The 72,089-nt window shown below is 34.0% G+C and overlaps 1 protein-coding gene across 1 annotated transcript; it reads right to left on the reverse strand.

Moving 5' to 3' along the window:
• Positions 1 to 13,237: 13,237 nt before the first annotated feature.
• On the reverse strand, positions 13,238 to 19,417 carry LOC127703918 (uncharacterized). Its single transcript, XM_052207966.1, has 4 exons — positions 19,358 to 19,417; positions 18,921 to 19,140; positions 16,762 to 16,955; positions 13,238 to 16,517 (listed from the first exon to the last, which is right to left on the reverse strand). Exons 1-4 carry the CDS (start codon positions 19,367 to 19,369, stop codon positions 16,398 to 16,400), a joined length of 546 nt encoding a protein of 181 aa, XP_052063926.1. The 5' UTR covers positions 19,370 to 19,417; the 3' UTR covers positions 13,238 to 16,397.
• Positions 19,418 to 72,089: the final 52,672 nt, after the last annotated feature.

Here is a 72,089-nt window from a genome sequence, read left to right on the forward strand (position 1 = left end):
GAGTTGTTGCAAGGGTTCTTAACGTGCAAAGAGCTTGGCACTCTCTTTACACAAGGCATAGGGTTTAACATCCCCATTCTGACCGGATGTGGCTGCAAACTTGATACATCCCGCACAGCCCCACTTTGGCAAGCGGTTTACTGCTTGTCGGAAGAAGACCAAGTGATCATATTTGTATTCCCCAGTCACCCTTGGGGGTCTCATAGATTGAAAATAAATTGACAACGACATGGCCAAAAATACAAAGTTTATGCTCTTATTATATACTAGATTATGGAGTGTGTGTGTCCGAGCGAGAACTTCTCTAGTTCATTACTACAGGAATATTTATCAAAAAGTAGTATTTCAATATTCAGCCCCATTCTACGTTTTAGTCAAACGTCAGTCGCTACCCTGATATACCCTATCTTTTGTTTTATTTTTCGGGTAATTAATACGGATAGCGTTTGACATCTTTAGCCGAACAGATTTATCATTTTACATAATTTAATTTATTGTATGCTGGTTCATATTCTGAACGCCAGTCTTTGCTCCTTTCTTTAATGTGCGTATTGTTATGCGTTTACATTTTTTCACATTGGCTAGAGGTAAAGTGGGAGGGTTGAGATCTCATGTTTAACCCGCCGCATTTTTGCGCCTGTCCAAAGTCAGGAGCCTCTGTTAGTCTTGTATCATTTTTAGTTTTAGTTTCTTGTGTATAATATGGAGTTTAGTATGGCGTTCATTATCACTGAACTAGTATATATATTTATTTACGGGCCAGCTGAAGGACGCCTCCGGGTGCGAGAATTTCTCGCTGCATTGAAGACCTATTGGTGACCGTCTGCTGTTGTCTGTTCTATGGTCGGGTTGTTGTCTCTTTGACATATTCCCCGTTTCTATTCTCAATTTTAAAGACAAATTATAGTACAGAAGACACAACATAGAAAACTAAAAAACTAAAGACTAAGCAACACGAACCCCACCATAACTGGGGTGGTCTCAGGTGCTCTGGAATAGTAAGCAGATCCTGCTCCATATGTGGTACCTGTCGTGTTGCTTGTTATCACAAATTACATCACTTACTAATTAAATTATTACAAAACACAGGATCCCTGCAAATTCTTACAATAGCAAGCAAAATAACAGCATTGCGACTTGTCATATTAAACAAAAAAATCACAATAATCGGTGTAATAGACAAACATTTGATTGATTGATTGATTGTTGGTTGCTTAACGTCCAGTGGCAAATATTTCATGCATATTCAGGACGAGAACAAGTTAACAATAAATACAATAGGTAGGTTCTGTAATAGGGGCTTCCGGGATTAAGGTCGGAGAAATTTTGACTGCCACGGGAAATGAGGGTATATTGGATAGAGACAGAAATTTTGCCTTGCAACAGGTCACCTACGGACCCCTCAAAGAGTTGTTGCAAGGGTTCTTAACGTGCATAGAGCGTGGCACTCTCTATACACGAGGCATCGGATTAAACGTCCCCATTCTGACCGGACGTGGCTGCTAATTTGTACATCCCGCACAGCCAAACGGACGCCCCACTTTGGCAAGGGTTCTACTGCCGGTCGGAGGAAGACCAATGGTGACCATACTTCTTTTCCCCAGTCACCCTTGGGGGTGACAAACATTTGAAACTGAATCTGTGTGTTAATATTTGTGATTATTTTTCAAGTGTCAGTTTGTGTCCAAACAAAAGGTAGGGTCTTGCTTGGCAACTTCCATTGAAGTTTTGTCTTTATGCTTGTGGGGAAATTTTATCTCGAGGGTTCCTTGTCCACAACAATTGCATGAAATCACACAATCAGCTGAAGCACCAAGATTTTTTTTCTTCAGATATCTTCCATCCAGATAATTTACATTCAAACTTTGAATGTTTTCTTTCCATATATTGGATGTAGGTATCACTGGTTATTTCTTCTTTTTCCAGTCCCCATTTGATGTCCTCTTTTTTACTTAAATCATGAGTTTTATCCTTAAATTCTCATTGTCAATTTATTCGGATTTGTTGTTGGTCTTAATGGTAAAACCTCATGAGCTCTTGAAGCTGTAATTTGACCGTTTTCTATGTTCAAACCAAAGGAGGCGTATGTTTTGTTCTTTAGTAATTTTGAATTGATTTGCAGATTGAGAAATTGAGCAATGATAGTTCATAAAAAGTTTATCCGATTTGTCGATTAATTCTGAAGTTAGTTCTTTGTTAATGACATCATTATAACTTGTAAGTGGTTTAGTTAATTTTTCTTCTTTTGTCTTTCACCTTGACTGATATTTCTACGGTTACTTCATCATTCATCGGAGGAATGAGAGAAAAGATTGCAGTATTAGGCCATACCTTAGATAGAGCTTTGTCTGTTATTGGATCTTTGCTCGATGGTATAACACATTCCAATAGGAATCACCCTTCATATTTTACGCGTCAGGTGGCGTTGTTGTTCCATAGGTGGTTAATCGGGCGTTTTAAACGCGTCAGACGCTTGAAACCAACGTAAACAAACAATGACACCAAGACATGAACATATATTTTAAGAACTTTCAAGCGTTGTAAAACCATAAAATGCCCCAAAGATGTTGTGTGCCTGGGTGTAAGGCTTCTGGGGGACATCGGTTTCCGAATGATCCGACAATGAGGATGAAATGGAGGGTTGCAATCAGGAGAACTGACGGTAAAACAAAGAAGTTGTGGAATCCTGGTCAACATGACGTGGTTTGCTATGACCATTTTCTTGCCACTGATTACCGAAGAACATTGTCAGGTTAGTTATACTAGATAAAGGATTGATATGACAGTAGTTTTTTTTGTATGAAATTTATAAACTTTTATTTTGTTACAAATTTTCAAAGTGTGTGATCTTTGACTTATAGTTATAGTATTGTCTATTGACATTGGTTTTTAATTTATATTTAATATTTTGTGCAATTTTTTTTATACAATGTGTACCCATCTTAGTGTTTTAGGTACTTTCCTTTAATTTATTATGCCCCCCGGTGGATCGCTATCCTTGCCGTGGTCGGGGGGCTTGCGTGTCTCAGTGACCCCAAGATCTATGCCAGTTGGAGCTTCGTCTCCTGGTAGGGTTACCCATGCTGGACAGGTCGAAGGGTAGAGACCAGACTAAAGTGATCCGAACATCGTATGAGTTGCCCGATGTTTTAAATAAAATAGGCTCTCCAACCCGTTGGCCGTGGGTTGCTACCCGTGTCGGTGGTTGACGAGATCCTTGCGGATGAGGGCTGTAGCCAGACTTCTTACGGTCAGAAAAATACCCGGACGGACGAGACTATAGTTCAATAAGCTGCTTTGGCTCCAATATCATCTAAACGGGAGGTCGGATGGACCCGGTTCGATCAATCGGCTGGTCATGTCGAGCCCTTCAGTTAATCCTCAACAATAAGCTTTCTTGTAACAATTTTCATTATATACACATGTGTTTTAAATTAAGCTATTCATATTTCGGATAACTGAAGAAGGCGATGGCTCATGGGTCAATCAAGTGGTACGCTTTCTATTTCGCTTAATGGATACGCTCTGCTTGAGTATACTATTCTTGGAACATCTGGTGCTTTCCGCAGTGGATCTTGGGTGCTAATTTTGGGGACCAGCTACGTTATACATGTTATACTTGGAGCTCGTTTTCAGCATTAGCACTTGACCCCGGCTCGCCACGGAAACACAGCATCGCCCTTGTAGGCACTCCGAGGTGGGTGGATGACAAGAATGGTGAATCTTTCTCATTTCCTATGGCACAACAAAACCAACCCTCTAAATCAGCTTTAATACATAAAAAAAGAAAATGTGATGATTCAGTGCCCTGTCAGGAAGATGACAGTTGGCCCAGATTTATTGTAATAAAAGGAACAGATGAAAAACCAATTTCCAAAATATCTCCCTTTGTGATTCACAAACAAATTCAAAGCGTTGCTGGTACTGTAAAAAAAGTTTCAAAAATGAGATCAGGCAATTTGTTGGTTGAATGTTCCAACAAAAGTCAGTCAACAAATTTGCTTACACTGACAACAATTACAAACTTTCCTGTTTCTGCCTCTCCTCACAACAGTTTGAACAGCTGTAAGGGGATCATTCGAGACAGAAGTCAATACCTTGGTGACCTTAACGTGGAAGAAATCTGTGAGGAACTTTCAAGCCAAGGTGTAACTGATGTTGTTAGATTTCAAATAAAAAAGAATGGAAATATAATCAAATTAAATACATATCTTTTGACATTTAGAACTCCAACTCCTCCTCCATCTATTACTTTAGGTTGCTTCGGAATCAGAGTTGACAGGTTTATCCCTAACCCAATTCGATGCTTCACTTGTCAAAAGTTTGGTCATGGAAGCAAACAATGTCGTGGTACGCAGAGATGCTTCAAGTGTTCTGACGAAGGACACGAGGGAACAACCTGTAGCTCTGAATCTTCTAAATGCGTAAATTGTGGTGAATCCCATTTTTCATCATCTAGGGACTGCCCTGTTTACCTTAAAGAAAAAAATATTATCAAAATTAAAACAGAAAGAAACATCAGTTACCCAGAAGCTAAACAGATAGCTTCTGTTTCGAATGATCTCCTTGTTTCGAACAGACCATCGTACGCCAGCAAAGTTGTCCGCTCATTCAGTCACGAGCATACACAAACTCGCATGACCTGGCCAATTGATGCTGAGACATTTACAATGCTGCCTGTTGAAACAGAACCTAACGATAAAATATTAGTTCCAAGAAAACCAACACCTTCTAAAACCAGTACTCAGTCAACTCAATCTTCCTTACAGAGCTCAATGTCATCATCTAAAAATAATGAAAAAAAGAAATCAAATAAAAAAGATACAGTTAAATCAGACAGTTGGGGCGGTGAATCTGTCTGGGATCTTCCCAGTGACATAGATGATTCTTCCATCTCCAATAGTCCTCCTTCATCTGCATCTAATAAAACTAGATTATCTTCTGCATCTAGTACAAAGTCTTCTAAAGCCCCGTCTCCTCTTCGTTCTCCAGAACAGAATGATGTCCCAAAGAAGCCAGCAAATACATCCTCTCAGAAGTCTTCTGATTCGAGGTCGCGGGGTAGGGGTCGAGGCGGAGTAAAACCAGCTGCGCATGGTCCTGGAGATCGACGACTCTCCTCACACAACAGATTTTCAACACTTAACGACGAATCAGAAATGGAAATCGAAAGTGTTCCGCCACCCGAAAGATTACAATCTCAGGGTGAGCGAAATAAGAATGCTGGCAAACTCGATAGCATTCGCCCGTCTATTAACAAATCATGACTAATATCATCCAATGGAATTGCCGAGGTCTTAAAATAAATCTTCTCGAGTTAACGCTTCTAGTTCAGTCATTTTTACCTACTGCATTTTGTCTTCAAGAAACTCATTTAAAAGAAAGTGACAATGTATCTTTAAAAGGATACAACATGTATAGCACATTTTCTAAGGTAGATGAACGTGCTGCAGGCGGATCATCCATTTTTGTGAAGGACAACGTCATTCATAGCACAGTCCAACTCACCACGGATCTGCAGGCAGTTGCAATTCGTTTATCATTAGATAAAACAATTACATTATGTTCTATATATATTCCACCCAATTCAATTATAGATAAAGCTAAACTCAAAAACCTCACTGATCAATTACCCTCACCATTTATATTTATGGGCGACTTCAATGCACACAACCCCTTGTGGGGAAGCAAGTCTCATAATATCAAAGGTAAGATCATTGAGGACTTTGTCTCTCAAGAAGGATTATGCATTTTTAATAATGGATCTAATACTTATCTTCATCCTGGAAACGGGTCTTATTCTGCTATTGATATCACTATTTGCGATCCCTCTCTTCTTCTGGATTATTCATGGCGTGTTCATGATGATCTATGTGGAAGTGATCACTTTCCAATAGTACTTGAACATCTTTTTACTTCTGCCCAACAGAGAGTACCACGTTTGAAACTTGACAAGGCGGATTGGTCCTTGTTTGAGAATCTCTGTCAAGTTGAACTTCAGTCAAAGATGTTTGAGACTGTACAAGATCCAATTTTAACTTTTAATACAGTTTTAACGTCAATTGCTGACAGAACTATTCCTAAGACCTCGGCAAATCCGAAACATCCCAGCAAACCATGGTTTGATGATGCTTGTGATCAAGCAATAGGTGACCGTAAAAAATCTGAAAGACGGTTCAACCAACAACCAACGACAGAAAACTTGAGTAATTTCCGTGTTTTTCGCGCTAAGGCACGGCGGACTTGCAGGCAAGCACGACGAACGTCTTGGAAGAAATTTGTCTCGGAGATAACATCTCGCACTCCGATGACAAAAGTATGGAACATGATACAAAAGATAAAAGGTAAAAATTCTAAAGCCACAGTTAAACATTTAAAAAATGGCAATGATTTATTAACATCTGAAAAGGATATTGCCAACAAGCTTGGTGAAACTTTTGCGAAATCTTCTTCTTCTAACAACTACAGGGAAGATTTTAAAAAAGTTAAAAAACAAAAAGAAAAAATTAAATTAAACTTTAAATCAAAAAATGGTGAAAATTATAATAAACTCTTTTCTCTTGAAGAACTTAAAACATCTCTATCAAAAGCCCATGATACAGCTTGTGGGCCTGATAATATTCACTACCAACTGTTAAAACACTTGCCAGATTCCTCGCTGGAAGCTCTTTTGCAGCTTATGAATAACATCTGGGAATCTGGTGATTTACCATCAATCTGGAAGCTTGCAACCGTCGTGCCTATTCCAAAACCAAGTAAAGATCACACGGATCCTATTAATTATCGGCCAATTGCTCTTACCAGTTGTGTCTGTAAAACACTAGAACGGATGGTTAATGATCGCCTTGTTTGGTTCCTGGAATCCAATGGGCTTTTAGCCAATATCCAGTGTGGATTCCGCCAAGGTCGCAGTACTCTTGACCATCTTGTTCGATTCGAATCATTTGTCCGTAATGGTTTTGCGAAAAATGAACATGTAGTGTCGGTCTTTTTCGATCTAGAAAAAGCCTATGATACTACATGGAAGTATGGTATTTTAAAAGATCTCTTTGATATGGGGTTGAAAGGCAATATGCCAAATTTTATTTCGAATTTTTTATCTAACAGACAATTTAATGTTAGAGTAAATTCAACCATGTCTGATCTGTATGATCAAGAGATGGGTGTCCCTCAGGGCAGTATTTTATCTGTTACATTATTTAGTCTTAAAATCAACAGCCTTGTTGAAGTTTTAAAAAGTAATATTGAAGGTTCATTGTATGTTGATGACTTTTTAATATGTTATAGAGGCAAAAATATGAATAACATAGAAAGACAATTACAGTTATGTCTTGGAAGAATTGAAAAATGGGCCTCGGAAAATGGGTTTAAATTTTCCATTTCAAAAACGGTCGGGATGCATTTTTGTAACAAAAGGAAATTGCATCTTGATCCAGAACTCACTTTGTACGGCAACCCAATTAAAATGGTTGATGAAACCAAATTTCTTGGGTTAATTTTCGATAAAAAGTTAACCTTTCTACCCCATATCAAAATGTTAAAATCGAAATGTTTAAAAGCATTAGATATTTTAAAAGTTGTCGGCAGCACCGACTGGGGTGCTGATCGCAACATTTTACTTAATTTATATAGATCTCTAGTTAAGATCTAAACTAGATTATGGCTCTATAGTGTATGGCTCTGCAAGGAAGTCCTACATACAGATTCTCGATGCTGTGCATCATCAGGGTTTGCGTCTCTGTCTTGGCGCATTTAAAACCTCACCAGTTGAGAGTCTGTATGTAGAGGCTGATGAGCACTCACTCTCTAACAGACGTTTGAAGCTTGGACTTCAATATGCTGTCAAACTAAAAGCCTACTCAGATAATCCTGCCTACAGCTGTGTTTTTAATCCAATTTATGAAGATATTTTTGCAAAACATGAAAATAAAATTCCTCCGTTAGGTATACGTTTAAAACCACATTTAGCTTCTTTTGATTTAAAATCTGTTGCTCAAGTTGAAACTTGCAAATGTCCTCCATGGGAACTTCCCAAACCAAAAATGATATTTGATCTCCGTGAACACAATAAAAATAAAACAAATCCTCTTTTAATTCAGCAACACTATGCTGAAATCAAAGCCAATTATTCAGATTTTTCAACTGTCTATACTGATGGATCAAAAGATGGTGACAGAGTTGCATCTGCTGCTGTCTTCAGGGACAGAGCTGCAACTCTCCGTTTGCCATCTGATGCATCGATCTTTACTGCTGAAGCAGAAGCAATAATTTTGGCTTTGAAATTTATTGCTTCTTCAGATAAATCCAAATTTATTATATGTTCTGATTCACTTTCATGCTTACAAGCTATACAAAATACTAAAATTAAAAACCCAACAATTCTCAAAATTTTATATGTAATGAGGAATTTAAAAATTCTTCTTAAAGAAATATTATTTCTATGGGTGCCGAGTCATGTTGGAATCCTTGGAAACACAGCCGTAGACCTTGAGGCAAAGAATGCCCTGGGTGACCCTTTATCTAACTGTGATATACCATATACCGATTTTAAATCTAATATTAGAGAATATGTTTTTAATATATTGAAAAATGAATGGAGTAAAAAAGATGGTAATAAATTACATGAAATTAAACCTAATTTATGTAAACCTTTCAATAATTTTATGTGCAGAAAAGATCAGTGTGTTATTTCTAGATGTCGTATTGGTCATACTAGAATAACACACGAATATCTTTTAAAAAATGAAGTAGAACCACAATGTATACCTTGTAACTGCAAGTATACTATTAAACATGTTTTAATCAATTGTATTGACTTTGCTGATATTCGGAAGAAGCATTTCAATGTCAATAATATGTATGATTTATTTAATAATATTCCATTTACAAATATTGTTTCATTCTTAAAAGAAATTGGAATATATTATAAAATATAAAAATGTTGTTATATTTAAAACGATTTTAATTTTTATCACGTTATCTTAGTGTTGATTTTTATTTGTAAATAATCAATTTGCTTTAGTCTAGAATTTTAGTTTATTGAAAGACCTTTTGTCTGATTTTAAAAATATACCTTAAATTGTTATAATATTCGAATTAGCTCTCGCCGCGATATAGCCTTTCTGTGCTAATGCGGCGTAAAGCAAACAACAATCAATCAATCAATTAATTTATTATGTGTTTGTGTGGGTTTTTTGTGGCCTCTATATTATTAATATATCATATATTAATATAATACTATGAAAAATGTTTCAGTATGTACTTTTTTTTTTTAAATGACTGATCGAAGGCAAAGTTTGATGTTTTCTGTAAACTTGTGCTCTATCATTAAGTGTAAAATAGTTTTGTTTCTTGGTTAAAAATCGAGAAAAGAAACTGAAATCAACTATGATTAAAAAATTCTTGTTATAAACATTCACAAATGGTAGTTTAATTTTTTGTCAAGCAGATACAAAAAATTCATAAGCAAAATAAATCATGTCTATCACAAAAAATGAAAGGATGTTTATTTCTTTTGATACAGCTTCATACTAGGTTTTCTTTTATACTTCACTCTAAGTCATTGTTTATTGTAAAACATCATACATGTTTATTTTGCACCTGAAACTGAATATCAAAATACAAATGAATACATGTACAAATGTATGTAATATTGTATTAATATTTCTTTTACCTTTTCATATTAATAAGAAGTGATGTTTTTATAAATATTGTTTGATAGTATAAAAAACACTGAAAATGGGTACACTTAAATATGTTTTTGTTTGCATGTTGCTTTGTGTTTTTTGTTTTCTTTCCCTAGGATAACCAAGAGGCAATGAAATCAACAGATCAAGGCTTCTAAAGAAAAATCTTATGAGCTGTTGGGAAGTTTATTTTTATTAGCTTTGTTTACTTCTATTTTAATCCTTAAATTTGAAAATTAATGATATATACAGTAACTGTACATGTAAAAATGTACTATCCATCTTCAATACAGCAAATCAACAACACAAGTAACCCAACACATCTAGTTGTCAACATACATACATGTACATACTGCTGTTTAACAATATACAATGCAAGTGTCTATACAATATCTGTATAATACAAGTATTTCAAGCTCAAAATTACCATGCAAAAAAAATGTTACGAAATATAAAATAAGCATGATAAGAGAAACTAAAAAAAAAAATGCCATCTTCACATATTTCATCAAATATCTATAGTTGTTATATTCCATGTCATTTGGTCACTTGTACAGAGTTGTCTCATAGGCAATCATACCATATCTTCTTATTTTTATATAAACTTACACAAGCTCAAAGTACTTTATAAATGTGTTGTTTCACAACTGCATTAACTCAAACCTGTAGCTTTAATATGTAAAGAAAATGGATATGATGTTATTAAACAAATTCATTGTTTTTTTTTATGCAGGTGATCGCTGCAGACTTACAGAAAATGCTATTCCTTCTGTGTTCGAATTTAAGATGAAGACATGTTCTGAAGAGTCTCCAAGAGCAAAAAGATTTAAAAGTAGATCTGATACTTCATCAGCAACACCACACTTAATTAATGATGATTCTTTAGAGATCCAATATGAAACTGAAATTGAAACTACAAAAGAAGCTCAGGAGCCAGTTAAATTCAATCTTAATGAATCCTCACAGCAAAACCAAAGTATCCAATGTGACATTCCATCATTTGGTAAATTTTCAATAGAATCGTTCAAAGAAGATAACAAAATTATCAACTATTACACTGGTTTTCAAAATTTTGACCATTACATGATGTTTTTTCATTGTCTTGGACCAAGTGCATTTGAACTTGATTTTAGGTGTAATTTACTCGATCCTATTGATCAACTTTTTATGACTTTAATCAAACTTAGACAAAACAAAGAGGATATTGAATTGTCAATGCTTTTTAAAGTATCACAATCCACAGTTTCTAGGATCATCATCACTTGGATTAATTACCTGTATTTTCAGCTTAAAGAAATTAACATTTGGCCTTCTAAAGAAATAATAAAAGAAACCATGCCTAGTGATTTCTCTAAAAAATTTCCCAAAACCAGAGTGATAATGGATGCTACAGAAATACCAATTGAAAGACCATCAAATGTAGAGTCACAGAGTGCAACTTGGTCAAATTACAAACACAAAAACACGCTAAAGACCATGATTGGATGCAGTCCACGAGGAGCTATAACTTTTATATCTGATTCATATGGCGGTTCTGCATCTGACAGACAAATAATTGAGAAGTCTAATTTACTTGACCCTGCATCGAAATCTTTTGAAAAAGGTGATGCCATTATGGCAGATAGGGGTATACTTGTACAGGATCTATTTGCAAATCAAGGGGTTCAAGTTAATATACCAAATTTCCTGAAAGGTAAATCCCAGTTGGATCCAGCTGAAGTTCTTCATGACCGAAGGGTAGCTTCAAAGCGTATACACATAGAGAGAGTTATAGGTTTAACAAAAAGTTTTAAAATATTAAAACATGGTATTTGTAAGTCAAAGCTGCAATTGGGTTCAAGAATAGTTTTTGTTTGTTTTGCAATTTCAAATTTCAGGAAGAATATTGTACATGGAAATGCTTGATGTTTTAAAAACACAATGTGACTTTATACATTTATTTCCCGTGCATCAGGGAGATATGAAGGTTTGTTCACTCAAGAATATTTATATCTCACGAGGGCTTTGCCCGAGAGAAATGTGATTTTTCAAGGGGGGAACAAATCTTCATATCACCCGAATCCAAGGGAAATAAATATTTTATTCCACTGCCTATGCTTTGTTTACTACATGTACATAAAATATTAGTTTGTATACATTTTTATTCCTTATCTGCTAAACAACACATATGCATTGATAAGGTCAAAAAAATAATATGTGTGTTTTCTACTACATCTTTGAAAAAAATTTGGTAAGAAGGTATGGATTTTTTTTTTATTTTACCCTTTTTTTTACATTCAGTCTATGGGAGAGACATTCTGACTTTAAAAGAGCTTATTGAAAATGACAAAAAAACTTTAGGGTAGGCTATTTTTGAGCTTAAAAAATAAGGAGGGTAGGGTAATGGGAAACACACATCTTTTTTTATTTGTCCTAAACAGTCCGGATCAAAAGTTAATTATTAGTGTATTTGCTTTAGTGTCTGAAATAAATACAAACACGCTAATGATTTTTCCTATAGCTTTTTAACGAAAAAAGTTCAAATCGTTATGTCACACTATGTAGTCCTAACATTTCAGAGGGGAATATGAAGATTTGTTTAATGACGTGTGGGATAGTCTCAACCAATCAAATATTGAACTAACGTGTAAGCTGTTATATACAATTATAGCCTTTGTATGAGGTCGATACAAGGATATATTGACCTGAAAGAAATATATTGACTGAGGACAAAATCCGAGGTTGATATACTTATTTGGGATGATATATCCTGTATTGACCTCATACATGGGCTATAATTGTTATATTATTAATTTCCGACCAAATTTGTATCAAAATTGTCATTTGATTTTGTTGGAATTTTATAGATATCATATTGTCTCCTAGGCAATAACAACATATCAGATGTTATTTCATTTATTTTTATGTTTGTTTTTTTTTACATCGTATGTATAAATTGAAGATTTTTTTTCTTCAAATACTCGATCATAGATATTTTTTTATAAAATTTAAACAATATCATGAAATTCATTACATGACGTCACAAAGTATATCGGTTTTAGAGTATTCTAAAAATAACCGTTCAATATGCTTTTTGCTATCCGCCGTTTTCTGCCTAGCTTCGAAAATATAGTTTAACATGTGACTATCCCTAAATGAATCAAATTAGTTAAAATATACGAATTAATAATATCAATATGTATAAGCAGTGGAATAAAAGGATCTTCTTTTTATTGTACTATAAATTCTAATCATAAAATATGGTAATCTGAAAGGTAACCTTCTTCTGTACAAGAAGATGTGGTATGATTATGAATGAGACAATATCGACCAGAGACTAAATATCACATAAAGGCCTTCAAAATGAGAAAAACACATACCATAAAGTAAATAATATAACTATATTATAAAAAGCCCAACTTACAAGAGGTAAAATTATTCAAACAACTCAATACTGGTATATTTATCACTAAAGAAAAATTTATTATGATTTTTTTAATTGGCATCACTTTATTTGATTTTAATAAATGAAAATTGTAAAGTTAATTATATATATAAGTGTTTGAGATTCTAGCATGTACGTCAAAAATTAGTATTTACTGGTTACAAATATTGCGTGTTATAATAATTATCTTGCATCTCAAAACTGTTTAATACATACATGTACTAAATAAATTGGATTATCAAATTAAAAATTAGCTCTTCAATAATATAAGTTAATAATTTATTTCTTCTTTCATTATAAAGAGATATTTTGCTTGCTTCAGTAAGTCATTCTTAACCTTAAAAGTATAATGGGATAACAGTTCAATCAATTGAATTAAAAGAGTTATCTGTCCCTTTTTGAGAGATTTTTTTTATCATTCCTGGTTGATTGTATAGGTAGATTTAACTTTAGATAAAGATATAAACCAGCATATTACAAAAAAACTTCAAAGAGATTTGTTAAAGGGGCATTTAATTTTCAAATCAAAATCAATATATTAGAAAAATAATTTTATACATGTATCAAATTACAAATAAAATGACATTCCAAATTGAATAACTACTAGTTGTAATCAGTGAATACGTATTGATAAAATATTTATTTGTTTTAATTGTATTTCGTATGATTTTTACTACAAATTTACAATGTTGAAGCAACATATGGTCTAAAAACTCTTTGGTAAAATGACTCCAGTTTTGGAACAAGACAGTTATTACAATACTCCTCATTAAGGCTGATTTTTTGTACAAACAAATCACATAAGGTATAAACAACAAAGTAACATAGAGATCTTTTGGTGACAAAAAGCTGCCCTTGAATTTGATCATAATAATTACTGCTCTCTTTCAAAACAATATTGCCATTACTATCCATCTGTAAAAAATTGAAACTTGGACCAGGCTTAACATCTTCATTTCTTCCATTGTAGGGGCATTTAATTTCGACAATTGCTTTACCATCCTCTAAAATGGCATCAGGTGAAGCACCAAGGAAAGATTTATCAATACTGACATAAAAACCACATCTTTTAGCATTCACATTAAATTTTAAATTAAAAGCCTTCAATGCTTTAGCTTCATAGTTTTTGCCATGACTAAGTGCTTTGCTCTGAATATTTGAGCCATAAAAAAGTGAATGACAAAATTTGTTAGTGTTCCGTCTTGAAGTGACTTTACAAATCTCGCCGAAGGTGGATGCTGTGAGTCTCCATCTTCTTTCTTCTAACCACTTGGGACTGCAACTTTGTAGGCGGGAAGACCTCTCAATCAAATCTATATCTGATTGTGTAACCTATATGAAAACATAATATCATTCTGATTGATTGATTCTAATATCATGATCCTGTAAATTAAAAGAAGAAAAACTTTGAATAATTTAATTTAGTCCACTCCTTTTTGAAAATAATTGTTTATCCATGATTCCATATCTTTATCAAATTAAGGTAGCACTACAGTCTAACAATGATTTTTTGAAGATATTTTTTTTATCACATAATTTTGAATTAAGTATTATTCTGCACAGTTTGTAAAAATCCCAAAGTCATTATCATATCACAACAGGGAGTAAATTGATAATGAACTTATGTAAATGAAAGCACATGGTAATTAATCTAAATATATAGGCATTTGGGAGGGGCTAATATGTCAATCATCAGTTGATACCAGTGTCCAGCTGTTAATCTCTGACCACAAGATAAATATTGTGGTCTTATCTCATTGTATTGCAACAAAGGTAATTTATGTAACATGTTTATAAACAGAGAAAAAGAAAAAGATATGAAAAGGAAAAAATCTAAAAGGAAGAAATCTACAAAAAATGAAAAAAAAATATGGAAAAGAGTGTGAAAGTATCTTTGAAAGCCTCTGACTGCCTGTATAAATTTCTTCTATTTGGTCTTCTACATTTAAATACAGTTTTTAGGCATTTTAACCGATTTTAAGTTTATGTGAAATTTTTCAATTCCATAAAACTCAAAAATCATGTGGGAGTGTCTTTTTTTAAAGAAGTGGATGGTCTTGGATCTTTTTATGAACATGTCTTTTGATGCACAATTTTAATGTTCTAGCTAATTTCAGTAATAGTATATTTCTTTTTAAAATACAAATGAAAATTATTCTTTATAGTGAGAATAATGATGTTAAATATTGATTACATGCAGCTGGTCAATCCTGTTATTCTCTTATCTTAGACTGTCTGGACAGAGGCGGAGCTTTGTCTATATTTAATTACTACATCACAGATATTGGTCAAATCTGTGACGTCAAACTCCCGCCAAATGCCAAGTTAGTGTTGCACAGTGCCACACATAATGCAAAATTTACAGCATTAGAGCATCAAAGAGACAAAGTGTGTGGTTCTATTGATAAAGTAATGGTGTCAGAACACTCCTGGGGTGTTCCCAGTGGAATTTTTTTTATTTATGTTGCATTTATAGGGGTTCTAAGGGGGAAATTCCATTTTAGGGTCATTTCTCAGAACAATTTTTCATGAGATTTGTGAGGTAAAACTAAAAATATAAACTTTATGGGTACCCCCTTTGGTTTGACTTTGATATATGTGATTAAAGGTAGTATTTTCTACAATACCGTGTCCCAGTTTTTGGATAATTTGTTTCTAAACGAATTTTTAGGTCTCCAAAGATGAAAGGTGAAATGAGGTTTGGCACCCAGCAGTTAAATCAATATATCTTCTTACTGGAGGCATATATCAAAAATCTGAGACACGGTTTTGCAGCTTGTATATGGTTGATTAAAGGGATGAAAACAAATTTTTACTACCATTTGACCTGAATGTGCCATTTCCATCCAAGTTGGAAGACCACTTTTTTGGCAATTAATGAGCTATATTTTGAGATTTATCATACCAAAAATAAATTTATCTTTGGATTCAGAAAGAGTAATATTTCAGCTTTAAAATGAGTTAAACATTTTAAAAATCCATTGAGTGGTTTTGGAGTAATTAATCTTTAAAGACTGTTGGTTGGAGTCAGAAAATTCTGACTGTAGTGCTACCTTAAGACTTTAATCATTACCAAAGTAAAAATATCTAAAGCATTTTGAAGAACATTATTAAATAGGAAAGCTCAATGACAATATTAAAAACCCTCTCTTATTTTGTCGTGTTAAGCATTAGGTAAATTTATACAACAGATTAATGATTGATGAACTTCATGCATCCTTATGTCATTTTTCCTGGGTAACTTGCATTTACATTTTTAGTATATTTCTAGGACAAAGGGGGATAACTCAATTTTTTACCAAACTGTGATCCAAATTTATTGAACCAGTTTTTAATACCTTATTTGCTCTATCAACCCAATGCTCAGTAAAAGGCATGGGACAATAATCATGATCTTTGGCTGCTGCCTGAAAATAAATATAAAACAATGAAGTGATTTATGATATTAATGGAAGAAATGAATATTTATGAATTTATTTAATGTTGTTATGACTCATGAGGGTCAGTGTTTATGATATACATAGATTAATGAATTTACCAATATAGATATATATATATAATATATAATATGTTATTTTTATTGTATTGTTTATTCTGTTAAACTGTTTATGTTGATATATTTATACAATTATAATAAACAGTCACACTTACCTGAATATCAGCTTTTTCATACAAGTATCTAATTGATAAGTCCATTGATGATACACTGCAGAAGTTTGTTACAGTGTTTTTGATGTGGTCATTGTAACCTGGGCAGTTTCTGTATTTAATTGGTCTAGGATCAGCAAGATAAACTGGTGCCAGCTTTCTCTTAGTTGGCAACTTTTCTGCTTTCACTGGAGACCCTTAAAAGAACAGAAGTAAACTGCAAAGATGCATTTTACTATGCAACAAAAAATCTGGAAGTTACTTTTTATCTAGTTAATTGGTAGCATTTGTCATACAGTTTTTTTGTCTCGCCTTGGATTGATTGATTGTTGGTTGCTTAACGTCCAGTGGCAAATATTTCATGCATATTCAGGACGAGAACAAGTTCACAATAAATACAATAGGTAGGTTCTGTAACAGATAAAGGGATTAAGGTCGGAGAAATTTAGACTGCCACGGGAAATGAGGGTATATTGGATAAGGACAGAAATTTAGCCTTGCAACAGGTCACCTACGGACCCCTCAAAGAGTTGTTGCAAGGGTTCTTAACGTGCAAAGAGCGTGGCACTCTCTTTACACGAGGCATCGGATTTAACGTCCCCATTCTGACCGGACGTGGCTGCAAATTTGTACATCCCGCACAGCCAAACGGACGCCCCACTTTAGCACGGGTTTTACTGCCGGTCGGAGGAAGACCAATGGTGACCATACTTCTATTCCCCAGTCACCCTTGGGGGGTCTCGCCTTGGAGATTATTTGGCCCCGCCCCCTCAGTCAAGGGCTATAGACTTTGAAACTTTTCATAGTTAACATGTATTAGTTTGTGATTAGGTCAATTTATGGGGAGGAACCACTAGTGGTAGGTCAATGATATTTGGTATGCAGTTGTATAAGCATTAGCATATTCATTTTTCATGGAGATTATTTGGCTCCGCCCCCTTAGTCATGGTCTATAGACTTTGAAAATTTTGCTAAGTTAACATGTTTTAGTTTGTGATTAGGTCAGTTCAAGGGGAACCATTAGTGGTAGGCCAATGTTAATTGGTGTTCAGTTGTATAAGCATTAGCACATCTCATTTCCATGGAGAATATTTGGCCCCGCCCCCTCAGTCATGGTCTATTTACTTTGAAACTTTTGCTTAGTTTACATGTATTAGTTTGTGATTAGATCAGTTTAAGATGAACTGCTAATGTTAAGTCAATGATATTTGGTACGCAAATTTATTGGCATTTGCAAGTATCTTTTCCATGGAGATTATATAGCCCAACCCCTGATCATGGTTCATTGACTTTGAAACTTTAACATAGTTTACAAGTTAATGTTTGTGTTTAGGTTTGTTTAAGAACGACTTATAATAAGTCAATGGTATTTGGTATGCAGTTGTATTAGCATTGGCACATCTCATTCCATGGAGATTGTTTAGCCATGTACCTTCAGTCATGGTTCATCGACTTTGAATATTTGTATAACTTACATGTTAAAGTATTGCTATTTTAATTTCAACATTTGCATTATCAAAATTACAAATGGCAGATGGTTGTCGTTTGTTGGTGTGGTTCATAGGTGTTACTTTTTTTATATAGATTATTAGACTGTTGGTTTTCCAGTTTGAAGAGTTTTACAATAGCCAATTTTGTGGCCATTTATAGCTTGCTGTTCCATGTGAGTTAAGACTCCATGTTGAAGACTTGTCTTTTGACCTATAATTATTAACTTTTATACATTGTGACCTGGATGGAGAATTGTCTCATTGACCATGTTGACACTCATACCACATCTTCTTATTTATACTGCAGATCTTAATTGGTACTGAAGTAAGCTAGACCAAGGGAAATTATGTCAATCTAACCTACATTTCACAATTGAGTATCTGTGATGAAGTTCTGCTCAATACTTTATTCTACAGCATAAACTAAAGATGATATTTTTATAACACATGGTACAATGCTAGATCTGGTTCAGAGATTGTTAAGGTGTATTACCAATGTGGAAAAAGTTATAAAGTATGTAATTGAAATTTATAAAAGGGTAAGTTTTGGCAAATTTCTGGTGATTAATGAGATTTTTGCTTAAACTGTTTCGTCCCTGCCAAGGGTACTCGTCAGGTGGCTTTAGGCTACCACTACAGTTTTGCACTATGAAAATCACAAAAATTACATACCACTATATGATGATTTTGGCTTGGTAAACATCATTAAAGTGTCAGTACACGACCTTCCTGTATTTACATTGCCAGTTGCTATGAACTCACTAATCATTATTAGCACTGCTGCCACATGCTTGCAGGATCCATGTGGTCCCCTTCCAGCCGGACATTCACAATGTGAGTTCAGTGGATCACCGGAGCTCTTTTCAAGTTTCAACCTGTAGTTGTAAGTTACCTGAATACAAAATAAATTGTAAATTTGAAGGTAATAGAAACAGAAGCAATGAAATTTCATGTGTGATCTTTTGAAGTGAAGCTGACATTTAAAAAATAATGAATAACTAAGATGTAAAAATAAATGTATCTTTCAAAACTAATAATAAGTGAAGATTCATGATTACTAAATATTTCTCCACTAAGATAAAGATTAAGAGCAGAAAGTGTAATGATACCTTTTTCTTCATAGCTGCTCCTACCACACCACTAAGAAATATCCCATTATCATTTTTTAAAATAGAACTCGCTAAAACTCTATGGCTTTCAAACATCAGTTGACCCTTTGTCATAGATTGCAGATCACCACTATACACATTGTCCTCTAAAAGATAAAAATTATATTAATCAATTATAGGTATGTGTTGCTAGTCCCTAGTTTTCTATGTGAAGTTTTGTTATTGATGTTTATCCTTTTCTTTTTTTTTAATTTATTTTTGTCCGTGGTATTTTTTTTTTACTTAAATGTATAACTTAAGAGTGTCCCTTTTGTGTCTTCCTTCTCTTTTAAATATTTAAATGTGAAGGTATAACAGTTATAATAATTAAGAAGCAAAAAGATTTTATAGGTACAAAAAAACACAGTTATTATAAATCAAGCATGAAGATCATAAATAAACAGGGTTAACAACATGTACTTACCTGCCATCCTATACAAGAAATAAGCCTCTATTTGCTCTCTTGATAATTTCGGCATGATGAGCTTGTGCTCCTTCTTCAACTGTTTAAACCCTGAAACAGGCCATTCTACCTCTAATGGCTCTGGAGCATGGATAACAGGATTTTTGAAATTCTGATTTTTATCATATGCTCTTAGTCTACAAAAGAAAATAAAAAATGTGTTTTTTGCAAATGAATTAAAAAAAAAAATAGAATGAAGTGTTCTCAAGTATACAATTACAAAATAATATTTGAGTATTCTAAAATTACATTTATTGAATTAAAATGTACAAGGCATTGGATAGTAATGTCTCATGGCATTAGCAATCATATCACATCTCCTTATTTTTGTTTAAAATGAATGTTTAAAAAGTATATAATGATGTGAAGTATTCGAGGAAATAAAAACAGTAAGTATAAATAAAGAATATGTTTGAGAAACATATTTTGGAAGAAATACATACATGTACATGTAGCTGGTGCTTATTCTCTACCAAATATATACAGGGAGCATAAATACTCACTGTAATTTTTATGACTGAGGGGACTGGATATTTGTTTGCAATTCTTTCCATGGCCAAAAATATGTATCGCCTATCACCTACCCAATTTTGCTATATATATATATATCCTATAAAAATCTTTTTTTTGCAGTACAATATTATGTTGAAGCTTATCTCCTTCACTGGCTTCAGAGCATTAACCAACACATATAGATCTATCACTTATCTTCTTTTTTTCTAGTGTATTTGTATTGTTCAGTCATTGGCTACTATTGATATGTACAAATATAATATTTTTTAGGTTTTATTAGATGGAAAAATATATAGCAACAAAAACATCTTCAGTAAATAAAAACGTTTCTCAACAATAACATAATCAAATACACAAACGAACCTGTGAAAATACTTTTTCTTTTGGTACCAAGTTGAATAATATTCGACAAGAAATTGCTTTAAAATATATCTTTGAAAAAACGTGATGTGGCATCATGTATGCATGTACATCATACTACATGTAATGGAAACCGGCAGACTTTAGCAGGGTATAAGGATCAATAAGCTTCATTAAAAATACACATTATATTTAAAAACCTTTCAATAAGGTCTGCCTTTATTCCTGTTCCAACTGCACCACGACTTGCCAGCTCATTCTTTAACTTTTTAAGAGGCCAGTACAAGTACTGGTCGTTGACGTCCATTTGTTTATCTAAGCGGTAAGCGTTTCCGTGAAATCAAGCGTCCAACTAACCACCTATAGAACCGCAGCGCCGCCTCTCGTGAAAAGTCGTGAATGATTCCTATTTCTTTTTTTCTGTTACTGTTCATAAGGTGCTGTATGTCCATAATTGAACTGACGTCAACCGAAACAACACAAAGATATCAATTTTTAGCTGACTAAAAGTTGAATCTGGTGCTTAGTGTTAACCAAAACTCAAATCTGATTGACCTAATTCATATAATTTTGGTCTCTCAACTGCTGATTAGATATTAATGTGTTTCTTGTATGGATATGTTTTCCATATATTCATTGCCGGTTAAAAATTGGCTGAGACCATTAAATAAATATATGAGTGATTAAAGATGTCACTGTGGGCAAGCAAAATTTTAACATACTAGTATCTTGTTCTGTCAATGCTTCTTTAAGTGTTGTATCTTCTTTAATTTTAGGTTGGGATTCTCCTACTCATTCATAGCGATGTTTCAAGTCTTCTCTGGACAGGTAGTCGTATTCCTGGTCAGTATGATAGTTTAAAATTCCCATTTGAAGATGATCCTGAAGAGCAGACTTCCTAATGTGTGCCAGTGGAACTTCCCAACCATATATATCCTGATCAATCTCAACTAAAGAGCCACTACTACCGATTTTTTATGTTGAAATATGTTTTTGAGAAAACTTCCTCTCCTTTGGAGTTATCTATAGATAGTAATTTTTTTCTTTATATCATATCTCAGTTGTTTTCCTGGTCTTGCAGATGGTATCGTAATTTTTGTTGCTTCCGTGATTACAATTTTATTGGCTCTTCGGACTCGTCTGTGGACAATGTTTAAATGTCCAGTATACATACTAGTAGTAATGTCAATATTGTTGACCTTTGATGGATACACGTATCTATCCTTAATTTTGATGTTGTAATGATGGGCCAACGGGGTCCAGTTAACATGAGACCCTTTATCGCTTCGAGTTGAAGAGTTGCAGATATCCTTGTTTGTCAAAAATGTAATTGTCAAATTTGCAGTGATGTTTTTTTTTCGTTGGTTTCTGTCTTTGTTTGTCTTCTGATCACGCTGGCTTGTCATTATTTTTTTGTTTCATAACAACTTGAAATGTTTTCTCTGTTATATTGTTTGATAGATTTTCCAGAAGCTATTAAACTGCACACATAATTACCACTATCCGTGATTAATTCGGTGATTTTGTTTAATGGACTCTGCAATGTTTTATTAATCTCTATTTTTCTGTCTTGTGGTGATCGAATATCAGATATGAAAACAGATATTGATCAGTAATATGAAATATCATTTCTTTTTCTACTACTCATATGAACAAATATTTAACCATGTTAAGCCCTTTGTTTTATTATCCTTGGCAGCCTTTTTTACAGTTAGGTTTATAAGGGTTTTTGGTAGCATTGCTGTAAAATACACTTAATGATTTTAAGTGACGCATTTTGTAGTTTGGATATATGTCCATGGACGGTATTGCAATCATCCAGTGTATGTGCTTTCGTTTCTTTTCCTGATAATTGATGCTGTGATGGAGTATTTGGGGTTGTTAAACTTTTTTTTTCAAAAGCTGTGAAAAAAGAAAAGCAGTTGCCAGTGCATTTTTCAATTTTACAAAGGCATCTTTAAGAAAGAAGACTCACAGACTGGATGTTGTCATTTCAGACGGGATTTCCTCTTGGTGAGTAAAGTTGATGTAAAGAGAGAATGATCAGAGAGGACCAATTTTGGAGCTATTGATGAAACCAGAAAACTTCATTCTGTGAAGGATGCAGAAAAGTCTGTTTGTCTAGAAAAGCTGGTGGTGTCTTTCAACAAGGGATTTAACCCTCTCAACTGCTGTGCACATGTTCAAGGATGCAATTTGATGTTTTGTTTTTTTCGAAAAAGGGCTTTAATACTGCGTAGATGTTCAGCTTTTACACACCGCTTATTATGACAAATGTGTGACACATGCATACTTGAAGGCATTTCAATATTGTTTGTGTGTAGCATGAAAGCCAATCTATGGTCGTACATAGTGTTTTTATTCATTCCATGGATAAGTCACTTTCAGCTTTGAAGAAGGTTCTAAATTGGAGAAAGTAGTTGATGTTCTGACATCTTAACAAATTATTTTCTCAATTTTATCATTTATTATAGAGTAGACGTAGACTATTGCAGTGGATTATAGAAGATTATATAATACATATAGTAGTATACAGAAACTTGTATAATGGAATGTGATGCCATTGTCATTTAAGTCAGGGGTTGTTAAAACAGGTTTAATCCATTATTTTATACAGAAGTCGAAACCATTCTAAACTACCAAAATTTGTGTTTATCTTCCCTGATTTCTTAACTGTTTATACATTAACCCCAAAAATGAATTCCAAACCAATATTTCGAGGTATTGAACCTTCTTGTAAAATTTAAGAGATTCGTTTATTTTAACTAAATTTATTGCCCGGAAACCAAGTGTCTTCGGACGACGACGACATCATAGCAGTATACTAAACCCCCCAAAAAATTGCGGCCATATAAAATTTATTCGTTTAAGGGGATTAGTTTACAGTTATCTGTAGTTCAAGTATATTTAGTGGAAGAGTGTCGGGAATTTTCAGATCAGGGATACTAGTACTTCCTATTTGCTGATAGTTTGGTATAGTGCTCTATGTACATGATCAATATTTCATCCCGAGTTTACTTTGCTTCGTTGATGAAAACAATACCATACTTGACTCGGTAAAGATGAGTTGTAGTATGTTAGCAATTCAGCTCACGTACATCTGTATGTTCACTCTGACAATGTTACCATTTGACGACAGATTTCATCCAATCAAAAAACCAAAAATTATATTACTGCATTTGAATTGTTTTTCTTCACTGCCACGTCGTCTATTTGTTAACATATCTTTTAAGTTTGCTCCCCAAAGGTGATTGGGGAATAGACATATGGTCACTTGGTCTTCTCCCGACCGGCAGTAAAACGCTCGTCAAAGTGGGGCGTCCGTTTGGCTGTGCGGGATGTATCATGTTTGCAGTCACGTGCGGTCAGAATTGGGACGTCAATTCGTATGCCTCGTTTAAATTGAGTGCCACGCTCATGCACGTTAACCCCCAAGGGTGACTGGGGAATAGAAGTATGGTCACCATTGGTCTTCCTCCGACCGGCAGTAAAACCCGTGCCAAAGTGGGGCGTCCGTTTGGCTGTGCGGGATGTACAAATTTGCAGCCACGTCCGGTCAGAATGGGGACGTTAAATCCGATGCCTCGTGTAAAGAGAGTGCCACGCTCTTTGCACGTTTAGAACCCTTGTAACAACTCTTTGAGGGGTCCGTAGGTGACCTGTTGCAAGGCTAAATTTCTGTCCCTATCCAATATACCCTCATTTGCCGTGGCAGTCTAAATTTCTCCGACCTTAATCCCTTAATCTATTACAGAACCTACCTATTGTATTTATTGTTAATTTGTTCTCGTCCTGAATATGCATGAAATATTTGCCACTGGACGTTAGCAACCAACAATCAATCAATCATTGCACGTTAAGAACCCTTGCAACAACTCTTTGGGGGGTCCGTAGGTGGCCTGATGCAAGGCAAAATTTCTGTCCTTATCAAATGTTCCCTTAAATGTTCCCTTATTTTCCAGTGGCAGAATCTAACTCTGAGAGTTAGAAACGAAGACAATCCTTTTTTTTCTAAATCGAAAGCGAGTTATCTTTAATCAATCCTTATGTTGTGTTGATATAACCTGAGAAAGTGTTTAAAGGAATTTGAGCTATAGTCCCAAAGCTTGAAACATCCCCCCCCCCCCCCCCCCCCCCCATTGTTATACGAAAAAAGTCCCATAAACCAAATAAGTAAAATCTGAAATAAATTAAAATGAAAAGGGAGATCATGATCTCAACAATAGATATAATCAATTCACCAAAGTTTCATGGAAATCGGCTAAAGTAATTTTGAGTTATTGATCGAAGTGTAGATGACGAACAGACAGACCGCAATATACCATAATATGTATTGTCATAGACTGGCGTATAAAAACCATTGTACCGTGCATAGTCAAATATTTTCTACTTGAAAAGGGGAACTTAAGGATATACCAGATGATTTTTAGGGGGAGGGCGGCTAGGATGAAAATTTATAATTGTAATCTCTGTCCTGCCTTTTTTTGCAGTTCAATAACTCTTTTGAAAGGGGAGCATATAAAGAAATGACATTTTTGTCAACAACCACAGTTATTTTATCTGTATTAACATTTTTTCTTGCTAATTACCTTATATCCTCACAGGGGGTTCATCATCTGGATCACAAGTGGCTGATATTTGCAGCAGTGGCACAAAGTGGTTGGGCTGATATGGAAGGTCTGGGGTGTTATGAAATGAACCATCTCGGGACCACATGATTTTTCCAGAAATGATGCTGGTGTTGGCCACTATTAATTGTTCGTATATATTAGTTAAGTCTTAAGTTTCAGTTTCAGTTTCTATTATATCTGCTTATAAGTCAAAAGGATGTATGATTTATTTCCTCGTATTTGTGTAATTTGGTTTTCCTAAAAAGTTCTTATTTGTGTAATTTGGTTTTCCCAAAAAAGTAACAAAAGAAGTTGGAATATATTGTAAAATATAAAAATGTTGTATAATTTATATATATTTTTTAAAATTTATATCACCTTATGATAGTATTGAATTATATTTGTAAATAAGCAATTTGCTTTAGATTCGGGTTTTAGTAAAGTTATCGACATTTTGTCTGATTTTAAAACAAAGATACTATAAATATGAAAATGTTTTAATAAGCTCTCGCTGAGATATAGCCTTTTTTTGTGCTGATGCGGCGTAAAACAAACACCACTCGAATCAAATCAGTCACAATCAAATGTGTGTTTCTTTGTATATGATCCAATATTGTTGAAACTAAATATACATCTTCAGATTTATAGGTTGAGAGTATTTTTGTCATTGATGATATCAGTGTGAAACCATTTTGTTTGTGTGGCTGTAGACTGTTTAATAGGTCTGTGTGAAAGACATCGAGATTGGAATAGCTAAACTTCAAAACTTATTTGATTCAAATAACAATTATGTTTCTTTGACAAAATAAAAATATTTAATAAACTCAACAAAAGTATAACATTACAGTATCTTTGCATCAGTAAAACTCAGTTTCCAAGATTGAAGGAACTTTGTCCAACTGAAGGATAACGAGAACCAGTATGAACACGAGGTTAAAGTCCTAACGTTCATTCACGAAACATGAGACATGAATGTTGAAGGTATTGTAATTGTAAGAAACCGGCATTAACTTGCTGATGCATCAGAAGAGCTATGGAAAGTCGTTAAATAGTTCATAGGTCTGTGTCACTGGTACCATGGTAACAACTGAGGGAGAGAGAGGCCGCCTTAGTACAAGATCCAGTTGAAGAGCCTCGGGAGGGATTTATCATTATTTTTGTTTTGTAAAGAAGGGCCGGCGTTATACGGAACAATAGCCTTGCAAGATGATGTGCTTAGTCCTTTAAATTATTTGTTTTACAAACCCCTGGGCAAATGGAATGTAAATAAGATTGATTTTTTTAATTAAAAAGTCTTACGTTTCGGTAAAAATAAGTTTTGTTTTGTTATGATTTTATATTTGAAAAGACAGCCAGAAACAGACATTCATATGTCGTATAAACAAAATTTAACGCCATTCAAACTGTTTTATTTACCACTTTCAAGTGCACTTGCCCCCAAGGGTGACTGGGGAATAGAAGTATGGTCACCATTGGTCTTCCTCCGACCGGCAGTAAAACCCTTGCTAAAGTGGGGCGTCCGTTGGGCTGTGCGGGATGTACAAATTTGCAGCCACGTCCGGCCAGAATGGGGACGTTAAGTCCGATACCTCGTGTAAAGAGAGTGCCACGCTCTATGCACGTTAAGAACCCTTGCAACAACTTTTTGAGGGGTCCGTAGGTGACCTGTTGCAAGGCTAAATTTCTGATCCTATCCAATATACCCTCATTTCCCGTGGCAGTCTAAATTTCTCCGACCTTAATCCCGGACCACCCTGCTACAGAATCTACCTATTGTATTTATTGTTAATTTGTTCTCGTCCTGAATATGCATGAAATATTTGCCACTGGACGTTAAGCAACCAACAATCAATCAATCAAGTGCACTTGTTAGTATAAGACACAATCTTTAGGACACAATATAATCTGCTCTGTTGTTGAGCAGGTTATCAAACATCAGGAAGTATGTACCGAATTATAAAGGGCTTAAAATGGCCTCCAAACTGGGTAATAGAAATATGTTAACTTGAAATTCCTACGACTGGCAGTAAAACTCTTTCCAATTGACTCTGCGGGATTTAAAAGTAGAAGCAAAGTTCGGTCAGAATGTGGACGATAAATCTGATGCCTCGTGTAAAGAGAGTGCCACGCTCTTTACACGTTATGAACCCTTAGAAGAATGTCCAATCAACAAATTTTATCGATTTGGGTTAACGGAAAAGCAGACGACTGTATTTGACATCATTCCCCCCCAAACGTGTTCACATTGAAGTTACTGAACTGCAAAACATGCCTAGTTGTAAAAGGGCGCCAAAGTATGTCATTTATATATATACAAACGCCCAAAAGTGTCCATATCAATCTTTGTTTTTCTTTTTGTCGAAAACAACATTTGTGTTCATTTTATACATACATAGGTTATTTGGTTATTGCTTTTAAATTAACGAATACTCATTTTATTTTTTCATTAAACAAAAAGAAATACATAACTGTTAGGTTTGTTTTTTTAACCGGCAGTATAACCTCAGTCCTCGCTTAATGTTGGCCATCCGTGCGGTTATATTGAATGTTAATGCATAATCGCTTCTTTGGACGATAGTTACATCAAGGGAGTCTTCTACTTCTTTCACGTATTGCTAAGATATTTGTTTCTCCCAAGTGCAAACTATTGTTTGTACTATTGCTTGGATATCTACTTCCCCGAGTTAAACCTATTGTTAGTACTATTGCTAAGATATTGGTTTTGTTTTTGTGATTTTCCCACAAAAGTATTCAATCTGAAAGATGAACTGGTATTATACTTGAAACAGACAAATTAGTCCAAGAACTTACTGATTATTTGATGAACATTCATCGAATGATTTTTAAATGAAATATAGAAATTAGATAGGTAAAATTGATTATTCTAGATCTTTTTTTGAAAATGTTTTAAACTGTGATGTAAAATTCCATATAAAAATGAAAAATGACAATGTGGTTGTGATTCATGGGTGATGTTTGATTGATTGATTGTTGGTTGCTTAACGTCCAGTGGCAAATATTTCATGCATATTCAGGACAAGAACAAATTAACAATAAATACAATAGGTAGGTTTTGTAATAGGGGCGTCCGGGGTTAAGGTCGGCGAAATTTAGACTGCCACGGGAAATGAGGGAATATTGGATAGGGACAGAAATTTAGCCTTGCAACAGGCCCCCAACGGACCCCTCAAAGTGTTGTTGCAAGGGTTCTTAACGTGCAAAGAGCGTGGCACTCTCTTTACACGAGGCATCGGATTTAACGTCCCAATTCTGACCGGACGATGCTGCAATTTTGTTCATCCCGCACAGCCAAACGGACGCCCCACTTTAGCAAGGGTTTTACTGCCGGTCGGAGGAAGACCAATGGTGACCATACTTCTATTCCCCAGTCACCCTTGAGGGTCATTAATACTAAACCACATAGGTATTACTATGTAAGATTGTATAATGTCAGGTAAAGTCTGGTATCAAAAATTACATGGACACTGTGTAATCCAATTTAAAATATTTACCTGTAATCTTTTCCGAAAGAAAATATATTATTGTTTTATGGTACGACCTTTTTACCTTTTTAGGAGAGGTTTGAGTAATGAAAGCAGACACGTTTTTGTACTTCAAATACGTTCTTTGCTTCAAAATTTATTGGAAAATACCCCATAGTAAGGGCTGCATAGAATGCCACGGTCTTTATAGCTTACTTTACGGTGTGGGTTTTGAACATCGTTAAAGGCCATACTGTGACATATATATATATATATATATATATATATATATAATTATAATTGCTTACATCCAAGTCTTTTTATCGTTCGAAAATTAAAGGAAGTATATGTTTTGCCTTTTGCACAATTTAAATATGTAATGTATGTATATGCATGTTTCTTTTTCAGTTCAACATCCAATCCGAGACAGGAAGTCTTTCTTTTTTACAAAAGAGAGTCACCACTCAGTAATTGTTATGCCGCTCGATTCAAGGTGTCTGGAAAGTGATACTCTAGTACAGAGCAATTCTACATGTACAAACACGCCGGTAAGTGTTTTAGTAGTTATCTTATAACATATGGACTGTATTTCTCCACTACATGAAACTAATTTGGTAGTAATAAAATTGTGTTAGAAATGTTTTTGCTGACCTGTACTGGGGGCACGTGCCCCCGGTAAATCCTCCACTGAATAATCAAGGGCCATGGCAACCAAGCTGTCCTAGGACTAGGACGTGTCTCAGGATGGTCTAGTGACACGTCTTAGTCCTTTGTCAGGATTTAGCCTCCTTAAATAAGATGGTGCTAAAGTTATGATATATACATAGGTGTCTTAGTATGGTCCTATTATATACAAAATCATATGAAAAGAAGGGCATCGATCGTGGCTCTCCAAAAAGTACGTGTGACGATGTCATATTATCACTTTGTCTTTAAATAATTCGAGCTGCCTATTTTGAAGCTTAGACTTTCCATAATTATAAGCAACATGTTTGCACCTAACCGAATAGTGCAATATTAATTCAGATGTGGAAAACTTATGAATTTCGTTATCAGAAAAAAATGACTTCTTTTCAAACTAAGGCTGATTACTTGTAATGCATTAGAGTGGACATAAGGACGAAATAATTTAATATATGTGTTATGATGGTCTTAGATCAATTGTAGCTAGGACTGTTCTAAGATAGCGTTGTTTTACATCATAAGACACGTCTTAAACACGTTCTAAGACCATCCTTAGTAATGTCCTAAGACATATCTGAAGACATATACTAGTATGCTTTCATTGCCACGACCCAGGGAATTGTATCCTTTTTTTCTATCGACAGTTTATATATCAAGCAAATGCTTAAAATGTGCAAAATATATTATTAATACAATTTGGCTGATTTATTAAACCCGTCCGTATTTTTGCTTCTTCAAGATCATTTCAATGACCAAGAAGTTAAAGCTCAGATATTAAAAGAAACAGACCCAGCCAAGATTAAAAGATTAGGGAGAAGAGTAAAGATAGACGCAGCTGAGTGGGAGCGCGTTTCCTGTGACATTATGAAGAGAGGGATTTGGGCAAAGGTAATTAATTACAAAAATATCTTGTTATTTCTCAAGAAATAGAAAAATCTATATACAAAAAATTTACACAATATTGTTTATTTGAATAATAAATTGTCACTACACACCTTGCGTAAAAGAGCAGATTAGGCGGCTCAAAATTATTAACATGTAATTTTCGTTTTTAATCGTTCATACCTAAAATACGGACACTGATGAAATGTATTTTATTATACCTCGGTATATATGTTAAAGGAGTGAGGATGCATATTTAATGGGGAGAATATTATCGTTAAATAAAAGTTTCAACATAATAAATTTGATACATTATTATCTATGAAAATTGAACGTCAACTTCAGAAGAGAAAACACGTGATTATAGGGGCTTAGGAATAGCCGTCGATTAGAAAATTTAATTTCAATATCACGCCAGATTAGGACGTTGAATAGAGACGGGACGACAATCTAAGTCTTTATAATATTTTAACGTAATAATCATATCGACAAATATTTTGGCACCATTAATAATTATTAAATGCCAAAAGTACGGATTTTTGTTTTCAAATACATTACATTTGTTATTTGGTTAATTATTTTATATTTTTTTGTGTTTAGAAATTCGAAAGCAATTTGATTATAGCGACCAATGATAGATACTTGTTACAGTTTGAGCCCCCAAGTGACTGGGGAATAGAAGTATGGTCACCATTGGTCTTCCTCCGACCGGCAGTAAAACCCTTGCTAAAGTGGGGCGTCCGTTTGACTGTGCGGGATGTACAAATTTGCAGCCACGTCCGGTCAGAATGGGGACGTTAAATTCGATGCCTCGTGTAAAGAGAGTGCCACGCTCTTTGCACTTTAAGAACCCTTGCAACAACTCGTTGAGGGGTCCGTAAGTGACCTGTTGCAAGGCTAAATTTCTGTCCCTATCCAATATACCCTCCTTTCCCATGGCAGTCTAAATTTCTCCGACCTTGATCCCAGACGCCCCTATTACAGTACCTACTTATTGTGTTTATTGTTAATTTGTGACACGTTTTAGTCCTTTGTTGGTTGCTTTACGTCCAGTGGCAAATATTTCATGCATATTCAGGACGAGAACAAATTAACAATAAATACAATAGGTAGGTTATGTAATAGGGGCTTCCGGGGTTAAGGTCGGAGAACTTAAGACTGACACGGGAAATGAGGGTATTGGATAGGGACAGAAATTTAGCCTTGCAACAGGCCACCTACGGACGCCTCAAAGAGTTGTTGCAAGGGTTCTTAACGTGCAAAGAGCGTGACACTCTCTCTACACGAAGCATCGGATTAAACGTCCCCATTCTGACCGGACGTGGCTGCAAATTTGTACATCCCGCACAGCCAAACGGACGCCTCACTCTAGCAAGGGTTTTACAGCCGTCGGAGGAGGACCAATGGTGACCATACTTCTATTCCCCAATCACCCTTGGAGGGACTAAAGATTGACTGATTTCCATATATCTGTATAAACTAAACATAAAACTGGTACAATAAAAAATGAGTTCCAAAACCCATAATCACTGAAAATCATCTGACGATCCTGCGAGCACTGGCTGTTGGCTGTCTGTTTCCAACAACATGTTAAAATGCATGCCTTAATGCCTAACCTTCATAACACATTTTATTTGTTTGTTCAAAATAGGTGTTTGAGAAAAAGGAATTGCATACATTGATTCATTCTTATTTATTGAGTGTACATTTATATATTTCTAGTTCAGCAGTGACAAGATCCTTAAAAGGTATTTAAAGGCGACTAACCCAAAAATTCTGGCAGAATCCAGCCCTACGGACCTGAAATGCGGTACTGGGTACGGACAAACAAACCCAAATGCACATGATCCAAAGTTGTGGAGAGGACGAAACCTTCTTCGGAAAGCATTGATGGAGGTGAGAGAGGACATAATGAAGAGAGACCGAGTGAGTGTGTGAGTAAATTAGCGTACAAGATTGTGGTAGAAGATAGATTATTGTTGGCAAAAGATATATTGTTTTTGGTACAAGAGAGATTTTTGTATGCAAAAGATAGATTGTTTGTGGTATAAGAGAGATTGTTTGTGGTATAAGAGAGATTATTGTTTGCATAAGAGAGATTATTGTTTGCATAAGAGAGATCGTGTGTGGTATAAGAGAGATTATTGTTGGCAAAAGATAGATTGTTTGTGGTATAAGAGAGATAATTTGTGGTATAGAGATAATTTGTGGTACAAGAGATTATTTTTTGCATAAGAGAGATCGTGTGTGGTATAAGAGAGATTATTGTTGGCATAAGAGAGATTGTTTGTGGTATAAGAGAGATTGTTGTTTGCATAAGAGAGATTGTTTGTGGTATAAGAGAGATTATTGTCGGCACAAAACAGATTGTTCGTGACTTTCTTTTTATGATATATGTATTAATTGATATTAGTAACATATATTGTTTGAGAACAATACTTTCATTACAATTTCTCTATACCTTAACCGATTTTACCCGGCCTATGTTTTATTTAATTTCATTCGTTTGTCCATCGATTAAATCACGTTAATGATATGTAATATTCTTGTTTTTCTTTAAATATCCAATTGTTACGTCATGAAAAAGCAAACATATAAAAAAGATCTGGTAAGATTGCCAATGAGACAACTTTTGACAAGACACAAAAGTTAAGAACAAAAGTTCACCTTACAGCCTTCAACAATGACCAAAGCCCATATCATAATCAGCTATAAAAGGTCCAGAAATGACAAATGTTAATCAATTCAATCGAGAAACAAACCAATGCGGCCTAAGTTATACACAAAACAATAAACCAAAAAGCAAATATGTGGGTTAGCAACGTACAGAATGTGGCGGTGTTAAAACATGTTAGCGGGCGCCAAACAAAAGTTAAACAATTCAATGGAGAAACAAACCAATGTGGCCTAAGTTATACACAAAACAATAAACCAAAAAGCAAGTATGTGGGTTAGCAACAAACGACACTGAACAACAGGTTCCTGACTTAGTACATGTACATACATACAGAATGTGGCGGTGTTAAACATGTTAGTGGGCGCCAACTAAATGTTAATCAATTCAATCGAGAAACAAACCAATGTGGCCTAAGTTATACACAAAACAATAAACCAAAAAGCAAATATGTGGGTTAGCAACAAACGACACTGAACAACAGGTTCCTGACTTAGTACATGTACATACATACAGAATGTGGCGGTGTTAAACATGTTAGCGGGCGCCAAACTCTCCCATTACCATTTTCATTATCTTGTGTCCACTAAAAACTAGATGAAACCATATTTGATTACTTCCTTTTAACCTACAGTAAGCTGCGATAATGGCATTTTCAAGATGTCCCTACAAAGTTGTCAATTATTACTGAAAATTATTAACAAAAAAGTAATATATTAACATAAATTAGAATATATTAATTTATGTGTCATTTGGACTCTTGTAAAGCGTTGTCTCATTGGCACTCAAACTATGTCTTCTTTTTATAACTGGGAAATAGAAGTATGGTCACCATTGGTCTTCCTCCGACCGGCAGTAAAACCCTTGCTGAAATGGGGCGTCCGTTGCAAGGCTAAATTTCTGTTCCTATCCAATATACCCTCATTTCCCGTGGCAGTCTTAATTTTTTCGACCTTGATCCCGGACGTCCCTATTACTGAACCTACCTATTGTGTTTATTGTTAATTTGTTCTCGTCCTGGATATGCATGAAATATTTGCCACTGGACGTTTAGCAACCAACAATCAATCAATCAATCGTAATTTCTCAATAACAGTGTTTCGTTATTAGTAATTGCTACTTGTTTAAAAATTGTCCACGTTCTGAACATGCATGACATATAGTTGTCACTGGACGTACTTTTCAAACATTTTACTATGTACCAAGTTTCAAATAACTGTTCGATCCTTAAATTTAAATGTCTTGAGTGGAGAAACATCGTAACACACTTGTTGCCTTGATGGAATCTATATTTCTCGGTGGATTCCCTTTTCTGGTGATGAAAACATGTCCGGACTATGGATGGAAATCTTAATAAGTTCTCTCACAGACCGGTTAAAGGAGTCCGAAAATATCTGTAGTGATTAAAATAACAACTAAGTTGGTCACCTTTGACCGGAGTCGAATGATTTATTTAGTTTTGGTTGTTTGACGTGCAGTGGCCAATATTTCATGCAAGTTCAGGACGATCGGAGACGAAAAATCGAACCGATCAAGATGATTGGTGTAAATCTAAATAAATGATAAACCGAAGAAAAAGTCCGGAAATATCCGGAGTGTCAAAATAAAAATTTTGATAGGTTACCTATGACCGGAGGTAAAAGTCCAGTTTATGGGTGGAAATCTAAATAAATTCCCTCAGACTGCTGAAGTCTTTGGTAATCTTGTGAGTGTCAATATAACAATTTCGCTAGGTTTCCCAATCATTTTGATAATAAGGAAATACTACTACTAGTATGTTAGATTTTTTAAATTTTAAAATAACCAGGTTTAGCATGCTAGTAGTTGAACATGTGTTTTTTGTAAGTTCACCTTATTTCGGTCTATTAACTTGTGTTTTGATGTAAGCCCCTGGTCCAAAAAACCAATTGGGTCAAAGAAGATCTTCACCAACTCAACTAGTTAGACTACCAATATATCTACAACACTCTTCCCCCTTTTCGTTTTAGCTCACCTGTCCCGAAGGGCCAACTGAGCTTTTCCATCACTTTTCGATAATACCATTACGGCGAACTAAATTAAAACCAAGCACTCCAAAATTAGGGTAGGGAATGAAAGACAACATGTATATAAAAATGTAATCGGGAAAAATACTAGTATTGAAATATCAGCACTAAAATGAAGATATATGATGTGGAAAACAATTTAGATAGTGATTGCATTATATTGTCAAAATCTGATGTTACTGTCAAAAATTGTGTTTTGACTAAATCAGTATCTAATGGAATTGTGATATATGGAACATCACAACGTACATGACACACGTCCAGTTTTGGAGTTTCGTCAACAACAGAATTATTTCAAAATGGGCTCAAAAAATTAGATAGAGTCAAAAATAAACTAGAGGTGTATGGTCATATTTTCAGTGCTGACGGAATATCTGCTGATCCAAGAAAGATTAGCGCTACAATAACAAAAGACGTAGGTAACATTTGTATTTTTTTTTTTTTATCTATGACAAAATATGTAGGACGTTTTATTCCAAACAATTCAACCATTACTAAACCGCTCCACAGGTTAATAAATTTAATGTGTGCATATTGATAGGAAATTCTCGGCTATTACCTTTCGAGAATAGCAGAAGGGTAATTCATGGTATACATACACTATTTTTAATCTTTTTTCAAGGAACCTGCAAGTCTTGATAAAGAAGTCATCATTTTGGTCATGTTGACTTACTTGTAGGTCTTACTTTGCTGTACATTATTGTTGTCTACAGTTTATCTCTATCTAAAATAATATTCAGAAACCAAAAGCTGCAAAATTTTCTTAAAATTAGGGTAGGGAATGAAAGACGCATGTATATAAAAATTTAATCGGGAAAAATACTAGTATTGAAATATCAGCACTAAAATGAAGATATATGATGTGGAAAACAATTTAGATAGTGATTGCATTATATTGTCAAAATCTGATGTTACTGTCAAAAATTGTGTTTTGACTAAATCAGTATCTAATGGACTTGTGATATATGGAACATCACAACGTGCATGACACACGTCCAGTTTTGGAGTTTCGTCAACAGCAGAATTATTGCAAAATGCGCTCAAAAAATTAGATAGAGTCAAAAATAAACTAGAGGTGTATGGTCATATTTTCAGTGCAGACGGAATATCTGCTGATCCAAGAAAGATTAGCGCTACAATAACAAAAGACGTAGGTAACATTTGTAGTTTTTTTTTTATCTATGACAAAATATGTAGGACGTTTTATTCCAAACAATTCAACCATTACTAAACCGCTTCACAGGTTAATAAATTTAATGTGTGCATATTGATAGGGAATTCTCGGCTATTACCTTTCGAGAATAGCAGAAGGGTAATTCATGGTATACATACACTATTTTTAATCCTTTTTCCAGGAACCAGCAAGTCTTGATAAAGAAGTCATCAGCTCACCAACTAGTAGCAGTTACCTGAAATTTCAATTTCATAAATTGCACTTTTGACACATGCACTGACTAAACCTATTACAGACGAACCGATAACACCTTAAACATACACATATCACACTGTTCACGTGACATTACCTTCGAAACAAAAACACACACAGTGACCGTACCTTTGAAACGGACAAGGACACAAGAAATAGTGTATCAACAAATGAATTCATAATATCATCAATACCACAAACCTCTGTACCAAATGTAGTTTCTTCAACATTACAAGCCATACAATCTTTAGACTCTCACACCATTGCACCAACTGCACTGATAACAACACCATCCATGCAACCTTCAGCATCAGAAACTGATGCATCAACCGAAATATTTCCAATAACAGAATCAACTAGAGGCTCTAAAGAGCCTGTGTCGCTCACCTTGGTCTATGTGCATATTTCTATGTGCATATTAAACAAATGACACAGATGGATTCATGACAAAATTGTGTTTTGGTGATGTGTCTGCAGATCTTACTTGCATTCTTGCTGCGTACAATTATCTCTATCTATAATGAACTTGGTCCGGTATTTACAGTGAAAAATATTTTGTAAAAAATTACAAAAATTATGAAAATTGTTAAAAATTTACTATAAAGGGCAATAACTCCTTAAGGGGTCAATTGACCATTTTTGGTTGTTTATGTGTATGCTAAAAACACAATGGAAAGGTGGCACTTACAGTATTGTACAAACAAAATCATCAGACGATTGAAACAAGTAAAAATGCATTGTATTTCTAGTTAGTAATAGGAAACATGTAGTGATTTGATGAAGAGTCTGGGAAAACATGTGAAACAAATTTTTTGAAACTTATAAAGATGGAGTATGCTATTAGATGTGGGACTCAGCATGATTTGAATTTTTTCAAATGCCTCAAAACAGCTTGAGGTCAGTTGAAACTGTCCTGAGCAAGAAATGGACCATGCAGAACAATCTAAACTAGTATTGTTTTAAAAATCTTAATTAAAAAATTACAATCATTCAATAATTTGTCACCAACCTTAGTATTGTGTATAAGCCTAAATGCAATCCTTTTCCAGTAATATTTCAGTGAAATTATTAATAAAACCTACCAAATTTACTCTTTTATGCTGATTCTGCAAATTCTGGATTTCTTCTGGTATAAAAATTTCTTGCTGTCAAAGTCTCAATTATTTCCAACAATGGCATTGGATAATCTCATTTTAAGAAAAAAAATCTGCATGGTATTAATTGCAAATTGTACAAATTGGTAATTTCAATAATTCAAATGTTGAAATTACAATAGCAACACTTTTCTATGTAAGTTTTGCAAATATTCAGTCAATGAACAATGACTGAAGGTACATGGCTGAACAATCTCCATGGAATTGAGATGTGCCTATACTAATACAACTGCATACCAAAAACCATTGACGTATCCCTTTCAACAAACCTAAACACAAACTAATACATGTAAACTAATCAAAATGTCAAAGTCAATAAACCATTAATGAGGGGACAGGGTCAAATAATCTCCATGGTAATGAGATGTGCCAATGCTCATACAACTGCATACTAAATATCGACCTACAACTAGTTGTTCCCCATAAACGGACCTAATCACAAACTAATACATGAAAACTAAGCAAAAGTGTAAAAGTCAATAGACCATGACTGATGGGGACAGGCCAAATAATCTCCATGGAAAATGGAAAATGAGATTTGCCGATGCTTATACAACTGCATACCAATTATCTTTTTTTCCCGACATTATATATTTATTCACCAAATATGCTTGTTACATTGTTACACCAAGAAACCAAGCTTTTCTTTATGTATCCTGTTATATTCCACTGATTACCTAGGTTAGTAATCAGCTGCTGGTATATATGTATATATTATAATAATATGTATAAATTTCTTGAAATACAATTGTACAACATTTAAATGCATTATGTTTTATTCTTTTCAAACGTCTAAACTTCTTTTTAGTGACTTCAGTAATGGATTAAATTTCATTGTTCTGTTTTCGTTATATCTTTTAATGTATTCTTGAACAAAAAATTGATAAACATTTACATTTGTGAATTTCTGATTAGATACATAATGTGATTTATATATAGAAAAACCTAAAATTGTTAGGAAATAATAAACTACACCTAATTAAAAAAGCGACCACCCTACTTGCTGTCGTGCCATGACTGTAAAAAATATTAAAATCTTTCTGTTTCGACATTTCTTTACTAACATTTTCGTCAAAATACCAATTATCATTAACTTACTACTAGTGGTTTCCCACAAACTGACCTAATCACAAACTAATACATGAAAACTAAGCAAAAGTTTCAAAGTCAATAGACCATAACTGAGGGGGCGGAGCCAAATAATCTCCATGGTAATGAGATGTGCAAATACCAATATAACTGCATACCAAATATATTTGACTTACCACTAGTGGTTCACCATAAACTAGACCTAATCACAAACTAATACATTGTTGACGCCGCCGACGCCGGAGACATCATACCTATGTCTCGCTTTTTGACTCCGTCAAGCGAGACAAAAGACAAAATATATGTAACATATTGCAACAACCAACAACTACTAAAATTACAGGCTCCTCATTTTGGACAGGTTCATACGAAGGACATATAGTATCATGCAGCAGGGTTAAATAAAACAAGAGTTGACACATAGAAGTTTCGCGCCTGCTGTAGTGTTTTTATGTGAATGTATAATAAAATCAAGAAAAGAAATATAATATGCGATAGACACAAGCATTGCATTCCATTAACATTTAAATGATCAAGTAAGATAAACCTTTTCAGAAAGACATGTAGACAGTACAATTATTTCATACACCAAATTCAGTTCCCCTGTTGCTAACAGTTGTTCAGAGAAAAACCTCAGAAAACAGTTGAACTTTAACCAAGGAACCATGAAAAAAAGGTAAACTGTCACATGCAAGACAGACACCAAATTAAAGAAATTTTAAAACATTGACTAATGAAACATAAAAATAAGGTCAAATTCCGATGAAGTTTCGTAGATTGATTGATTGATTGTTGGTTGCTTAACGTCCAGTGGCAAATATTTCATGCATATTCAGGACGAGAACAAATTAACAATAAATAAAATAGGTAGGTTCTGTAATAGGGGTTCTGGGATTAAGGTCGGAGAAATTTAGACTGCCACGGGAAATGAGGGTATATTTGATAGGGACAGAAATTTAACCTTGCAACAGGTCACCTACGGACACCTCAAAGAGTTGTTGCAAGGGTTCTTAACGTGCATAGAGCGTGGCACTCGCTTTACACGAGGCATCGGATTTAACGTCCCTATTCTGACCGGACGTGGCTGCAAATTTGATTGATTGATTGTTGGTTGCTTAACGTCCAGTGGCAAATATTTCATGCATATTCAGGACGAGAACAAGTTAACAATAAATATAATAGGTAGGTTCTGTAATAGGGTCTTCCAGGATTAAGGTCGGAGAAATTTAGACTGCCACAGAAAAAGAGGGTATATTGGATAGGGACAGAAATTTAGCCTTGCAGCAGGTCACCTACGGACCCCTCAAAGAGTTGTTGCAAGGGTTCTTAACGTGCAAAGAGCGTGGCACTCTCTTTACACGAGGCATCGGATTTAACGTCCCCATTCTGACCGGACGTGGCTGCAAATTTATACATCCCGCACAGCCAAACGGACGCCCCACTTTGGCGAGGGTTTTACCGCCGGTCGGGGGAAGACCAATGGTGACCACACTTCTATTCCCCAGACAACCTTGGGGTGAAGTTTCGTAGACCCTTTACAATCACTCTATAACCATAAACAAAAAGTAGATCACCTGTGTACATGAACAAAGCTTAAAACAGACAAACAAGAAAAAATCAACATTGACGATGAACAATGAAGATGAGGTTAAGGTCATACGAGTATAGCCAGAAAAACATGTTCAATTTAGTAAAAAGATTCCGTCCAGTTTCACGTATTTAAATTTGTCATAATGACTAAGGTACTGATCATTTAATTGTCATGGGTGGGATGGCTGTTTCTTTTTCATCCTGACACTGATTTTGGTAAAAAGAATTATATGGTCAGCATGTCTAAACACTCTCTTTCAATCTTTTGCATGTGTACAGTTGAAACAGCTGATTTTGACAGCCGGAAGTGAAATTTCAACGGTTGTTGTGTAAAACGGCGTCAGGTGAGAGCCCCGAGAGAAAAATGTACATTTAAGAGTGCTGAAAAATACGAATACATACAGATTATCTTAGTATTTTTTTCTGTTAATATTGTTTAATATATTTATCTTTTGGAATTTATTATTTCCCAGCTTTTAATTGTAAAATTCATTAAACATAAATAGCGGAGTAATAATTACCTGCAACTGACAGTTCTTGCGTCATCAGTGCCATATTTGAACTTCTCTTTGAACAATTCTTTCCTCAGAATGGCATCAATATCATGCAGTAAGAAAGCAAAAGGACCTTGTTGGACTTTTTTTTCAGACGATATTTTTGTATTTGGAATGGCAAAATAATAGAAATAAACGGTTACACTTTTTCGAGAGTGATTAATCTTGAACTGGCAATGGAGGAGATACTGCAGCAAACTTCACTGGAAATTCCCGTTAGTGACGCGATTTATGTGAGTTTTAACTGACATACATTGCGAAAAAAATTACTCTTATAGTTTTAGTATTGCATGTAAAATCTTTTAAGGAATTAAATATAAAACAATTATTTCAAGACAGTCGACGGCGTTTCAGCCTTGAGTTACGGTTTTTATCAAATGCATTTACCTTTTGATTATTTTCGACAGTGTAAAAGCGTGTTTTGAAACAGGTATTATTTGTATACATTATGAAACAACATTTCTCAATAATAGCATTAACTAGGAACATAGAAATACTGTTCTTAGCATTAACTAATCGTGAATTACTTCTGAACATTGTTGAAATGTAGCAAGACTTACTCTCCTTATTTTATAATGCTTTTAAATCATTTTCCTGAATACACGATTTAAAAATATATATATAATTAAAGATAATATTTTTTTTTCTAAAATAAAAACAATGTTATCAATTGATAAATAACGGTTTCTGCACTTGCTTAGTAAATATTTTGAAAAATGAAACAGGCATCCATACCAATGAAAGTAATGATACATAAAAATTTGCCATACATATAACTTGCAATTAGGCTAGGTATATAAAAAGAATTTAATGAAATGTGTTGTGTATACAGTTGTTTCTATTTACACCAATATGTAAACCCAAATATAACAGCTGTTTTTTCAAAGGACATCATTTCTTTTGTATAAAATTTATACCAAGATAACCGTAGGTTTATATATTTTTATATATATGAAATCTTGAATCGCACCTGTGATGGCAAAAACTTTTTCAACATAATTAAATCATTAGATTAGCAGAAACAATTGTCCTGACTTAAAATGTCATCTGTTTCTTGTGTTTTAGGTCATGTTTGCAGACCAAAAAAAAAAAAGTGGTACTAAGAGTAAGCAACTTAAGGTCATCAAAAAGGGAATTCACTGAGGAATTTAAGACTTCAAAGACTAGCAGTGCATTTTTGAAAGTATTTTTAGATGTAACAACTTCAAATACAGGTAAGATTTAAGGATACATTTTCTGAATTATGATTTAAGTTTTATAACAAGTCATTGTAAGTGTTATTACATATATGTTGTAACACTTTATCTTGTATTTTTTTCAAATAGTTGTTCTGTATATTTCCAACAAAAATGGTAAATGTTTTTAAACATGTATAATTTCAATACATCTTTTTTTATAAATTGAAGGAAAATTGTTAATTTAAGTTTTATAAATGAATAGCTACTGTCCAAAAAGAATGTCATCAGTTTAATTTTTAATTGTAAGGAAGGATGTATTGTTATCTTTTTATTTCATTGTCTTACTGAATGAAATGTCTCTATCCTTGTAGAACTGATTCGAGATACAAATGATCTGGAAGATACTGGTATAAGTATGATGACAGAAGATTTAGATTCAGAAGTGATTCCAGACACTCAACAATGTACAGTAAGTTTGACTATTTAATATGCATGATTTTTAACTTTATGGACTTTTGTTCTTTTTGGAATATCCCTTGAATTTCAAGATTTTGTGTATTCTTTGTATGTGCCTAAATGTAGACGAGAAATAAACAAACTGCAGCTAGTTGATTCTAAATATTTGAGTTATCTCCATTTTATAACAACATAATAATGAAGATGTGGTCTGATTACCAATGAGACAACTCTTCACAAGAGTCTAAATGACACATTAGGTCACTGTACGGGTTTCAACAATGAGCAAATCCCATAACACATAGTCAGGTGTAAAATGCACCGAAATGACAAATGTAAAGCAATTCAAACCAGATAACTAATTGCATAATTTATGTAAAAAAAAACCGATGAAGACATCACAGTCTACTAGGAAAATGCATATTCCAACTATTATATCAACATTACATGCAAGTGCCAACACGTCTGTAGATGCTAATGAACAATCAATCAATGATATTTGTAAGAAGATTTTTGAATGTAATTTCTGAAATAAATATATTTTGCCTATTAAATCTTTTACATTGAATTACTTTTTTTCCATATCAGTCTTTTGATGTGTATGTTTGTCAGTTAAAGATGATTATTTTGGGGAAAAAATAAGCCGCTTTTAAAAATCCGCAGATAGAAAAGTAAGTACGCCTAACAAATGACACATATATATATTTGCTTTCTCAGATTATAGCATCTATTTTAGATTAATATGTGTAAAGAAAATCATAAACTTATCTGGTCATCACTTACAGAACAAAAAATCAAAAGTGGGTTCTGTCATTTCAAAAATTTTGAACCGCCTCTGAAAAAATATATAATAAAAATGGTTAGATATTAACCTTTGTATTATTGTAACAAATTGGCATTTACAGTTGTCATCAACTAGAAAAGTACATATGTACTGAACATATATTGCTTGTATAAATCAATTAATGATATGAATATATATTTTGTTATATTCACATGTAGGAACATACAGAGTGAAGCTGATACAGATCACTGATGCCCCTGATCATATTAGGTTTCAGGATGTTGATGAAATGTTTGTTAAGGAGGTAATTCATTTATTTAAGTTTTATTTGAATATAACAAAATTGTGATCAGCAGCATGTTGAAAGCAAATCATTGAGTTATCTCTCCTTAAATGTGTAAGCATATTATATTAATTGGTTTGTATTTAAATAACTCTCTTAAATTATTTTTATTTGATAATATTAGGGTGATAATTTACTCTATCCCATGGCTCAGCAGGAGACAATTTTGTTAATTTCACCCTCAAAATCAATAATTTAGAGGACAATGCTCAATGTCTACATTTTGGCCTCCTGAGAACTGTTTCATTGACTTTAAAAATAAAAAAAAAATTGTCTTGCCTCCCTTCTGTTGTTTTCTTCAAATAACTGTTACAGTATTGTGTTTCTGAAGTCAGAGTTTAGTACTTTTTATTTAAAATTCAACAATAATTATCAATAATGGTTGAAATTGCTGCAAAGCATAAAAACTCCTCCCCATCTTGGATAATGTATCAACGGATGGGGATATTTGGATTTTGAATTTCCAGATAATAACGTGGTTCGCAGTCATATGTCTAAAGTGACAAAAGTTTGACTAATAAACACAAGAAGAAATGGAAACGGCCAAAGTATGCCAAGCGTGATTTTCATTCTGATTCTTCTCAGTCGGAGAGCGAAGATTATTCCCACGGAAGAAAAATTCTAAAGCCACAAAGTATGGCAGCAAAAGCAATAATCAGCGACATTTGCCAATCCTTCAAAGAAAAAACAATCAGAATTCAAAGAATGCTAGATCTCTTCTTAGAAAACAAACAGGAATGTTTAGCGAAAAACGACGAGCATCTGTTTAGAAATGAATTCAAAGAAAAGCTGAAGGAATGGAGCAAAAGTAAGGACATGAAAAGACGTACTTTTTTGTTTTGTGAACAATGTACCAGTTGGTAATAGATGTACCTTTATTTTAGGAACATGTCCTACAGTTGAGGAAGTCAACTACATTAGAGTTGTATACAAACTGTGTACTAACACGCAACAATGGCATTTGTTTGCGTACAATGTGAAACATCAGATATACCAACATGTGGATGGAAATGTTCAAAATATTTTACAAGTGAGTATAAATTTTTAAACACGTTCTTGTAGTTACACTGTTGGGTTGGGTTGGGTTGGTGTTACGAGAATGTACATAAATTATGATATTTCTTTGTTCGTCAACTTACAATCTATTGTTTTACTGAAGACATATAGTTTCATATAACAACAACCCCATAAAGAAGCAAATGAAAAAATCTTGCATATGTGATTTTTCAACTTTTAAAATATAGTATTACATATATTAATTTGTTTAAAGTAAATAACTATTTTCCTGTGAAGTAAAAGAAAGTGCTGGTTCATTTTGTATATTCAGTTGTATGAGTATTCCTGTTATGAGCCTATATAGGAGAAAGAAGATCATTATTCTGCATTTATATGATGTTATTTTTGTTTCAGTTACCGAGTTCATGATAGATAAAGATTCTTATAAAAAAGAAATGAACGTCATTTTACATACGGAATAAAGCAAATGATTAAACAATTCGTATCATAATAGAAATAACAAAAATTGGGACATATGTAATTCTTGGTTATTTTTTTTTTTACCATACTGTCACTTGATATAGGTACAGAAATAAAACGTGGTGTTATCATTGCAAGTGAAACATATTTTATAATACATATATCTCCGCAACAAACAATTAAATTAAATTGTCTTTAGAATTTAAAAAAAAAAATTTTGTATTTCTGTACATCCCGCATTGCCATACCTTAATTCCTCTACGGCCCGTCAAAAGAGAGCAAAAGTAACATTAATCAAGAATAATCTGGGGAATTTCGTAATTATATACCTGCCGCAAGAATGTATTACACCAAGTCACTGGACAATAAGTGTCAATTCTTTTTTGTACGTCACACAGGTAATGGAAAATATATTTATCGTTAATAATAAAAGCAAACATCAAATAAACGAAATACGAAATATTTTTATTAAAGAAAGCTCAATTATGAACATAATTATTAATAGCATAGATACAACAAAGAATAACATTTAAACTATCTAACTAAAATTAATACTACACAAGTATCAAAATATTATGTGTTCCAAGGGGAGTAGCTCTAGTGTAAAAAGATAAGTACATTATAAATAGCAAACAAACATTTCACACTTTTATTCTAAGTAAAAAAAAACACATGTTTAGGTACTTAGCTAAACTTTTGCATACATCAGTGTCTTCATTACTTAACAACCACATAAACTGAGAATTAATATTTGTAGTATTAGTAATGTTTTTATTTAAACAGTTGTAGACTAACTCCTTCCTTAAATGAGAACATTTTGGACAGTCTAATAAAAAATGTAACTCATCTTCAACCAAATTTATATTACAGTTCTTACAGATCCTGTTATCTATAGGAGTTTTTTTAATATATTTTATTGACAATTAAATTACAGGCAGAATAATCAAGTTGAATTTGGTACAAATGATTGCAATAATGACTATATCCTCACTTTCCCCCCACATTTAAAATTTAGGGGAAATTTGAAATTTTGTACCTGATGATTGATTGATTGTTGGTTGCTTAACGTCCAGTGGCAAATATTTCTTGCATATTCAGGACGAGAACAAATTAACAATAAATACAATAGGTAGGTTCTGTAAAAGGGGTGTCCGGGATTAAGGTCGGAGAAATTTAGACTGCTACGGGAAATAAGGGTATATTGGATAGGGACAGAATTTAGCCTTGCAACAGGTCACCTACGGACCCCTCAAAGAGTTGTTGCAAGGGTACTTAACGTGCAAAGAGCGTGGCACTCTCTTTACACGAGGCATCGGATTTTACGTCCCCATTCTGACCGGACGTGGCTGCAAATTTGTACATCCCGCACAGCCAAACGGACGCCCCACTTTAGCAAGGGTTTTACTGCCGGTCGGAGGAAGACCAATGGTGACCATACTTCTATTCCCCAGTCACCCTTAAGGGTCTACCTGATGAGGCTGTGGACGTACTTTTTGTTTGAGTGGAACAAAATAAAGATTTCATTTCGAAGAAAACATAATTTTTCATGATTTCCCCCCAAAATTCCTAGCCACTTTTTTTTTAATACTCGTCTCAAAAAACTGTTAGACAGTGAAATATAAAAGAATTTATTGTTTTTCAGGTCTATTTTATAAATAATCATATACTTACTCACTGCAAAACTATAATAACACTGCCTCATGTCATCAAAAACAATTAAAGCACTGTCTTAAATACTGATCCTCAAATTTACCCCAGAAACTATTCTATTTAAACACTCGTTTTATATACTAATCCTGAGTAGGTCGTCGTATGCGATATGGAGACGGGAGCTACCATTTGTGATTGTAGAAATCCACGGAGTTTCAGTAATATGTGCCTTTCTTCTGATGAAGTGCTTTTCGCTGGCTGAGGGATAATGGGTTTATAGCAAGTAATATCGTGTGTAAATGTGGTGCTACCACAAGTGTATATAAAAGAGAGAGAGACGCTGATGGGTATTCTTTTAGATGTAAAAAGGGGCACTTAATTGGAATGCGCAAGTTCTCTTTTTCGAAGGTTCATCTTATTGTCAAGAAATAGATAACAGGCAACAACCGGAAGAGAAACTATATTTTTAATCAACATGCAATATCAGTATGAACTATTAAATCACGCTTTAAATAATCACGCAGGATAATGCGAGATCCGATATTCGAGATTCAATATCGGAAGTTCGAAATTCGGAATTCCAGATTCAATATCTTTATTTCGAGATTCGCAATTCTATATACAACGTAACCAATATGAAAGATCAACTGAAAACTTGAATCGTTTTCAAGTTTTGCCATATTCATTGTACAAGTTTTGTATTTATGTTTACACATTCATTTCCTAAATCAGAATCTGTTTGGGGCTGGGTTTTGTTGATACTAGCTATGGAAGGAAAGCTACACATTGCTTTGATGGTGGTGCAGAAGGTTCTAGTGGTTCCTTAATGATGCTGTATGTCGTGACCGTGTATCATGTTTTGGAGCGGATGGTAATGGTGGTGTGTAGATGATAGGCATACATAGTTTAGGTGTGTTTATATTTCAATCAATTTTTGCTGAAAATGAGGAAAAGCAATGCTAAGAAACAAGCTAATCAGTAGTGTTGCGGACACTACAGTTGTTGCCGACTCAACATCTCAATAATATTTAGATGCTGAAAGTCTTGGCAATATAGAAAGTCATCACTTATAGGTAAATATCCATACAGTGATAGAACCCCACATCAAACAGTAGTTTCACTGTTATAACAGCGTTGTTGACACTACAAAAACAGCATACCCACAACCTTGAAATATGTCAATTTCTATAATCACATGTGATGTAGAAGGTTTTTTTTGTAACTTTTACATATACATTACTTGATTTATTGAATAGTTATTTGATGGAAATATGATTAAATGTTGTTTCTGTTCTAAACAGACATATTTTCATGGCATTTCATGCAAATTACAAAAATTGTGAATGCTGTGTAAAATATTGCGACACAGCCGATTAATCAATTAATCCACTTTTTGAAAGCTTCGCAATAGGATATCATAAAACTAATTGACGGTTCGACCAAGTTTATTCCCTTATACGAAGAAATCAAAGTTATCGAATATGATTTATTTGACCATGTGAACTGGTGAAATGTTGATAAAAATATTTATTAAAAAAACTAACTATGCATACTGGTGAAATGTTGACACATATATTTATTAAAATTAATATCTGTATCTATGATAACCAGTGTTTGCAAGATCGTTCCTCACATTTTTTTCCGAAGAGTACACTTCTTCAAAGTTTGCTGACATCTGGTAATTTGCTGTATAGCTATCAAGGAAAGATTTTTTCTTCAGTCTTATTTTGTTAAACATTGCGTCCTGAATATGCATGAAATATCTGCCACTGGACGTTAAGCAACCAACAATCAATCAATCCAGGAACAACACATGAAGAATAATAAAGCTTATTACGATACTCTTTCCCCAATTTCAATGTCCTCACAGTCAAAAATGTTTTTTTCAAGTTTATAGAGTTCATAAAACCATCGTGTCAATGATGTGATCAATGTGCAGCAGCATCCTTGACAGAACTTTATATTCAGACGCCTTTAATAGTACTACTAGTCACGCGATATTATAAAGACACGCTCATACAAATTTAATAAGTTACATAAAATTAATATAAACCGGTTTACTGTAGGCAAACAGGTAAACGAGAATATTGTTCAGTAGAACAACATTATTTACATGATGAATTTGAATAAGTTAATGAGTAAGACGTAACATACCCCCTTCTTTGTTGGCGTTTTCCTCTAACCAGAATGAGTAATGGATTTTCTACATGTTTTCAGTATAATTGAACTTACTTATTTAACTTATTCAGTCCATAAAATGAAAGCAAGCAGAAACTTGAATTTTTAACCCTTCACTTTTCACGAATGTATCCTACCGAAGTCGACTATTTACCGGATTTGTAATAGCATAAGCAACACGACGGGCGCCACATGTGGCGCAGGATCTGCTCACCCATCCTGAGCACCTGAGATAACCACCAGTTGTTGGTGGGGTTTGTGTTGCGCAATCTTTAGTTTTCTATGTTGTTTTTTGTTTACTATTGTTTGTCTTTTTCATTTATAGCCATGTTGTAGTCAGTTTCTTTTCGATTCGAGAGTTTAACTTTTCCTCGGGTATCTTTCGCCCCTCTTCAGTTTTATTCTTTATATTAAGCCCCCCAAAGGTGACTGGGGAATAGAAGTATGGTCACCATTGGTCTTCCTCCGACCGGCAGTAAAACCTGTGCTAAAGTGGGGCGTCCGTTTGGCTGTGCGGGATGTACAAATTTGCAGCCACGTCCGGTCAGAATGGGGACGTTAAATCCGATGCCTCGTGTAAAGAGAGTGCCACGCTCTTTGCACGTTAAGTACCCTTGCAACAACTCTTTGAGGGGTCCGTAGGTGACCTGTTGCAAGGCTAAATTTCTGTCCCTATCCAATATACCCTCATTTCCCGTGGTAGTCTAAATTTCTCCGACCTTAATCCCTTTATCGATTACAGAACCTACCTATTGTATTTATTGTGAACTTGTTCTCGTCCTGAATATGCATGAAATATTTGCCACTGGACGTTAAGCAACCAACAATCAATCAATCTTTATATTAAGACCCATGTCTCATAAAACAGTACCAATCAAAACGAAAGCGTTTACCAAAAGACAGTTACAACAACAGTAAAAAAAATAAAAACCATACGTTCTCTACTAAAAACCGGAAGTGACATCAGATGCTCTGGAAGGATAAGCATTTTCTGCACCATATACGGAAACCGTCGTTTTATTTCTTTGTTCAGTCTGGTAATGGTGTAAACGTCAAATTTTTTGAAAGATGACTTGACTACATGAGAGTCTATTCTCCTTTTAAAAACACACCAAAACAGACTCATTAGGTAAGGATCATTTTCATTATTCTCTAAGCACTAGACTTCTGTCTGTTATACTTTCAAAGGACGATATATATTTTGCATCGGTAAAGTAAATTTTGTGAAGGACATGACCACTTTTTCATTGATTATAACATATTTCAAAAGTTCACACATAATTTGAAAGTAAAACTTTTAAGGATGTTATTAGAATATGCAATGGTTTAATTTTATTCAATTTAGCTATGTACTGATTGTTTTATAACATTTCATTATCATTCTCATTTAAAAAAAAAAAAAACAATAATTTAATGAAAAACAATGAAATGAAATGTATATATACACCTTCCGCCATAAGGGAGAATCAGGTAACATGGGTTTTTTTTCTTTCTTTTTCTTTAAAATATTCACAAGTTTTCTTAGTTATGCGGTGGCATGGCCTAGGTTTTGCTTGTCTTCTTTGTTTTTTCCAAGACAGAGTAACTGCCGATGATGTAATCTGTTCTGGACCAGTGAGGCGCCTGTCCAATTCTTCCCCTGTAATGACATAATGTTTCCCAGCACCTTCAGTTTGACTGAGCTTAGGAACTAGTCGGCTAGGAATACTGTAAGCTTTTATCAAACTTACCCTGGCAGTAACTTTGTCGGTTGCTGTATTTTTGTCTGATCACTGCGACGACGACGTGTTCTCTTTTGATTTAGCTTTTCGAATGACAGATCCGGAACGAGGCTGTCTGTCGTCCGAATCTGTCTCCTCCGCCTGTGGAGCACCACCGAGCCTACCCCGAGATACTACACTCCCACCGACTTCATAAAAGAGGAGTGAATCTGGGGCCAATCCCAGGGGCGATTACACTGGTGGTGATCAAAAGGGTGTGGGGTACAATAAAAATGGGGATCCTTACATTAACAAACAAGCGGACCCCCGGTATCACAACGACCATGGAACCCCCTAGACATTTTCCCCTGGAGCATACTATATACAAACTCAATTTTAATTTGAAATTCATTCACAGTTACCCAACGGGCTTTTAGTTTATTAAATGATAGCCAACGGGCTCTAAAGTCAGTACTATATACAAGAGAGAGAGGCGTGCCTGCCGAAGAATCTCCATCGGAGAGTCTGCCCTCAAACCCCTCACTGCCTTAGCCACCTCATATAGGTGATGAGGGTGGCCATGCTGTGCATTAGGTGGGGTAAGTAAGGTTCATCATTCTTTGAGAGGATTCGAAATGGCGGCACCATCCTCAAAGCGTCTTTCTGCTCAGAGTTAAAGGCAACGGAAGCCCATTCCGAAACCGAAGTAAGCATTACAGAAGGGGTTCTGCCACTTCCTCACCTGATTTACCCCCCTCCCCCCTGGAAGCTATGGAGGTGGATGAGCTGAATGGGATCGATCGCCAAGATCTTTAAAACCTCACGATGAGCCCAAGCGTGCAAAACCACAGGCTGGTTAAAGCGACACGACTGAAGGGCCCACCTCAAAGTCGAGACCTGACGAGCATGGAGCCCCCAGCCTACCGAAAACTCCTGCTATGGCTGGCGGACACCCCTACTTACTAAAGGAGTTCGCCTGGGAAGGCTCACTGGAGATTAGGTTGACCTCCTCCAGAAAGGCCGGAGCTGGCCATCCTGCAAAAAGAGCCATCAACTCCACCTGCGCCCTCCAGTTCATGAGCACTGACCTCCCACTGTGCCAATTTGCATACCGCGGCCATGGCTTCCCACTCAGCGGTGAGCCCTACAGTCTCCAGCTGCCCAATCGCCCAACTGATGGGGTTCCCCATAGCAGAACCCCCTAGGGCCCGGAAGAGTGTGTTCAGGGAGGTGAGACGCCCACTAACCCTGGATCGGAAACCCCCAGGTTGCGGAACTCCTCGGCCACATTCAGGGGTTCAAATTAACGTTTGGTACTGGAAGGTCCAGGAACTCCTCGGCCACATAATGGCACATGTTCCGCCAGAATGTGCCCTTCCAGGCCTGGCCCCCGACCGCTCCACCCTGCCCGTCACTGAGGGCTTGGAAGCCAGGCTGGATCGACACACCCCACTCCTTGGGGTGAGGATTCCTGTAGTGGAGATGAGAATCCTGTCTAGCTCCTCTTCTTTGTGGCTCGCCGACGGCGGTCCCTCCTGTTTTAGTCCTCGTATTCTTTCTTCCCCCACCTCTGCCTCTTCCTCAGTGGCGTCCTCAGACCCCCCTTCTGATTCCCCCTTCAACATCAATATTCGAATTGAAAGGAAAGTTATATACGATGTACAATGCACCGAAAATAAATGACCTTACTTTCTATGGGGAGTAAAGTGGTGGACAGCTCCATTTATACATTCGTATCTACTAGACGTCGTATTCCAACCACATATTCTGTTATGAGCATGTGGTAACAGTCTGTACAGGGCTTATATTTGGTTCGTGATGCTTAGTCTTTAGTTTTCTATATTGTGTCTTGTTAGATCAAGTCCTTGCAGCACCTACATAATATTTTGTGTCATTCCAAAGCATGTCTATTTTTAAATTATCTGAACTTATCTGATGTGGTATCAACTCTTTGCATTTGGTTTGTTTTTCTGTTGTTCTGATGTTTTCAATGGTTTGAATATTGGTGGAGAAATAGTTTTCGGATATTATCCTCATCAGTGGAGTACTCAGTTAAATCCAATATAAGTTTGGACATTTTATAGTACATGTTGCATTTCTTCCACTAGAACATGATTTTCTTTGTTCTTGCACATGCTCAGTATTCTCAGGCAAGGAAGAGCCTGAAGGTTCTGATGTCTCCACTATGGTCGCCTATTCTCAATAATATTCAGAATCACTCCCTTGTACTATTGATGTTGTGTCTCGCCTCGTCTGCATTACACGATTGAGTCCAAATGTTTTAAAAAGAAGCTTCGTGTACGTAAATCAATATATTCAACAAATTTGTATTGATAGTATTAGATGTAAACTTGAACCAACCACAGAGAATGCTACAATAGTTTTCAGTAAATTTACCACTTTTTTTACTATAAGATGTAACTTGAAATCGACTATATTTTAAAGATAGTTGTATTAGATGTAACAGCGAAACCTGCCAATGCTTTATAAGTTTTCTTCATTTTACAGTAAATTTGACAACTGTTATGATACTTGTATTAGATGCTACCTTAAATCGGTCATTTTTTCCAGGTAACTTTATCAAATGTAAACTTAAATAGCCCATTTTTTCTATTGCTTATTGAATTACATTTTACAAGATTCAAACATTTTTTAAGATTATGTATAAGATGTTAACTTAAATCGACTGTCTTTTATATGTATTAGTTTCAGATGAAATATTCAATTAGTTCATGATTTTTATTTTACTTTATAGGATTCAACAAAGTTTTTATACATTATTCTATCAATATCTATTGTAACCTTAAATCGACCATTTTGTTGATTGACTATTTTACTATATTTTTTAATGAATTAAACCAATTTATCAAGATAGTTGTAGACGATATAACTTTAAAATAACCACAGCTTTATTGAGAATTTACATTTTTTCACTAAATTTTACTATTTTTTTTTTATAATTGTTTAGGGTGTCGCATAATATCTACCATGTTTTATAGATAATTGTATAAGATGTAAAAGCACCTCTCCCTGCTTTATTGACAATTCAATTACATATTACACTAAATTTGACCACTATTTTTGATAATTGTATTAGATGTTAACTTAAATCTATTATTGTTTTTCCAGATAACTTTATTAGATGTAACCTTATTTATTGATAATTGTATTAAATTTTACAAGATTCAACTACTTTTTAAGATAATGTATAAGATATTACCTTAAATCGGACATTTTTCAGATAATTTTATTAGATGTTACCTTTAATCTGTCGCTTTTTTAACGATAATTGGATTACAACATTCAACCACTCTTTACAGATAATGTATGAGATGTTACCTTCAATCGATCTTGTCTTTTTTTTTAAAACGGATGAAATATTTAATTGACCACTTTCTTTATTGATTATTATATTACACTTCACAAGATTCAACAATTTTTTATAGATGACTATTATATATGACCTTAAATCGTTCACATTTTTAATTGTTTTACTATATTTTAAAATAAATTAAATTTAACAATTTTTGTATTGATGCTATAAACTTAAATACGACCATATTTTAAAGATAATTGTTCAAGATGTAACAGTACACCTGCCACTGAATTATTGACAATTTTACTGCATTGTACAGTAAATTTGAACAGGTTTTTAATAATTGTATTAAATATTACTTTAAATCGGTCATTTTTTCAGATAGTTCTATAAGATGTCAACTTCAATCGGCCAAATTCCCTGTGATAATTGTATTACATTTGACAAGATTCAATCACTTTTTAAGATAATGTATTTGATATTACCTTAAATTGGCCATAGTTTACAGATGATTTTACTAGATGTAACCTTACATCGGCCATTTTCTGTATTGATAATTGTATTTCATTTTACAAGATTCGACCAATTTTTAAGATAATATATTAGATATTATCTTAAATAGACCGTTATTTATAGATATTTGTTTCAGATGAATTATTCAATCGGCCACTTTCCTAATTGATTATTTTATTTCACTTTACAAGATTCAACCTATTTTTATAGATAATTGTATCAGATGTAACCTATAATCGGTCATTTTCTTTAGTGACAATTGTTTAACATTTAACAAGATGCAAACATTTTTTAAGATAATGTGTTAGATGTTCACTTAAATCAACATTTTTTTATAGACAATTGTATCAGAAGGAATATTCAATCGGCCAGTTTCTGTATTGATAACTATATTACTATTTACAAGATTCAACCACTTTTCATAGATAATTGTATTAGATGAAGCCTTAAATCAATCATTTTCTATATGTATGTTACAATGAATTCAACCATTTTTTTAAGATAGTTGTAGAACATGAAACCTTGAACTAACCACAGCTTATTTGAGAATTTTACAACAGTTTTCAGTAAATGTTTCCACATTTTTTTAATTGGATAAGACGTATCCTGAAATAATCCATATTTTTATACGCAGTGATATTAAGGCACTTTACAAGATAAATACATAAAATCGCAGGTTAAATGGAAAGGCAATTCATAAGAAAATGTCTTTTGTGATAATTGTATTTCATTTTACAAGATTTAAGTACTTTTTCAGATATTGTATCAGATATTACCTTAAATCTGCCATTATTTCAGATAATTTTATTAGATGTTACCTTAAATCGGTCACTTTCTTTATTGATAATTATATTACACTTTACAAGAGTCATCCACTTTTTATTAAAAACTTATGTAGTTGTAACCTTTAATAGACAATGTGTTATAGATAATTGTATTGAATGTAATAGCAAACCTGTTGATGCTTTGTTAATAGTTTGATTACATTTTACAGAAAATTTGACCATTTTTTCATAATTGTGTTAGATATTACCCGAAATTGTTCGTTTTTTCTAGCTAACTTTATCACATGCTACCTCAAATCGGTAAATTTCTTTATTGTTTATTGTATCACAGTGTTTGAAGATTTACAAGATTCAACTACTTTTTCAGATAATGTATTGAATATTATCTTAAAACGTCCATTATTTGAGAAAATTTTATTCGATGTAACCTTAAATTGGTCATTTTCATTATTGATAATTGTATTACACTTTAAAAGTCATCCACATTTTTATAAATAACTTCTTTAGGTGTAACCTTAAACGACCATGTTTTATAGATTGTTGTACTGAATACAACATTAAACCTGCTACTGCTTTTTTAATGTATTAAATATTACCTTAAATCGGCCATTATTTCAAAAAAAATTATTTGATTTAACCTTAAATCAGTTATTTTCATTATTGATAATTGCATTACACTTTGCAAGAGTCATCCACTTTTTTTTTAAATAACTTATCTAGATGTTACCTTAAATCGACCATGTTTAATCGATAATTGTTTTGAATGTAACAGCAAACCTGCTTCTGCTTTATTAATAGTTTACATACATTTTACAGAAAATTTGACCACTTTCTTAGAATTGTATTAGATTCTACTTGAAATTGCTCTTTTTTCAGTTAAATTTTTTAGATGTATCAGTGAATCGGCCAACTTCTTTTTTGATAATTGTATTTCATTTTACAAGATTGTTTCACTTTTTCAGATAATGTTTTATATATTACCTTAAATCGACCATTATTTCAAAAAATCTGAAAAAGTAGGAAAAAAACTCATGAATATTAAGAAAGCATAGTGTTTTATTATACATGATATTCGACTGATTTGATTGAATAGGGTATCACATACATCATGGAGCCTCCTTGTGGGGATTTTCATTGTGATTACTTGACCGTATTTCAGACAATGATAAGTGTAATTTACTAACCAAAATGTATGTGTGCGAATCTGAATCATGAATGTAAAATAATTTAATAAAACAATCAACATGTGTCACTGTCACTGTGTGTTGTTCAACTTGCTGCACAGTGCATTACAATAACATTATTGATTGTTATAATAAGAACTATACTATAGTTAATAAACAACAAATGATTCAACTTCACTCTTCAGTAGCAGTTCAGATCGATAATCGAGCATAATTCCAAGGATATTCAAATTTCAATTTCATTCGATTTATTAAACGGCATGAAACATCATTTGTGATAGTTTCATGCGTCAACACAAGTAGTAGTGGTATAATTAACACTTAAGTATGATAACACGTGTCTTTTAGAAGTTAATTTATTGACCCTGAAAGGCTACTTACCGATAAAAACAACTTCAGAAATCTTCTCAATCTTGTTATTGTCTTCTGCTCCAAAATCCGGAAGTATGATTTCGCTGGAATTATCTCCCCTCATAAAATTTTCACACAGTTTAATTTTTCAATATATCATTGAATATATATAAAATTAATATTGAATTATTGGAAAAAAATAGTCGATTTACCGTATATAATTTAAAATTTATTTTTTCTATAAATTTTGCACTTCACGTTGCTTTTAATCAATGAAAAGGTGTGTCTTATGATTGTTAACGCTCATATACGCCTTATTTGAACATTCCTTCTATGTAGTTTGAATACGTTCGGAACATTTGTAAAGAGGACTTTTCATATACCCCAGTCTAAATTACCATGTCAATCAAGGTCGCCATTCGTGATTTATTTATTGAACGACTTGGGACGCTACCTAGAGGAAGTGCCAGTTGCTATCCATAGTCCGCATAATATGAATATTTCGGCAAATTAATCATTCGGACTATAAGTAAAGAATGATAATCCGACACAATATTTACATATATAACAATATAAGGATATCAAAAGTTAAAAGCATTTTTTTTTTTACATTCGTTGAGTGTCAACATGAAGTATGTTTATGGTAGAATACAGAGGATAATGAGGAAAACAAAACAGTGGATGCCTTGTGAATGCAGCCTCACCCCCTGGCAATTTCACAATCTATATCTCATAACAAGATTTTCCATTTTATGCTGCGACCGATTCAACACATCCCTGCCAATTTCGTTTTCTTAAAAGATTTCAGTTCAATATTGTCCCGAAAGTCATCCATTGTGACAGAGTATTGATCAAAATCATTTGGATGTTTTAAAAAGTTCCAAAAAACTATTTTGGTTTTTGAAAGTGAAAGTTTTAGTCCATTTTCAGTATAGGTTACAAGAACGTAATTATTTGTAATGTATTTTCCAAAGGACCCCAGTGGTATTCAGAAAATTATTTCTTTAAGAATAAACAAACTAGATAAAAATGGGTAGCAGTTTCGTGACTATATATGTCAGCCTTTTATTACAGCAAAAAAAAATGTAAATGGTCATGCGGCAAAAAGTGCCCTAAAATGCAGTTGTTATGGAAGCTTCAAAATTCCGCACTAAATTTGAAAGGTTAATTTTGAATGGCTTCTCGGTTAATTAAAAAATATATCTTCTAATAATTGTGAATAATGAATTTATTTTTCACCTATTTTCAAACCTACATGTATAAGCTTTCAAAGATAAAATAATTCCAACCTGCACCATCCTATCAGGAGCCTCCAAGTTTGTTTTTTTATTCTCAGTACCATCTTGGGTTAAAAATATTGCCGTTTGAATGTAAACAAATAATTTCGCTCTTGTACCGTATGTTCGAGGAACAAGTTCCTCCACTTAAATTTAAGATACAGACTAAAACAAATATTGATGACTTAATTTGAATAGAACAATAGCACACCACATCAGCTCCTCTATGTCTTAACTGATAGACGATTAATGCGTTGGTCTTAGATTGTAATGATGTCTTTGGTTTTGTTGTCTCCTTATTTGGTAATGTCTCCTTGGTTGTTGTTATTGAACCTGTTGGATTGGCTGTTGTTGGTTGGCAGGTTGTTGTGGTTGGACTGGTTGCTGATGATGTACTGCTTGCTTTTGAATAAATGGTGGTTTAATTTGCACTTGGACTAGTCCAATGACAAGTTTTAGTAAAAAGGCTTAAAAAACACATAAAAAACAAATAAAATCATATTTCTACTGATGACATAGACTCGTCAAACTCTTCACTGGTGATAATCAAAAACTTGCATTTGGGGTTTCCTGAGGAGTCTCCTCCTGTTCCTCCTTACAAATAGCAAGGGGACAAGTTAAAAGATATCTTCTTCCTTTTGTACTTTTCAAACAGCAGATTAGATTCTAATCGTGTATATTATAAAAGTAATTAAAAGACTGAAATGATTCTTCTTTAAATCACCCTCTGAATGATATTGTTTTCATCATCAAGAGTGTCTATTGATGCTGCAGTTGTCCCCATGTACCGATTATTCATCAAGCCCAACAACTTAAACTTCATCACAGATGGTTATTATTAACTTATAAGAATGAACTTTGTTGAAATAAAATATACAAGACCGATGCACAAGACAAAGCAGAATACATTTTAATGGCTGTCTTTCATCTCAGCCATTTATAAGCCTCAAATATTTGATTTGAATGTCCTCAAAATAAATAACCCAGTAGGCATCTGACGTTGTACCGATGTGGATATTTGGTTGAAAATAGGTCGCGACGTCGGCGACCTAAATTCAACGTCGGCTCAACGTCGAATTGCAAACGTCTACCGGACGTTGGAAAATGACGTCAATGCAACCTTGCTTTTTGGTCGCAACCATATCCAACGTCAACACAACGTCGGATAGGTCATATGTCGGTCGTCTTAATATTCTAAAAAAAAAATTTCACATGTGCAAATTATGCACGTATTATTTCAAATTGCTATAGATGTACCTATCAAAACATAATTGACCTAAGAAGAAATAGATATATCCCTCTACATAAAACAATATATATTCCATCGAATATATATGCCATATTCTAGTGTTTATTTTTATATCTCAATTTCATATTGATCATAATCACCCTCCCCCTTCCAACTGCCAACACGGAATCATCAATCGGAACTACTCGGCCTTTCTGGTTGCACGCGAGAATAATGGCCGAGTAGTTACGATTGACGCAATCACTCAATATACTCTTTAAATTATTTTTGTAGGTAATTTTTCATGTGCGTAGTATACTCAATCTAATCGTAAAAGTGTGAAATTAATTAAAAAGGAAAATTTACTATGATATATTGATGTACGGATAATTATTATAAGAGATATTTTTTAAGCGTGTTGTTTAGAGATTATTTAATAGTCATGTTCCCGGTAATTTTCTTCCTTGAGCACAATGCAAATTGTTACGATAGGAACCAACATTAGATTAAAACAGGCGCGTACTCGTGAAAAACAACAAACAAAAAATAACGAAGACAAAGATTTATCAACAACTAGAAGTAAAGAAAAGGTTAGTGTTGTAATCGTAAAGTTTCATCTTTACATTTTAGTTGACAGTTTCCTGAAAATCTCTGTTAAATGCCCACGCCGACCTCGTAATTATAGAATTATATTTTTTGGGGGGAATAGAAATTAGAATATTATTAAAGGCTTTTTGGGGTTATAAATTTGATGATTGATTGATTGTTGGTTGCTTAACGTCCAGTGGCAAATATTTCATGCATATTCAGGACGAGAACAAGTTCACAATAAATACAATAGGTAGGTTCTGTAATAGATTCAGGGATTAAGGTCGGAGAAATTTAGACTACCACGGGAAATGAGGGTATATTGGATAGGGACAGATATTTAGCCTTGCAACAGGTCACCTACGGACCCCCCAAAGAGTTGTTGCAAGGGTTCTAAAAGTGCAAAGAGCGTGGCACTCTCTTTTACACCAGACATCGGATTTAACGTCCCCATTCTGACCGGACGTGGCTGCAAATTTGTACATCCCGTACAGCCAAACGGACGCCCCACTTTAGCACGTGTTTTACTGCCGGTCGGAGGAAGACCATTGGTGACCATACTTCTATTCCCCAGTCACCCTTGGGGGTTTATAAATTTGAATCCATATGACATTATATTAGAATTATTAAGATTTGTTAACCTAAAACAATCCATCACATCTGTCACCATACACGTATGCTTACATGATTATGAAACCCAATTTAGCAACAAAAAAAGAGGGGTGAATTTGATAAGAAAAAAAAAGCATTTTAGTTTTACAGAGCCCTTGTAGTTGATGGTTAATATGAGGCAGGTGTAACCTTAGTCCAAATAATTATGACGTCTTGTAAGGCTGTTTTTTATAATTTTTTGGTCACCGTACGTACATGTACAGCGTCCAAATAATATTAATTATGAAAAATAGCCTTACAATTGCAAGACGTCATTATAATTTTGACTAGTGTAAGGTGTGAAAGTGGACTGATTAAATATATCAATCGAAATAAATTATGGTTTATTATACATAACTTTCAGTTTCATGCAATGACATTTATTGCTTTTCCCAATTTTACTTCACCAGATGTATATCAGACCAAGTTTATAATTAGACACTCCAGGTTTCATCCATATGATATATTTATTATATTCCTTTGCCTGATCAGACATGTTTATGTTGCATGTGCATGAATTTAACTTCTAATACTATCAGATTTTCTTAGTACTGCAACACAAAAAATCTGTGTGTTAAAAAAGGATCGGTAAAAAAATTAAGGTAATTTGGTAAAAAATATTTTTATGTCCCACCTACGATAGTAGAGGGGCATTATGTTTTCTGGTCTGTGGGTCCGTCCGTCTGTAATTTTTATTTAGGTATCTATTAAAATTGCTGAAAGACCTCTCTCTTTAATTATAGAAATCATTTTACATCAATCAATTATCTTGGGGTGTAAATTAGATACACCTACTCGGGCTAACACTCGTGTGGTGTATCTAATACATATTAACTTGTTAACTTTTTTTTAATGAGGACTTGACTGACTTGTTCTTATATAATTTGCAGATTGTTACTAAGGTCCCCTGCTTGAGTCACTAAAAAATGTATGTTAATTATGAACCAAATAGGATAAAAAGAGAAGTCTCTATATAAAGATTCATACAATTATTGTTGCATGTGCATGTTTTATTTTTTTCAGGATTTGTTGACCATGTCAAACTTCAACTTGAAACGTTGGCGTAAGGTCCGTGCTGAAGCTAGAGCATTTGCTCTTGGTACAAGTAGTGAAGATGAAGAAAATGCATCAGTAATTTCAAGTCAAGAAAAAAATTCATCAGGAAATGAGAGAGGAGAACATGCATGTAATAGTGAGGAAGCAAATGAGCCTTGTACTGATGAGAATACGACTGAAACTGATTCAAGTGATGAATCAGACTTCGGATTTGTGGAGGAAGTCGACACGTCGGATTCGGAGCAAGATATTGGCCATGTTTCTGATACCGAAGAGCCAAGTTTGTCATTGAAGGAAAAAATAGTAGATTGGTCAACAAAATATAATTTGACAAGATCTTGTTTAGATGAACTGCTAATTGTCTTGAAAAGTGAAGGTCTTCAAGTCCCAAAAGATGCTCGCACATTACTACAGACCCCTAAAACTGTTGATTCTGAAGAAAAATGTGGCGGACAGTATATTTATTATGGAATAAAAAATGGAATGATTAAGATTCTTGAAGGCTTGTCTCCATGTACTTTAAATAATCTGCAAAACATCTATTTGAATATAAATATTGATGGTGTGCCCTTATTTAAATCATCAGGAAAGCAATTCTGGCCGATTTTATGTAGCTTTGAAAATTTTTCGCCGTTTATTGTTAGCCTGTACTTAGGCAATTCAAAACCCAGTTCATTAAATGAGTTTCTTGATGATTTTCTATCTGAACTTGATGAAATAACTAATCAAGGAGTAAGTTTTGAAGACAAAACATTTCAAGTAGAAATGAGAGCATTTATATGTGATGCACCAGCAAGGGCATTTTTGAAACAAATTAAAGGCCACACTGGGTATTTTTCATGCGAAAGGTGTGTGATTAAAGGATTTTGGAAGAATAATCGTGTAACAATGTACTCTTGCGAATTACATGAAAAAAGAACTGACGAATTATTTTCAGCGCAAACTTATGTTAACCATCAGATGGGTATAACACCACTGTGTTTGCCTTGGGGTTGTCAAAAGAATCCTCTGGTTTTTTAAGCAAGGTCCAACTGTGTGCAAACTTTCACATATTCAACTTGATGAACTGTCAAAAAATACTAGTTTCTTATTCCGGTAATTTGCCTTCAGAATTCGCTAGACAACCACGGTCATTAGCAGAGCTTCAACGATGGAAAGCAACAGAGTCTAGGCAATTTTTATTATACACAGGACCTATTGTGTTGCGAAAAGTTTTGTCTAAGGAACGATATATCCACTTTTTAACTTTGTTTATTGGAATTTCGATTTTATTGGAATCCGATTCTCATAAGAGAACTTCTTACATTAACTATGAATCAAGTTTGTTGTCCTTTTTTTGTAAATAAATCAAAAGTACTTTTTGGTGAACAGTTCATTGTGTACAATGTACATAACTTACTCCATCTCGCAGATGATGTAAAACATTTTGATTGTTCAATGAATGAAATTTCTGCTTTCCCATATGAAAACCATTTGCAATCCATCAAGAGGATGGTAAGGAACGCAAACAACCCTATTGCACAGGTTACAAAAAGGCTAGCTGAAAAAGGAACGGGCAGGTGTTTCAATGGTAAAGAGTAATACTGAAACCTTCATATACAGGTACATTTCTACTAGACCTAAAAACAACTGTTTCCTGTTAAAAAATTAATCATTTGCATTTATTAAGGAACAAAGAGAAAACAATAGGCTTTTATGTGACATTGTGCATCCCGACAGAGCACAGAATTTTTTTACAGAGCCATGCAATTCCAAACTTGTTAATATTATATTTGTGCCAAACAATTGTCATATGTCAAGGAAGCTGATCGACAAGGATGAAATTTACAAAAAGTGTGTTTCACTCCCTGTTGATAATGGAAGGGTTGTCATTCCAATGTTGTATGGGCTAGAGAGAAACAACATATAATAAGGTACTGATATCTATTATGATACTTCTAATCAAGGGTCTTGAATTTTTTATTTTGAGTATTGTTATAATTATATAATTTTTTGTAAAGTTGTGATAAAAATTAGTAGCGCATTTTTATAAGCCCATCTTAGATCGGAGGTATTATGGTATACTGTTGTCGTCTACACTTCAGACAGTAACTCAAAAATGCTTTCACCAATTTCCTGAAAACTTATGTAAATTGTTTATAACTATTGATGTAAGCTCCCTTTTGATTATTTATTGATTTCAGATTTTAAGTTTTAGATTTATGCGACTTTATTCATAAAAAAGGGGGAATTTCCAGTTTTCATTTATTGAAGCAACTATTTTTATGTGCCTACTACAGGCGTATTATGCGCTCTTGGCATAGCTGTCATTTAACTTGGTAAAAAATACAGGATGGTCCAACATCAGTGATACATGTATGTGTGCATGATGAGCTAACATGTAGTTTGCTAGAGCTTGGTATAAAGTTTTTAACTAATATTTAGATTCTATGCTTGTTAAGATCTACAAATAAATGTAACATGTACATGATTAGAATTTCATATACAAATAATCTGTCTCTAACCAATATAAATATGAATATTTAAAGGATGTGGTGTCTGGCAGTTTGGAAGGAGGGTCAGAAAGAAGTGGAAGATGTTCTTCCATACAGCTGGGTGCAAAATAGTGAGGTGAAATGGCCACCAGGAGTAAATGCCAACAAGCATATCGAAGCTATGACAAAACCAGCAAATAGCTGGAGACGTTTTGAGCTGGTGAAAGTGAAATGTAAATCTGGTATGTATTACAAACATGTATCTTTATATTTATAGTTTATGTACCGGATAAAGTGTTACATGATAATTTTATGATTGTGCAGATCTAGAATTTACATATAATTGAATATATTGCTCAGCATGTACATTTTGATTGAATCAGCTGGCGATATATATTGTACTAGATTTGTAGTTATATTGGTCTCTTAACAACCTATACCTACATGTATAAAACTTTTTGCATTCTCTCAACCTAAGCTGGAATATACAATACAATATAGAGCAAAAGAGTTCCTTTCATTTCCAAACGAATATTAAAATAAATGTTTGAAAAATGAAATATATTTCATCACACAGAATCCTCACCTTTTCTGACACTAGCTCTGGAGCGTTTGATTATATTTTAAATGTGTATTGGTCATAGTTTCAACATGGCTTATCAATGAAAGTGAACTTGACATTATTTCGTCCTGAAAATGCATGTAATATTTTCCACTGGACATTTGACAATAAAGAACCAAAGGTTTCTATATCTTCCCTTTTCGTGAAAAAATTGCTACTGAACGTTTACAGAATGTACGCAAAGGACCAGTATTCATAAATCTATGTATTGTTATTGTATTGTAAAAGTATAGTAATGAATTACAATCTCCAATTTATTCTATCACATTTTTCTTTATTTAAGCAAAAAGAAGGTTGCTACAGCAAGCTACCAAGAAGACCAGCATCTTTGCACCAACACTAATAATTGTCGCAAACAGACCTTGTTCATGAAAGCTCAAGAATTTAGCACTCTAACAGGCTGCTCTGTAGATTGTAGACAACGAACTACAGAAGTGGTTTGTACTTAGCACAGATGACATGTACGCATCATACCAACTAAGTGGTCTAAAACCAAATACAATTGACAACCAACACCATTTTGGGCTGAACCCAGTGATGCCATCACCTATCAAAAGACAGCCAGCCAAATTGCATTCTTCCTTGGGGACTTAGGCAACTTCCGGTGTTATGGCTACATTATTGTACAGCCATATTTGAAGGAATTCAACCCGATTAGACCAAATTACATCTTCCACCTTGTTTAACTAAATCTTTCAATTATGAAATTTAATTTGGAGACATTCCCATATTACTCTCTCTCATTTTTATTGGGTTTGGAGGAATTGTGTCAACTATGTAAGCATACCATGGTAAATGATTTTCACAATAAAATAAATACTCTTTATTTATTAAAACTTATTATACTTACACCCGTTTAGTGAGGTCTAAAATTATTTTACAGGTTGATTCTAAACATTTCATGTCATTAGGAACTGCAAGAACACCAGAAGAAACAAAGGGAACTATCAATAGAATCTATTTTAGATCCAGCTAGAGTGAATAGAAAGCGTAAAGAAAACAGAAAGGTGTATAAGAGGACGAAAATGTGTTTTGGGGGATTTAATAGATCCTCATAGGTTTGTTTATGATACATTAAAGTAAATTTAAGTACAGTATGGAGTATTATGATTAATGCAAACTTTTTTGTTAGGTTTTGAGGCTTTAAGTACGCTTTAACACTTCACTCGAAGGGGATTTTAATGTTGGAAATTTAAATATTATGACTAAACTTAAATACTGGAAGTAAAGTTCAGCATCTCAGACAATTAAATAGTAGTGAAAACTTTGAATTTTGAGAAGGTCTCCTTATTCTGTATAGTAGTGGTATACTTTACATCGATGTAACATCAACTCGTCTAATTATGTGTCCGAAGCACAGGGACTTTTATGGTATTCATTAGCATAATAGTCGTGGAAGATGTCAACATCCAGATTACCCCTCTTCCAGCAAAGCCAATGCTGACCGGGGATCATTACCTTTTTTTATGTGCAAGCGCTAATTGCTGCAATTCCCGTAGCAACAGGTACAAATCTTAAAAGCAATGTTCATATGTTTCTCCGTTTCCTCATAGTCAATCTGAAATTAGGACACCAAAAATTTGATACCTAGATGAAAAAGGAGGGATGAAGGGACATGTTGATAATATTAACACCTATTTCTAAAACATTTTTTTTTTCCTATTGAAAAGAGTAAACAAATAATATCACTTTTATATAAGTTTATCTGCCTTGGCCAGGGTAAGGGGGAAACCATTTGATTCTGAAAAAGGGTTTGGGGATAAGAATGGTCAAAATATTTATAATCCCCAAGTGTGACTGGGGAAACGAAATATGGTCACTACATGTCTTCTTCCGACCGGCAGTAAAATCCTTGCCAAAGTGGGGCGTCCGTTTGGCTGTGCGGGATGTATCAAGTACGCAGCCACGTCCGGTCAGAATGAGGACGTTAAATTAGAGAGTGCCACGCTCTCTGCACGTTAAGAACCCTTGCAACAACTCTTGGAGGGGTCCGTAGGTGGCCTGTTGCAAGGCAAAATTTCTGTCCCTATCCAATTTTCCAGTGGTAGTTTAAATTTCCCCGACCTTCATCCCGGACGACCTCTATTACAGGACCTATTGTATTTATTGTTAATTTGTTCTCGTCCTGAACATGCATGAAATATTTGCCACTGGACGTTAAGCAACCAACAATCAATAATCAATCAATCAAAATATTTATCATGTTTATATCCACACCAGCTTAGGACAGAATACTTATTTTTAAGCTAAACAAGGTTACAATATTTATTTTCTGCTTAAAAATACACTTAAAACAAACTAGGTTTATTAAAACTTGAAGACCAGGAAAATCCAAAAGAAAAATGGAATCGGACCAGACGAAATAAAGGCAACAGTAGTACACCGCTTTTCGAAAAGCGGAAGAAAATCATGTAATTTATTATTATCTGACAAGTACAAATTATGTTATGAGATTTCGTTATGAAAGAAGGGTCCTAAAGCTGCTGCGATAAATTATTGTATGCAGGCTGGTCTTTCTCATGTTTCTATGGGATCAGCCGGGTTACGAAAAATCGCATTAAGTTTTAATATTATGGCCCCATCAACAAAGGGAATGCAAAAATCAGCTATTAAAGATGCGGAAAATATTGCTGAGTCAAACAAAGATGATATGCGTAAGATCCGACAAGAAATAAAATACGCGGCCATCCAGAAAATGAAATTGATATGGAGGGTGATGCGTTACAATAATCCAATCTACAGTGGAGTTAACAAGACTCCTTCTCAACCTGCAACCAAAAGTTGTTGTTCTGACAAAAAGTTAGTGGCCAACTTGAAAACAAAAAACAAGCTATGCAGTCACGGGAAAGATCACAGTAATGAAAATATCAGTACAAAAAACTGCCAATGTAGACAAATTCAAAAATGGTTCAAAACATAGGAAATGCGGGGGAGACAGTGCAAAAGAAGGTCTAAAAACAGTGTACTCTGAAGGGTTAGAGATCAGACACTTAACAACTGGCTCAGATACCAGTGCATATAAGGCAGTGGACGACATAGCAAAAAAAAAAAAAAGATTTCTCAGCAACATTTAATAGATACCAGACATTTCTCTGAAAACCAGAGATGGCACATTAACAAAATGACAGTATATTGAAATTAATGCCTGCCCTGTTTAAAGGAGAGAGAGATAAAATAGATTTGCCACAGATTTAAGTCAAAGGTGTCATGCAGAGTATGAATCTGCACTTTCAAAATGCAATGGAGATGTATTCCAATTCAAGAGTCCCATGCAGCGGACGCAATAGGTTTGTGCAACCAGGGAAACCACTTTTAATGTAAAGCAAATTCATTTGTTTGCATGTGACATCTTAACAACAATAGAGTCCCATGAAGTGGACGCAATAGGTTTGTGCAACCAGGGAAACCACTTTTTATGCAAAGCAAATTCATTTGTTTGCAAGTGACAGCTTAACAATTTGATTGAGAGAAGTAGGTATCTTTCAAGCTACTTTAAACTAAAATTGTCTATAAAAGAAGAAAAAAACAAGGTTAAAATTGTGCTAATTTCTGATTTGGTCTCAAAGAACTTGATAAACAAAACTTAAAAATATGAAACCATAAGAAGGTCCTTACCTAACAGAGTAAAAACTTTCATGGATTGATTGATTGTTGGTTGCTTAACGTCCAGTGGCAAATATTTCATGCATATTCAGGACGAGAACAAGTTCACAATAAATACAATAGGTAGGTTCTGTAATAAATTAAGGGATTAAGGTCGGAGAAATTTAGACTGCCACGGGAAATGAGGGTATATTGGATAGGGACAGAAATTTAGCCTTGCAACAGGTCACCTACGGACCCCTCAAAGAGTTGTTGCAAGGGTTCTTAACGTGCAAAGAGCGTGGCACTCTCTTTACACGAGGCATCGGATTTAACGTCCCAATTCTGACCGGACGTGGCTGCAAATTTGTATATCCCGCACAGCTAAACGGACGCCCCACTTTAGCACGGGTTTTACTGCCGGTCGGAGGAAGACCAATGGTGACCATACTTCTATTCCCAAGTCACCCTTTGGGGAACTTTCATGGAAGGGCAAACAGTGCTGTACATGCAGCAAACCATGGCCCTGGTGAATTTAGCATGACTCTTTGGGTCTCAGTTGACTCTCCAATTTCAGATGATAGTAAGGTCCACAAGTCCCTGAAACAAGATATTTATGAAAAAAATAAAGAATGTCAGAAATCATTCAAACGCAAAGCAAAAAGAAAACAAACAACTGATGCAAACTTTCAGCTATATTCAAAACGCCAAGAAGAAGTCAAATATAGGAAAGGTATGTTTCTTCGTGAAAACAAAAAAGTCTGTGGTAAAGAAGTAAAGGCCACCAAAGTTGATCACGACACTTATACAAAACCTTGTTGCATGGTCCAAAAGTAATTTTCATTGTTTATTTAAAGCAAACAGTATGGTTTGTGTCTTTTCGAGCAATATCCTGCAGAAAACCAGCCATTTCGCATCACGTTTGTGATGTGCGGCTCATGAACCATATGATTTTCGTGCATGCATTCCTTATTATGACATAAGAGGCTGACCTCAAGCTGCCGGCTGAATTCATTTAATTTAGGCATTTTATCACGTAAAATTTCATTATTTCATTATATATCATGTAAGCAAGCCTATGAGTTTTTTCAATGAACTGTTGGTTATCAGGCCAAGTAACACTTTTAAGGCAATAACAAGTATCGGTGCAATTGTGTCCGCAAGGTAAAATTGTATAAATAATTGTATTAGATGTTACTTTAAATCGGTCATATTCTTTATTGATAATTCTACTATATTTTACAATGAATTCAACCAATTTTTATAGATAAAGAGTAGTAGATGTGACCTTGGACAAACCACAGCTTTATTGAGCATTTTACAACATTTTAAAGTAAATTTGACCTCTTTTCTGATAATTGTATTAGATATTACCTTAAATCGGTAATTTTTTTAAGATGACTTTATTAGATGTAACCTTAAATCGTTCATTTTCTCTATGGATAATTGTTTTACAAAATTCAACAATTTTTTAAGATAATGTATTATATGTTAACTTAAATCGACCATGTTTTATAGATAATTGTATCAGATGAAATATTCAATCGGCTACTTTCTTCATTGTTAATTATATTTTACTTTACGATATTAAACCTTTATTTAAGATAATGTATTAGTTGTTTACTTAAATCGACCATTTTTGTTATAGATAATTGAATGAGATATAATATTAAATCGGCCACTTTCTTAATTGATAATTATATCACACTTTACAAGATTCAACTACCTTTTATAGATAATTGTATTAAATGTGGTCTAAAATCGGTCACTTTCTCTATTGATTGTTTTACTATATTTTAAAATGAATTCAACAAATATGTAATGATAGTTGTATTAGATGTAAAATTGAACCAACCACAGCTTTATATAGAATTTTAAAACACTTTTCAGGAAATTTGAATAAGTGATACTTATATTAGATGTAACATTAAATCGACCATATTTTATAGATAATTGTATTAGATGTAACAGCAAACCTGCTACTGCTTTATTGATAGTTTTTTTCTACATTTTACAGTAAATTTGACCACTTTTTAGATTATTGTATTAGATGTTACCTTAAACCGGTCATTTTTTCTAGATAACTATTTTAAATATAACCATAATCGGCCTCTTTCTGTTTTGATAATTGTATAACATTTTAAAAGATTCAACCACTTTTGAAGATAATGTATTAGATGTCCCCTTAAATCGACCATTTTTTTAGAGATAATTGTATCGGGTGAAATATTCAATCGTCAACTTTCTTTATTAATAATTATATAACACTTTACAAGATTCAACCACTTTTTCTAGATAACTGTATAAGATGTAACCTTAAATCGTCCATACTTTATAGACAATTGTATAAAATGTTACAGCAAGCCTGCCACTGGTTGATTGTTAATTTTACTGCACTTTACAGTAAATTTGACCACTGTTTTGATAATTGTAATAGATGTTACCTTATATCGGTGGTTTTTTTCTTGATAACTTTATTAAATCGGCTACTTTCTTTATTGATAATTGTATTACATTTTACAAGATCCAACCACTTTTAAAGATAATGTATTAGATGTTAACTTAAATCGACCATTTTTTATAGATAATTGTATTAAGATGAAATATTCAATCAGCAATTTCCTTATTGGTAATCATATTACACTTTACAAGATTCAACCACTTGTTCTAGATAAGTGTATTAGATGTAACCTTAATTCGGTCAATTTCTTTATTGATAATTGTATAACATTTTACAAGATTCAACAAGTTCTTCATAATGTATTAGATACTACCTTAAATCGGCCATTCGTTTCAGATAAATTTATTTAGATGTAACCTTAAGTCCGTCACTTTCTTTATTGAAGTGCAATATCTTGTGTACATTTCTACTTTGAATATAATTGTAACTCTGCAAACTATTTAGATGTAACCTTAAGTCCGTCACTTTCATTATTGAAGTGCAATATCTTGTGTACATTTCTACTTTGAATATAATTGTAACTCTGCAAACTCTTAAGTTTTTCATTTCTTCTTGTTATCAACCAAACATTCCAGCTTTATAATCCACACAATGTATAGACAAACTAAATATTCAAGTCAGATTTATAAATTGATTTAGCAAACATGTTAACAAGTCCTTTTTATTTGTTGATGCATACGCTCTATGGCTTTGGTCTAAAAAATCTAATTGAAGTAAACCTGTTTTCAATCAATTTTCGTTCGTGGTAAATCAAAAAATGGGTTGGTCGAGACAACAAAAAACATATGTTCTACCTAGTCTTTGCCATAGCTACGATTCATTATGATATAAGTCAATAAGTGTGAAATTTATGCTAGAAACCTACTACTTTATAAATAAGAGTTTTAATTAAATTAAATTGATAAAAATGAAGATGTTTTATATTAAATTTTCAGTAATTTGGCAAGCAAGAATAAGGCGCCACCAAGACTTGTTATTGTACAACATGCTGATAAGGCAATAAGCAACTGCTTTTTAGTGGTAGATGTTTAAGAGCTAAGTGCAGGAAATAATTTGCGATGCAAATACTGTTAATGGTATATTATGTGTTTGATTTAACTTATCCAAAGTGCCACCAGCTACTTGGATATTTACAGATGGTCCTGTTGCAAAGGAATTCCAAAGAATGCATGTGTAACATCTAATTGGCATTTAGACAATTGTGGTGGGTCTAGTTATTGCTCTTGTATGCATCAAACACAACTTGAAAAAGCTGATGTAACAAAATCTTTTTGGAACTAACAGCAAGCAGAAGAGCAAACAACCATCAAGATT

The sequence above is a fragment of the Mytilus californianus genome, unplaced genomic scaffold (genome assembly GCF_021869535.1).
Source record: "Mytilus californianus isolate M0D057914Y unplaced genomic scaffold, xbMytCali1.0.p SCAF_55, whole genome shotgun sequence".
NCBI lineage: Eukaryota > Metazoa > Mollusca > Bivalvia > Mytilida > Mytilidae > Mytilus > Mytilus californianus.

Bases quoted from the DNA above. Each gene is read 5' to 3' on its own strand.
- LOC127703918 (XM_052207966.1), bottom strand. The intron at 16,956-18,920 runs GTATGTAATTTT...TGTTCTTTTAAG, and splicing joins GCCAAAATCATCATATAGTG to GGTCTCCAGTGAAAGCAGAA. The intron at 16,518-16,761 runs GTAAGTGTGACT...ATTTATTTTCAG, and splicing joins ATGAAAAAGCTGATATTCAG to GCAGCAGCCAAAGATCATGA.